We start from the raw sequence: 72089 nt of genomic DNA, 5'->3' as shown, positions 1-72089 counted from the left end.
CAAAACAAATAATCATTTCAAATCAACCTTGTCAGTGAAACTGAATATGAAATCTAAAACAAATAGCTATTTCGAATCAGTTTTGCCAGTGAAGCTAAATCTTGATTCTGGTCATTTCAGTGCAACTTGCTGAAGCACCTTAAAGTGTACTTCGGTCTGCAGGTGATTCAAATCCAATCAAAGCTGAAACAAACATGGTCTTGTATCACTATGAATTAGCTTTGCCACTAAAGCAAATTCACAAGTGATTCAAACCTCATCAAAGTTGAAACAAACAAGGTCTTATTATGCTATGAAGGTTGAAGAAAATCATGATCGTAGGGAAAACTTATTATGTTGCGAAGTTTGAAGAAAATATTTATTTATAAGTAACTTAAATAGTGAGTTGCATGTCCTAGCTCGAGGATCTATGTATATCTATAACCTTCGCAACATGATTTATAAGGGCGGAGTCCTCTCCTAACACGCTAGTTTTTTACGGGAAGAGGACCCACGTCCCGATATAAGTCGGTATTGCTTTTTGATTGGGTCTGGTTGACACATGTGGGTTGGAAACACTGGTTAGCGGAGTCAGCCGTAGGCACCTCGTCGTTGACGGAAACGTCTGCTCACATTGAATGCGTATCACCGAAAATTCTGAAATAGATGCAAAAATAAATGCGAGCACCAATGGACAGCGAGCGATAGATCGATCGATTCGGTGCTAGCTCACCAGCGGCACAAGTACATTCTCCTCGTTCTGGTCTGGAAAAGGAGGTTCACTATCACAATTTCTGGTATGGATCCTACACGTCCATATCAACTATTTAACTCGTACTAATCGGGTGCTGCTGCTTCAACCACAAGATTTTGATTTGGTTGTTGCTATGGACGGACCCTACACGCCTCCGTCAACAACCGAAGGCGATATTTTCTTCCTCGCAGGAAAAGAAGGATGCTGTTTTTCTCCGCGCGACATCCTCTTTCTTTCCTATCCGCTCCACCACAATTTTTTTCTAACACAGTGCCGGCAGACACTCGTACATATGTATATAGACTCATCCCTATAAATGCATATACACATATCCTAGCTTTGTGAGCACCTCTGAAAAACTGAGCCGACACATTATCTTGAGATTGACAAAGTCTCCACAGACGCTTTATTAGTCGATGGGAACATCTCCTTCCGTTGCACGCACATCGCCGAAAAGTATGAAATAAGTCCAGAAAAATGCGACCAACAATGTCAAGTCTAGAACTTGAACCCCGGTGTGTTGGTTCAACAAAAGGAACCAATACCATGGCATTTTGTGAGAGTCATCTTGTTGGACGAAACCCTACGCGCCGCCGTCCCCGCCCCTCCCCCCCTCCCTAGCCGCCACTAGAGTGCGCCCTTGGGCAAAGCTCGACCGACGTCAACGGTGACGGGGATCCTCTTCCTCCTCGTCTGGTTATTGCGATGCGGGTGTGGCATGTTGGCGGGGACGCCTCGCTTTGGCATAGGGCGCGATGGATGGGTGGCGTGCAGTAGCGCTGCAGGCGTGGTTGGGCGGTGGTTGCATGGCGGTAGTGATGTTCCTCTCGGCCTTCCGTCTTCGACTCTTCCTCCCTCGAATTCCTATGTGGATTCGGCTGGCTGGGCTCTAGATCCAGTTTTCCCGATGGTCGTCAATAGCGTGGCAGAGGTCATCTTTCTATTTCAGGCTCTTCCTCCCTTGACTTCGTACGTGGGTCCTGTTGGCTGGGCTCCAGATCTGGCCGTCCCGACGGTTGCGCGGCAACGGTAATGTTTCTCTCCTTTGTACGCCTTCGGCTCATCCTCCCTGAACTTCCTACAAAGATCTGCTTGGCTGGTCTCCAGATCCGACCACACCAGTGACTGCATGGCGGCAGTGATGCTTCTTTCCTCTTTTTGTCTCTGACTTTTCCTCCCTCAACTTCCTACGTGGATCCGGCTGGCTGAGATCTGATACGTCTTCAACGTATGTATAATTTTTGATTGTTCCATGCTATTATTTTATTAATCTTGGATGCTTTATTTACACTTTTAAGCAATTATATATCATTTTTTGGGACTAACTTATTAACTTAGTGCCTAGTGCCCATTGCTGTTTTTGGTTTCGTAGAATATCAATACCAAACAAAGTCCAAATGCCACGAAACTTTTTAGAGATTTTTTTCTGGACAAAAGAGACACTAGAAGCTTCGGGAGAAGACTAGATGATGAACCGTGGGCCCACGTGGCTCCATTTGACCTAACCCCATCTCTATAAATTCTCTAAAATCATGAACCCAACCGAGGAGTCCACAAAATACTTTTTCCGCCGCCGCAAGTTCTAGAACGACGAGATCCCATCTAGAGGCCTTTTCTGGCACTCTGCCAGAGGGGGATTCGATCACGGAGGGGGCTCTACATGATCCTTGCTACCATCTGATGATGCGTGAGTAGTTTACCACAGACCTATGGGTCCATAGTTAGTAGCTAGATGACTTCTTCTCTCTATTTGATCTTCAATACAATGTTCTCCTCGGTGTTCTTTGAGATCTATTCGATGTAATGAATTTTTGCGGTTTGTTTGTTGGGATCCGATGAATTGTGAGTTTATGATCAGATCTATCCATGAATATTATTTTAATTTTCTCTGAACTCTTTTATGCATGATTTATTAGCCTCGTATTTCTTTTTTGATTTATTGCTTTGGTTTGGCCAACTAGATTGATTTATCTTGCCATGGGAAGAGGTGCTTTGTAATCGTTTCGATCTTGCGGTGCTCAATCCCAGTGACAGAAAGGGACATGACACGCATGCATCGTTGCTATTAAGGGTAAAAAGATGGGATTTATTTCATACGTGAGTTTATATTGTCTACATCATGTCATCTTGCTTAAGGCGTTACTCCGTTTTTTCATGAACTTAATACACTAGATGCATGCTGGATAACGGTCGATGTGTGGAGTAATAGTAGTAGATGCAGAATCGTTTCGGTCTATTTGTCTTAGACGTGATGCCTATATACATGATCATTGCTTTGGATATCATCATAATCATTTGCTTTTCTATCAATTGCCCAACAGTAATTTATTTACCCACCGTATGCTATTTTCAGGAGAGAAGCCTCTAGTGAAAACTATGGCCCTCGGGTCTATCCTTTATCATATATTAAAACTAAAAATACCTTGCTGCATTTTTATTTTATTTATTTTATTTGTATTTTTGTTCGAGTCTATCTATTAAAAACTATACAATTTAATCTTGCTCGTAACCGTCAAGGGACTGACAACCCCTTGTTCGCGTTGGGTTGCAAGTATTTGTTGTTTGTGTGCAGGTGATGTTCACGAGTCGTTGCTTGGTTTTCCTACTGGATTGATAACTTTGGTTTCACAACTAAGGGAAATACTTATCTCTACAGTACTGCATCATCCTCTCCTCTTCGGGGAAATCCCAACGCATCTCACAAGTAGCAAGATCTAGATCTGGTCGTCTCGACAGCGAGTAGCTACATGGTGGCGGTGATGTTCCTTTCCTCTTTCAGTATCTGGCTCTCCTCCCTTGACTTCCTGCACGGATTTGACTAGTTGTGCTCCAGATCCAACATCTCCGGCTCTTCCTCCCTCGACTTTCTGCGCGGATCCAGCTGGTTGGGCTCCAGATCAAGCATCTTCGGCTCTTCCTCCCTCGAATCTTGCACGAATCTAGCTGGCTGGGCTCAAGATCCAACCGTCCCAGTGGACGCATGCAGTGTTGATGTTCCTCTCCTCTTTCCATCTCACGGGCTCTTCCTCCGCCGAATTCCCGTGTTAATACGCCTATAGTGAAACATCCATACCGTGATAAGGTTGTTGGTAGGTGAAAGTGAAAGAAATATGCCCTAGAGGCAATAATAAAGTTGTTATTTTATATTTCCTTATTTCATGATAAATGTTTATTTTCATGCTAGAATTGTATTAACCAGAACTTGATACATGTGTGCATACATAGACAAAACACCGTGTCCCTAGTAAGCCTCTACTAGACTAGCTCGTTAATCAAAGATGGTTAAGTTTCCTAACCATAGACATGTGTTGTCATTTGATGAACGGGATCACATCATTAGGAGAATGATGTGATGGACAAGACCCATCCGTTAGCTTAGCATAATGATCATTCAGTTTTATTGCTATCGCTTTCTTCATGTCAAATACATATTCCTTTGACTATGAGATTATGCAACTCCCGGATACCGGAGGAATGCCTTACGTGCTATCAAATGTCACAACATAACTGGGTGATTATAAAGATGCTCTATAGGTATCTCCGAAGGTGTTTGTTGAGTTGGCATAGATCGAGATTAGGATTTGTCCCTCCGAGTATCAGAGAGGTATCTCTGGGCCCTCTCGGTAATACACATCATAAGCTTGCAAGCAAACGAATAAGGAGTTGGTCACGAGGTGACGTATTACGAAACAAGTAAAGAGACTTGCCGGTAATGGCATTGAACTAGGTATGAAGATACCGACGATCGAATCTCAAGCAAGTAACATAGCGATGGACAAAGGGAATAACGTATGTTGTCATAATAGTTCGACCGATAAAGATCTTCATAGAATATGTGGGAGCCAATATGAGCATCCAGGTTCCGCTATTGGTTATTGACCGGAGAGGTGTCTCGGTCATGTCTACATACTTCGTGAACCCGTAGGGTCTGCATGCTTAGCGTTCGATGATGATATAATATTATATGAGTTATGTGATTTGGTGACGGAATGTTGTTCGGAGTTCCGACTGAGATCACAGACATGACGAGGAGTCTCAAAATGGTCGAGAGGTAAATATTGATATATAGGACGATTGTATTCGGACACCGGAAGTGTTCCAGAGGGTACCAGGTACATATGGGATCACCGAAAGGGGTTCTAGGGACCCCCGACAAAAGATACGGGCCTTATGGGCCAAGAGGGGAAACGCACCAGCCACAAGGGGTTGGTGCGCCCCTCATATGGGCCAGCCAAGGTGGAGAAGGAAAGGGGAAGGAGGAAAGAAAAGAAAGGGAATAGGATTCTCCCTTCCCCCTGTGATAAATATGGTAAGGGGGGGGGGGAGAATTGGGGAGGAACCCCAAGTAGGATTCGGCCTACTTGGGGCGCCCTCCTGGCTGCTCCCTCCTCCCCCCACCTATATATATGTGGGAGGAGGGGGGGGGGGGGGCGCCTAGCACAGCCAAACAATTGCCTAGCCGTGTGCGGCGCCCCCTCCACAATTTACTCCCCCGGTCATATTTTCGTAGTGCTTAGGCAAAGCCCTGCAGAGATCACTTCACCATCACTGTCACCATGCCGTCATGCTATACTACCTCGACGTCTTGCTGGATCAAGAAGGTGATGGACGTCACCGAGCTGAACGTGTGCAGAACTCGGAGGTGTCGTACGTTCGGTACTCGATCGATTGACCGTGAAGAAAGTTTGACTACATCAACCGCGTTGTAAAATGCTTCCACTTACAGTCTATGAGGGTATGTAGACACACTCTCCCCCTCGTTGCTATACATCTCCTAGATAGATCTTGCGTGAGCGTAGGATTTTTTTGAAATTGCATGCTACGTTCCCCAACAGCGGCGTCATGAGCCAGGTCTATGCGTAGATGATATGCACGAGTAGAACACAAAGATTTGCGGGCGGTGATTGTCATACTGCTTACCACCAATGTCTTATTTTGATTCGGCGGTATTGTTGGATGAAGCAGCCTGGACCAACCTTACATGACCACGTTCATGAGACCGGTTCCACCGACAGACATGCAACTAGTTTTGCATAAAGATGGCTGGCGGGTGTCTGTTTCTCCTACTTTAGTTGAATCGAATTTGACTGCGGCCGGTCCTTTTTAAAGGTTAAAACAACAAACTTAATAAATCACCGCTGTGGTTTTTGTGCCGTATGTAAGAACAGTTCTTGCCAGAAGCCCATAGCAGCCACGTAAAACTTGCAACAACAAAGTAGGGGACGTCTAACTTGTTTTTGCAGGGAATGTTGTTATGTGATATGGTCAAGACATGATGTGATATACGTTATTGTATGAGATGATCATGTTTTGTAATCTATTGGCAACCGACATGAGCCTTATGGTTGTCTATTTATTGTATGAAATGCATACGCCATGTAATTGCTTTACTTGATCGCTATGAGTTAGCAATAGTCGTAGAAGCAATAGTTGGCGAGACGACCACGACACAATGATGGAGATCAAGGTGTCGAGCCAGTGACGATGGAGATCATAACGATGCTTTGGAGATGGATATCAAAAGCACAAGATGATGATGGACATATCATGTCACATATTTTTGATTACATGTGATGTTTATCCTTTATGCATCTTATTTTGCTTAGAACGGTGGTAGAAGTATAAGATGATACCTTCACTAAATTTCAAGGTAATAGTGTTATCTCTGAGTATGCACCGTTGCTACAGTTCGTCGTGTTGAGACATCACATGATGATCGGTTGTGATAGACTCGACGTTCACATACAACGGGTGTAAGACAAATTTACACATGCGGAATACTTGGGTTAAACTTGACGAGCTTAGCATGTACAGACATGGCCTCAGAACACTGGAGATTGAAAGATCGAACGTGAATCATATAGTAGATATGATCAACATCGAGATGTTCACCATTGATGACTACCCCATCTTATGTGATGATCGGACATGGGTTAGTTCATTTGGATCACGTTACACTTAGATGACTTGAGGGATGTCAGTTTAAGTGGGAGTTCTTAAGTAATTTGATTAATTGAACTTTAATTTATCATGAACATAGTCCTGATAGTATTTGCAAATTATGTTGTAGATCAACAGCTCGCGTTGTAGCTCCCCTATGCTTTTTGATATGTTCCTAGAGAAAACTAAGTTGAAAGATGATAGTAGCAATGATGCGGACTCGATCCGTGATCTAAGGATCATCTCATTGCTGCACAAAAGAATTATGTCCTTAATGCACCGCTAGGTGACAGACCTATTGCAGGAGCAGATGCAGAGGTTATGAACGTTTGGCAAGCTCGATATGATGGCTACTTGATAGTTTAGTGCACCATGCTTTACGGCTTAGAACCGGACTTCAAAAACGTTTTGAACGCCACAGAGCATATGAGACGTTCCAAGAGCTGAAATTGGTATTTCATACTCATGCCCATGTCGAGAGGTATGAGACCTCTGATAATTACTTTGCCTACAAGATGGAGGAGAATAGATCAGTGAGTGAGCATGTGCTCAGAATGTCTGGGTACTACAATCGCTTGAATCAAGTGGGAGTTAATCTTCTAGATAATATAGTGATTGGCAGAGTTCTCTAGTCACTATCACCAAGCTACTAGAACTTCATGATGAACTATAATATGCAAGGGATGACGAAAACGATTCCCGAGCTTTTTGCGATGCTAAAATCGGCGAAGGTAGAAATCAAGAAAGAGCATCAAGTGTTGATGGTTAACAAGACCACTACTTTTAAGAAAAAGGGCAAGGTAAAGAAAGGGAACTTCAAGAAGAATGGCAAGCAAGTTGTCACTCCCGTGAAGAAGCCCAAATCTGGACCTAAGCCTGAAACCAAGTGCTTCTACTGCAAAGGAAATGGTCACTTGAAGCGGAACTACCCCAAATATTTGGCGGATAAGAAGGATGGAAAAGTGAACAAAGGTATATTTGATATACATGTTATTGATGTGTACCTTAATAGTGCTCGTAGTAGCTTCTGGGTATTTGATACCTGTTCGGTTGCTAAGATTAGTAACTCGAAATAGGAGTTGCAGAATAAATGGAGACTAGTTGAGGGTGACGTGGCGATGTGTGTTGGAAGTGGTTCCAAGATTGATATGATCATCATCGCACACTCCCTATATTTTCGGGACTAGTGTTGAACCTAAATAAATGTTATTTGGTGTTTGCGTTGAGCATGAACAAGATAGGATCGTGTTTATTGCAATATGGTTATTCATTTAAGACAGAGAATAATTGTTATTCTATTTACATGAATAAAACCTTCTATGGTCACACACCCAATGTTAATGGTTTATTGAATCTCGATCGTAGTGATACACATATACATAATATTGAAGCCAAAAGATGCAAAGTTAATAATGATAGTGCAACATATTTGTGGCACTACCATTTAGGTCATATTGGTGTAAAGCGCATGAAGAAAATCCATGCTGATGGGATTTTGGAATCACTTGATTATGAATCATTTGATACTTGCGAACCATGCCTGATGGGAAAGATGACTAAAACTCCGTTCTCCGGAACAATGGAGCGAGCCAATGACTTGTTGGAAATAATACATACCGATGTATATATGCGGTCCGATGAGTGTTGAGTCACGCGGCGGGTATCATTATTTTCTAAGCTTTACAGATGATTTGGGCAGATATGGGTGTATCTACTTAATGAAACACAAGTCTGAAACATTTGAAAAGTTTAAAGAATTTTAGAACGAAGTGGAGAATCATCGTAACAAGAAAATAAAGTTTCTATGATCTGATCACGGAGGCGAATATTTGAGTTACGAGTTTGGCCTTCATTTAAAACAATGTGGAATAGTTTCACAACTCACGCCACCTGGAACACCACATCGTAATGGTGTGTCCGAACGTCATAACCGTACTTTATTAGATATGGTGCAATCTATGATGTCTCTTACCGATTTACTACTATCATTTTGGGGTTATGCATTAGAGACAACCGCATTCACGTTAAATAGGGAACCTTATAAATCCGTTGAGATGACATGGTATGAACTGTGGTTTATCAAGAAACCTAAGTTGTCGTTTCTTAAAATTTGGGGCTGCGACACTGATGTCTGCTAGAACTACGTCGGTATTTCCCCAAAGAGGAAGGGATGATGCAGTATAGCGACGGTAGGTATTTCCCTCAATGACGAGACCATGGTTATCAAACCAGTAGGAGAATCTCCTCACACCACGTAAATAACACCTGCACACAAATAACAAATACTCGCAACCCGACGTGTTAAAGGGGTTGTCAATCCCTTTCGGGTACGACGCCTCAAGATAGGCAAATAACGTGAGGTAAAAGTGGTAGATAGGATAAATGGATCGCGAAACAAATAAATTGCAGCAAGGTATTTTTGTATTTTTGGTTTAATAGATCTGAAAATAAATGCAAAGGAAAATAGATCGCAAAGGCAAATATGATGAAAAGATACCCGGGGGCCGTAGGTTTCACTAGTGGCTTCTCTCGAGAAAAATAGCAAATGGTGGGAAAACAATTACTGTTGGGCAATTGATAGAACTTCAAATAATCATGATGATATCCAGGCAATGATCATTATATAGGCATCACGTCCAAGATTAATAGACCGACTCTTGCCTGAATCTACTACTATTACTCCACACATCGATCGCTATCCAGCATGCATCTAGTGTATTAAGTTCATGGAAAAACGGAGTAATGCAATAAGAATGATGGCATGATGTAGACAAGATCTATTTATGTAGAAATAGACCCCATAATAGATCCCATCTTGTTATCGTTAATAACAACGATACATACGTGTCGTTTCCCCTTCTGTCACTGGGATCAAGCACCGTAAGATCGAACCCATCACAAATCACCTCTTCCCATTGCAAGATAAATAGATCATGTTGGCCAAACAAAACCCAAATATCGGATAAGAAATACGAGGCTATAAGCAATCATGCATATAAGAGATCAAAGAAGACTCAAATAACTTTCATGGATAAAAACATAGATCTGGTCATAAACTCAAAGTTCATCGGATCCCAACAAACACACCGCAAAAAGGCTTACATCATATGGATCTCCAAGAGACCATTGTATTGATAATCAATAGAGAGAGAGGAAGCCATCTAGCTACTAACTACGGACCCGTAGGTTTACAAAGAACTACTCACGCATCACCGGAGAGGCACCAATGGAAGTGGTGAACCCTTCCTAGATGGTGTCTAGATTGGATCTGGTGGTTCTGGACTCTGCGGCGGCTGGAATTGATTTTTGTCGACTCCCCTAGGGTTTCTAGAATATTGGGGTAGTTATAGAGCAAAGAGGCGGTTCAGGGGGCACCTGAGGTGGGAACAACCCACCTGGGCACGTCTGGTCCCCCAGGCGCGCCCTGGTGGGTGCTGCCCTCTCGAGGCACCCTCCCAGGTGCTTCCTTGGCCCATTGGATGTCTTCTGGCCCGAAAAATCCTCAAAAAGTTTCGTTGCATTTGGACTCCATTTGATATTGATTTCCTGCGATGTAAAAAACATGCAGAAAATAACAACTGGCACTGGGAACTATGTCAATAGGTTAGTACCAAAAAATGATATAAAATAACTATAAAATGATTATAAAACATCCAAGAATGATAATATAACAACATGGAACAATAAAAAATTATAGATACGTCGGAGACGTATTAGCATCCCCAAGCTTAATTCATGCTCGTCCTCGAGTAGGTAAATGATAAAAACAGAATTTTTGATGTGGAATGCTTCCTAACATGTTCATCACATTTATTTTCTTTGTAGCATGCATATTTGGACATTTATATGATTCAAAGCAATAGTCTAATTTCGACACGAAGACTTTAATACTCAAGCATACCAACAAGCAACTATGTCTTTCAAAATATCAACACTAAAGCAAGTTATCCCTAGCCCATTATGCTCAATCATTGATCCATTCATGAAACACACTCGAATGTTAGCTACACCCAATGCTCAAATACGATCGTAGTGAGCCCCTTAGTTGGTGCTTTATAAGAGAAAATGGAGACTCAAATTCAAAATAAAAATTACATAAGTAAAAGAAAGGCCCTTCACGGAGGGAAGTAGGGATTTGTAGAGGTGAAAGTGCAACTATCCCTGGGTGGTTTTGGTAATGATTTACAACATATAGCTCATTGAACTAATGCCATATCAAGATAAATATTTCAGGAAAGTTCAATGATTGGCATGGCATGGATAAGGATTGAGGACCCCTCAAAAGGCCAAGGATAAAAGATTGGCTCAATCTCTAAATTCCAATACTCTACATTCTCTATTTTAGTGACCCAAGATCACATTGAGTCTATAGGAAATTCAATGCTATTAAAAGGGGATGAGGAGTTGCTTAATGGCTTGCTTTCTCAAAATGCCTAATGATATGCTCCAAATCCCTCAACCACTTTATCATATCCACATATGTCCAAAACCAAAAGTCAAACTCGGCCCCACCGATTCGATCCATTCGGCGCCATCGAGTTCATTTGACATAGCCACTGCCAGAAACCCTAGTCTTTTCGGTCCCACTGATAGGGATCTCGGTCTCATCGAGATGGGGTTGCAAACTCTCTGTTTCCCTTCGTAACAATTCGGTCCAACCAAAATGAGCGATCGGTCCCATCGAATCTGCAATGCAAACTCTCTATTTTTGACTCAATTTATTTTGCAAAACCTCTGTACTTTGTGATGCTCATCTACTCTACCTCATCTACAACCTATTCACATGGTCTGCTGACAGTTTGCCTGCAAGATGTCTAACCAGAGTGACAGCCAGAACATGTCTTAACAGCAAGAACAGTTGAGTGAGGGCACTAGTCCCTCCAGCAGCTATGATGAAGGCAGCATGAGCACACCTAGTAACTTGCCCAAGGCAGCTACTAGAACAAGGAAGAATAAAAATTCTGATTCAGAGGATGAGGACTATATTGCAGCTGAGGATGAGGCCACTTCCAAGAAGAAGGTGGTGAAGAAGGAGTTTGACACTGCTGCTTCAACCAAGCCAGGGTTGAACAGGAAGGCACCAGCCAGAAGAGTTCCTATGTCTAATTCCAGAGCCTCCACTCAAGAAACTTTGGGATCTAAACCCAAAGAGAAGGGAAAAAGAGGAAAGAGAGGGTCAAGAAGACCACTGCCAGGATCATTGGAAAACCCTCTATGATGAGAGACTTTGATGAGGAAGATAAAGAGGAAGAGGATGGTGCTCCAGCTCCTAAGGCTCAGAAGCTCATGGGAGATGCTATTAAGTCAGGGGCTGCTCCTAAGCCCAAACTTGCTCCCAAAGCTGCTGCTGCAACCACAAAGACTGCACCTAAGAGCATGCTACATCTTGAGCTTGCGTTGGTTTTCCTTGAAGAGGAAAGGGTGATGCAGCACAGTAGCGTAAGTATTTCCCTCAGTTTTTGAGAACCAAGGTATCAATCCAGTAGGAGGCTCCTCACAAATCCCACACACCTACACAAACAAAACAAGAACTCGCAACCAACACAATAAAGGGGTTGTTAATCCCTTCACGGCCACTTGTGAAAGTGAGATCTGATAGAGATAATATGATAAGATAAATATATTTTTGGTATTTTATGATATAGATTGGAAAAGTAAAGATGCAAAAAAAAGTAGATTGAAAGCTTATATGATAAGAGATAGACCCGAGGGCCATAGGTTTCACTAGTGGCTTCTCTCAAGATAGCATAATTATTACGATGGGTGAACAAATTACTGTCGAGCAATTGATAGAAAAGCGAATAATTATGAGATTTTCGAGGCATGATCATGTATATAGGCATCACGTCTGTGACAAGTAGACCGGCTCCTGCCTGCATCTACTACTATTACTCCCCACACCGACCACTATCCAGCATGCATCTAGAGTATTAAGTTCATGAAGAACAGAGTAACGCATTAAGAAAGATGACATGATGTAGAGGAATAAACTCATGCAATATGATATAAACCCCATCATTTTATCCTCGATGGCAACAATACAATACATGCCTTGCTGCCCCTACTGTCATTGGGAAAGGACACCGCAAGATTGAACCCAAAGCTAAGCACTTCTCCCATTGCAAGAAAGATCAATCTAGTAGGCCAAACCAAATTGATAATTCAAAGAGACTTGCAAAGATAATTTAATCACACATAAAAGAATTCAGAGGAGATTCAAATATTTCTCATAGATAAACTTGATCATAAACCCACAATTCATTGGATCTCGACAAACACACCGCAAAAAGAGTTACATCGAATAGATCTCCAATAAGAGGAAGGAGAACTTTGTATTGAGAATCAAAGAGAGAGAAGAAGCCATCTAGCTAATAACTATGGACCCGGAGGTCTGTGGTAAACTACTCACAACTCATCGGAGAGGCCTTGGAGTTGATGTAGAGGCCCTCCATGGTGGATTCCCCCTTCGGCGGAGCACCAGCGACGGCTCCAAGATGGGATCTGGCGGATACAGAAGGTTACAGTGGTGGAAATAGTTTTTTGTGGTCACGTCTGATAGTTTCGGGGTACATGGGTATATATAGGAGGAATGAGTACGTTGGTGGATGCTCGAGGGGCCCACGAGGGTGGGGGCGCGCCCACCTGTAGGGGGCACGCCGGGCACCCTCGTGGCCGCCTTGCTTGTTTCTTGACTTGCACTCCAAGTCCTCTGGATCACGTTTGTTCCAAAAAGATCGCTCCCGAAGGTTTCATTCTGTTTGGACTCCGTTTGATATTCCTTTTCTTTGAAACACTAAAATAGGCAAAAAAACAGCAATTCGGGCTGGGCCTCCGGTTAGTAGGTTAGTCCCAAAAATGATATAAAAGTGTAAAGTAAAGCCCATAAACATCCAAAACAGGTAATATAATAGCATGGAACAATCAAAAATTATAGATACGTTGGAGACGTATCAAGCATCCCCAAGCTTAATTCCTGCTCGTCCTCGAGTAGGTAAATGATAAAAACATAATTTTTGATGTGGAATGCTACCTAGCATATTTCTCAATGTATTTCTTTTTATTGTGGCATGAATGTTCAGATCCAAAATATTCAAAATAAAAGTTCATATTGACATAAGAAATAGTAATACTTCAAGCATACTAATAAAGCAATCATGTCTTCTCAAAATAACATGGCTAAAGAAAGTTCATCCCTACAAAATCATAATAGTTAGGCTATGTTTCATTTTCATCACACAAAATACTCCCATCAAGCACAACCCTGGTTTCAGCCAAGCAATTGTTTCATACTTTAGCAATCTCAAACTTTTTTTAACTTTCACGCAATACATGAGCGTGAGCCATGGATATAGCACTATGGGTGGAATAGAATATTATGGTGGAGGTTGTGTGGAGAAGACCAAAAGGGAGAAAGTCGCATATTGACGAGGCTAATCAACGGGCTATGGAGATGCCCATCAATTGATGTCAACATGAGGAGTAGGGATTGCCATGCAACAGATGCACTAGAGCTATAAATGTATGAAAGCTCAACAAAAGAAACTAAGTGGGTGTGCATCCAACTTGCTTGCTCATGAAGACCTAGGGCATTTTGAGGATGCCCGTAGTTGGAATATACAAGCCAAGTTCTATAATGAAAAATTCCCACTAGTATATGAAAGAGACAACAAATGAGACTCTCTATATGAAGAGCATGGTGCTACTTTGAAGCACAAGTGTGGAAAAAAAGATAGTAACATTGTCCCCTTTATATATTTTTTATATTTTTTGGGCCTTTTTTTATTTGGCCTTTCTTTTTTTTCTTTGGCCTTTCTTTTTTTGGCCTTTCTTCTTTTTTATAAGGGACAATGCTCTAATAATGATGATCATCACACTTCTATTTATTTACAACTCATGAATTACAACTCGAAACTAGAACAAGATATGACTCTATATGAATGCCTCCGGCGGTGTACCGGGATGGGCAATGAATCAAGAGTGACATGTATGAAAAATTATGCATGGTGGCTTTTCCACAAATACGAAATTAACTACATGATCATGCAAGGCAATATGACAATGATAATGCGTGTCATAAAAAACGGAACGGTGAAAAGTTGCATGGTAATATATCTCGGAATGGCTATGGAAATGACATAATAGGTAGGTATGGTGGCTGTTTTGAGGAAGATATAAGGAGGTTTATGTGTGATAGAGCGCATCGTATCACGGGGTTTGGATGCACCGGCGAAGTTTGCACCAACTCTCAAGGTGAGAAAGGGCAATGCACGGTACCGAAGATGCTAGTAATGATGGAAGGTGAGAGTGCCTATAATCCATGGAATCAACATTAGTCATAAAGAACTCATATACTTATTGCAAAAATCTACAAGTCATCAAAAACCAAGCACTACGCGCATGCTCCTAGGGGGGAGGTTGGTAGGAGTTAACCATCGCGTGCCCCCGACCTCCACACAAGGGAAGGCAATCAAAAGAGCACCCCATGCAATAAATTTGTTACACAACTTTTACTATACGTGCATGCTATGGGACTTGCCAACTTCAACACAAGTATTCTTTTAAACTCACAATTACATCAACTAGCATGACTCTAATATCACCACCTCCATATCTCAAAACAATTATCAAGTATCAAATTGATGATAGCATCCAATTCACTTCTATGATAGTTTTTATTATACCCAACTTGGATGCCCATCATTCTAGGACCAATTTTATAACCATAGAAAATACCATGCTGTTCTAAGAAACTCTCAAAATAATATAAGTGAAGCATGCGAGATTAAAAATTTCTACAAAATTAAGCCAACGCCGTGCTCTAAAATATATAAGTGAAGCACTAGAGCAAAAATTATCTAGCTCAAAAGATATAAGTGAAGCACATAGAGTATTCTAATAAATTTCAAATCAAGTATTTCTCTATCAATAGGTGTGTACATCAAGGATTATTGTGGTAAACTAAAGATCAAAGACTAATATCATACACGACGCTCCAAGCAAAACACACATCATGTGGCGAATAAAAATATAGCTCCAAGTAAAGTTACTGATAGACGAAGACGAAAGAGGGGATGCCTTCCGGGGCATCCCCAAGCTTAGGCTTTTGGTTATCCTTGAATATCTTGGGGTGCCAAGGGCATCCCCAAGCTTAGGATTTTGCCACCCTTTATTCCATAGTCCGTCAAATCTTTACCCAAAACTTGAAAACTTCACAACACAAAACTCAACAGGAAATCTCATAAGCTCCGTTAGTGCAAGAAAAGAAAAACCACCACATAAGGTACTATAATGAACTCATTTTTTATTTATATTGGTGTTAAACCTACTGTATTCCAACTTATCTATGGTTCATGCCCCTACATATTAGCCATAGATGCATCAATATAAGCAAACAACACACTAAAAGCAGAATCTGTCAAAAACAGAACAGTCTGTAGAAATCTGTAACTTTCGAATACTTCTGGAACTCCAAAAATCCTACGAAAATAGTACGTCCTAGGCCATTAGTCTATTGATCTACAGCAAAACGAATCAACACAAAAGCACGTTTCTGTAATTTATTGAATTTTTTCTCGTGAGCGCAAAATTTCTGTTTTTCAGCAGAATCAAATTAACTCTTACCATAGGTTATCCTATAGGTTCTACTTGGCACAAACACCAATTAAAACAAGAAAACACATCTAAATAGAAAGTAGATGCAAAATTTATTACTAAACAGAAGCAAAAACAAAGAAACTAAAATAAAATTGGGTTGCCTCCCAACTAGCGCTATTGTTTAATGCCCCAAGCTAGGCATAAAAGCGAGGATAGATCTAAGAAGTGCCATAATAATAAGATAGATCACGAAAACTCATCTCATATTCTATACGTTCAGCAGCAAGTTTTCTTTGAGGCAAGAAAAAGTAATCAAAAGGGCTGAATTTAATGGGACAAAAGTCCCCAAGATCGAGCTCAGGAGGTACGGGTTCCTCCTTTGGCCCTTCATATTGCACAACTAATTCATCATTATAAGCATTCTTTTGGCTGAACTTTGTGAGCCTATACTCAAGAGAGTATCCTAGCTCATTGTTTTGAAGAGCAAAATCATTATTAAGTTCGGAAATTATATCAACTAGGACATTGGTAGGAACCTTTTTTATAAGATTTTCGTTAAAAGCAACATAGTCCAAAGATTGAAAACGCCTAATTTCCTCTCGATCAAAGAGGATCGCTTCTATGGGAGGACGGTCGGAGTCCACCCTATAGTGTGCAAATATTTCTTTGGCCTATTTTATTATAAATCTAAACTCATGTGCCAAAAGATAGTAGCGACGCGCTTAACAGAAGAATGCTCAATATTAGAAAATTCCAGGAGAATTCTTTGTATGCAAGGATGCATATGCATAAATTGTCTTTCAAGCTCAACTACAAGCATGGCAATAGCATCCGCAAGACTACTAGTTTTATGAAGAATAGAACCACCCATAGAAGGTAAAGCACCGGCACAAGTAAAGAAGTCTTGAATAACCCCTTTTCCAATAATATTACCACTACCAATTCAAATTTTTTTAGTATGAAAGATAGGGGGTTCTTCAGCAGGAGCATCAGAATTTTCCATGTTATCATTATTGTCCATATCGACGATAATCTCCCCAATTTCAGACATAACAACAAACAAAAGCGGGCAAGCGGAAAAGAGAGGAGATTGGGAAAGAGAGGGCAAATAAAACGACAAGGGTGAAGTGGGGGAGAGGAAAACGAGAGGCAAATGGCAAATAATGTAATGCGAGGGAGATGAGTTTGTGATGGGTACTTGGTATGTCTTGACTTGAGTGAAGATCTCCCCGGCAATGGCGCCAGAAATCCTTCTTGCTACGTCTTGAGCCTGCGTTGGTTTTCCATAAGAGGAAAGGGTGATGCAACACAGTAGCGTAAGTATTTCCCTCAGTTTTTGAGAACCAAGGTATCAATCCAGTAGGAGGCTCCTCACAAGTCCCGCACACCTACACAAACAAAACAAGAACTCGCAACTAACACAATAAAGGGGTTGTCAATCCCTTCACGGCCACTTGCGAAAGTGAGATCTGATAGAGATAATATGATAAGATAAATATATTTTTGGTATTTTATGATATAGATTGGAAAAGTAAAGATGCAAAAAAAGTAGATTGAAAGCTTATATGATAATAGATAGACCCGGGGGCCATAGGTTTCACTAGTGGCTTCTCTCAAGATAGCATAATTATTACGGTGGGTGAACAAATTACTGTCGAGCAATTGATAGAAAAGCGAATAATTATGAGATTATCTAGGCATGATCATGTATATAGGCATCACGTCCGTGACAAGTAGACCGACTCCTTCCTGCATCTACTACTATTACTCCACACATCGACCACTATCCATCATGCATCTAGAGTATTAAGTTCATGAAGAACAGAGTAACACATTAAGAAAGATGACATGATGTAGAGGAATAAACTCATGCAATATGATATAAACCCCATCTTTTTATCCTCGATGGCAACAATACAATACGTGCCTTGCTGCCCCTGCTGTCACTGGGAAAGGACACCACAAGATTGAACCCAAAGCTAAGCACTTCTCCCATTGCAAGAAAGATCAATCTAGTAGGCCAAACCAAACTGATAATTCAAAGAGACTTGCAAAGATAACTTAATCACACATAAAAGAATTCAGAGGAGATTCAAATATTTCTCATAGATAAACTTATCATAAACCACAATTCATCGGATCTCGACAAACACACCACAAAAGGAGTTACATCGAATAGATCTCCAAGAAGAGGAAGGAGAACTTTGTATTGAGAATCAAATAGAGAGAAGAAGCCATCTAGCTAATAACTATGGACCCGAAGGTCTGTGGTAAACTACTCACAACTCATCGGAGAGGCCTTGGAGTTGATGTAGAGGCCCTCCATGGTGGATTCCCCCTCCGACGGAGTGCCAACGATGGCTCCAAGATGGGATCTCGCAGATACATAAGGTTACAGTGGTGGAAATAGTTTTTCGTGGTCGCGTCTGATAGTTTCGGGGTACATGGGTATATGTAGGAGGAAGGAGTACATCAGTGGATGCTAGAGGGGCCCATGAGGGTGGGGGGCGCGCCCAGCTGTAGGGGGCATGCCGGGCACCCTCGTGTCCGTCTCGCTTGTTTCTTGACTTGCACTCCAAGTCCTCTGGATCATGTTTGTTCCAAAAAGATCGCTCCCGAAGGTTTCATTCCGTTTGGACTCCGTTTGATATTCCTTTTCTTTGAAACACTGAAATAGGCAAAAACAACAACAATTCGGGCTGGGCCTCCAGTTAGTAGATTAGTCCCAAAAATGATATAAAAGTGTAAAGTAAAGCCCATAAACATCCAAAACAGGTAATATAATAGCATGGAACAATAAAAAATTATAGATACATTGGAGACGTATCAGAGGAGTACAAGGAATATACCTGCCGAGGAGAAGAACAAGGCCCCAGTGCCTGAAGTGGAAGAAGAAGAAGCTGAAGCTCAAGTGCTAAGGAAGCTAAAGCCAAAGATTCCACACCATAATGATGCACATCCTGTTACAGAGGACATGAAACTCAGAAAGATGCAGGTTTAAGACTTTGGAGAAAGAATGATCCATATGCTATCAGGAGGAGAACTGCTGTGGACTACAAGTTTCACACTAAAGAACAACAAGATTTCTATGAAACTGTTTTGCTTGACAAGAAGCCCATAGCGTGTGACATGAGATGGGTAGACTAGACCTACATAAGAGAAAATGAAGATCACTTCCCAGGTGTCTTTGACAGCTTCAAGGACTGTGAAGTTGACAAATTTGTTGGCCAGAAGCTCACAAAGTGGAATGATGAGCTGATCATGCAATTCTACTCAACTTCACATTTCTATCCAGGTGGCAGAATTGTATGGATGTTAGAGGGTACAAGGTACCAATCTACAGTTGATGAGTGGGCTAGATTGATCAATGCCCCAGAAGCTCATGAAGATGACTTGGATGTCTATGCCAAGAAGAAGAAAGATCATAACTCAATGGCTAGCATGTACAAGGAGATTCCGGATGAAGATCTAGAGACTCACAAGTTTGGCTCAGTGAAACACTTGCTGTCAGGGTTGCCTACTATCAATACTATTCTGAGGCACACTCTATTGCCAAAATTAGGAGATCACAGAATGATAAGAGGACACTCCATCAACTTGCTGCATATATTTGATGTCCCTCAAAAGTTCAAAGTGATGAGTCTGATTGTGGAAACAATCAAGAGGACAGCTGCAGTTCAGAAGAGGTCTTGTGGGTATGCTCCACAAATTCAGGTGCTTATCAACTCCAAGATGGGCACATGGACATATCTGTTGGAAAAAGAGCATCTATCCCTCAGGCCAGATTCTGAGGACAACACTGTTGTTATGGATGAGAAAGACCCTTCCTCAGTGCAAGCACATGATAAGAGAGAGAAGGCAAGGGTAGAGAAAGCTGTAAGGATGCCAACAGCTTAAGAGGCATCTCAAGTGTACTTGAAGAGCAAGCAAGATCAGCTTGGATATATGATGAAATCCACCTTGAGTATTGAGAAGGGCTTGGCCACGCTGACTCAAAACCAGGAGAGCTTGGAGAGGATCATTGAGCATAAATTCTATGATCTTGATGTCAAGGTAGCTGAAATTCAGTCAGTGGTTGAGAAACTTCAGGAGGAAGTGGAGGAGAAGAAGGGCAAGTCTACTACAGATGCCTTCACTAGAGTGCCCAGAAGTCAGAGGTCCATTGTAGTGCATGTTCCAGTTACAAGAGCTACTACATCTGCACCAGCAGCCACAACTTTAGTGCCACCAGCTCCAGCTTCAGCTCCATCAGTTCCAGCTACTTCAACAGAAGCTTTCGTCCTTGGAGTCATCTCTACACCACCTCATGAAGACCAAGCCTGAGAGACGCATAGCACTATGCATATTTTTCACTTTTTGGTAACTTGTTGGCAAAGGGGGAGAAATATGTATAGATCATAGTCTTCGAGAGAGAGAGAGAGTGTTGCTTTTTGTCTCTCTTTGTGCTTTTTTTGCTTGAACTTTATTGTGTGTTTGCTTGATACACTATGCCTTTTGTGACATACTTGGATGATCATGTGTTTGATCATGTGCTACCTTTAATGTGTGCTTGGATGATATTATCTTTCATATCCATCTATGATCTTTCACTTTGCTTGGTGATGAGTGCATGTTTTCAATTTTTATCATTTTGAGCGCTCCACCAAGATGTATGTGACATGGAAGAGTGACCCATGATCCTAACACATTATGCATTTGCAGTCCAAAGAATTTTTTTAAATAATGCACAAATTTAGGGGAAGCTCTTGTTTGTTACATAGCTCTCAAATCGATGATGTATTTCAAAGTTATTATCATTTGTCGAAGCTTTGATCTATATGTTGTCATCAATTACCAAAAATGGGGAGATTTAAAGTGCAACTATCCCTGGGTGGTTTTGGTAATGATTTACAACATATAGCTCATTGAACTAATGCCATTTCAAGATAAATATTTCAGGAAAGTTCAATGATTGGCATGGCATGGATAAGGATTGAGGACCCCTCAAAATGCTAAGGATAAAAGATTGGCTCAAGCTCTAAAGTCCAAGACTCTACATTCTCTATTTTAGTGATCCAAGATCACATTGAGTCTATAGGAAAGCCAATACTATTAAAAGGGGATGAGATGTTGCTTAATGGCTTGCTTGCTAAAAATGCTTAGTGATATGATCCAAAGCCCTCAACCACTTTCTCATATCCACATATGTCAAAAACCAAAAGTCAGACTCGGCCCCACCGATTTGATCCATCCGGCGCCACCGAGTTCATTTGACATAGCCACTGCCAGAAACCGTAGTCTTTTCGGTCTCACCGATAGGGATCTCGGTCTCACCGAGATGGGGTTGCAAACTCTCTGTTTCCCTTGGTAACATTTCGGTCCAACCAAAATGAGCGATCGGTCCCACCGAGTCTGCAATGCAAACTCTCTGTTTCCTTTTTGTAACGCTTCGGTCCCACCAAGACGAGCCAATCGGTCCCACCAAGTTTGCCTGACCAACTCTCTGGTTAGCTTATTACCAAAGTCGGTCCAACCGAGTTTGTGTAATCGGTCCAACCGAGATTACGTTATGCCCTAACCCTAATGATATCGGTCCCACCGAGATGACATGTCGGTCCCACCGAAATTGTCTAATGGTCACATATGAACTGAATCGACCCGACTGAGATTTCTGATCCAATCCTACCGAGTTTAGTGTAATGTGTGTAACGGTTAGATTTTGTGTGGAGGCTACATATACCCCTCCACCCTCTCCTCATCCGCGAGGGAAGCCATCAGATCGTGCCTACACTTCCACTATCCATTTTCTGAGAGAGAGCCACCTACTCATGTGTTGAGACCAAGATATTCCATTCCTACCATATAAATCATGATCTCTAGCCTTCCCCAAGTTGCTTTCCACTCAAATCAGCTTTCCACCAAATCCAATCCTATGTGAGTGAGTTGAGTTTTGGGGAGACTATCATTTGAAGCACAAGAGCAAGGAGTTCATCATCAACACACCATCTAGTACCTTTTGGTGAGTGGTGTCTCCTAGATTGGTTAGGTGTCACTTGGGAGCCTCCAACAAGATTGTGGAGTTGAACCAAGGAGTTTGTAAGGGCAAGGAGATCGCCTACTTCATGAAGATCTACCCTAGTGAGGCAAGTCCTTCATGGGCGGTGGCCATGGTGGGATAGACAAGGTTGCTTCTTCGTGGACCCTTTGTGGGTGGATCCCTCCATGGACTCGCGCAGCCGTTACCCTTCGTGGGTTGAAGTCTCCATCAACGTGGATGTACGATAGCACCACCTATCGGAACCACGACAAAAACATCCGTGTCTCCCATTGCGTTTGCACTCTCCAAACCCTTACCTTTACATTCTTCCAAGTTGCATGCTTTACATTCCGCTGCTTATATACTCTATGCATACTTGCTTGAATTGTGTTAAGATTGCTTGACTTGTGCTAAGTTGTTAAAATCTCCCAAGAACTAAAATTGGGAAGTAAGTTTTTATTTGGTCAAGTAGTCTAATCACCCCCCTCTAGACATACTTTCGATCCTACATTTGGTATCAGAGCTTTGGTGTTCATAGCCTTTATTTCACAATCTAGGAGAGTATGACGTCTAGCAAGGGAAATTACCACCGTAGAGGTCCTTACTTTGATGGTACTAATTTTGCTTGTTGGAAGCATAAGATGAAAATGCATATTCTTGGACATAACCCCGCCGTTTGGGCTATTGTGTGTATTGTCTTGCAAGGTGAATTCTTTAATGAGAGAGAACCAAACCGTGAAGCTACCGTGAAAGAGTTGAAGATGCTGCAATACAACGCTCAAGCTTGTGATATCTGATACGTCTCCAACGTATCTATAATTTTTGATTGTTCCATGCTATTATATTACCTGTTTTGGATGCTTATGGGCTTTATTCTACATATTTATATCATTTTTGGGACTAACCTACTAACCGGAGGCTTAGCCCATATTGCTGTTTTTTGCCTATTTCAGTATTTCGAAGAAAAGGAATATCAAACGGAGTCCAAATGGAGTGAAACCTTCGGGAGCGTTATTTTTGGAACAAATCTGATCCGGAGAGCCTGGAGTGCAAGTCAAGAAAGCTCCGAGGGCCCCACGAGATAGGAGGGCGCCCCCCCTGTAGGGCGCGCCCCTGTCTCGTGGGCCCCTTGGGCGTCCACCGACGTACTTCTTCCTCCTATATATACTTACGGACCCCGAAAACATCCAGGGGCACCACAAAACCCAATTTCCACCACCGTAACCTTCTGTATCTGCGAGATCCCATCTTGGAGTCTTCGCCGGCACCCTGCCAGAGGGGGAATCGACCATAGAGGGCCTCTACATCAACATCCTTGCCCCTCCTATGAGTTGTGAGTAGTTTACCTCAGACCTGCGGGTCCATAGTTATTAGCTAGATGGCTTCTTCTCTCTTTTTGGATCTCAATACAATGATCTCCACCTCTCTTGTGGAGATCTATTCGATGTAATCTCTTTTTGCGGTGTGTTTGTCAAGATCCGACGAATTGTGAGTTTATGTTCAGATTTATCTATGGTTATTAATTGAATCTTCTCTGAATTCTTTTATGTATGATTGAGTTATCTTTGCAAGTCTCTTCGAATTATCGGTTTGGTTTGGCCTACTAGATTGATCTTTCTTGCCATGGGAGAAGTGCTTAGCTTTGGGTTCAATCTTGCGGTGTTCTTACCCAGTGACAGAAAGGGTTGCAAGACACGTATTGTATTGTTTCCATTGAGGATAAAAAGATAGGGTTTATATCATATTGCATGAGTTTATCCCTCTACATCATATCATCTTGCTTAATGCGTTACTCCGTTCTTATGAACTTAATACTCTAGATGCATGCTGGATAGCGGTCGATGTGTGGAGTAATAGTAGTAGATGCAGGCAGGAGTCGGTCTACTTGTTTTGGATTTGATATCCTATATACATGATCATGCCTAGATAACATCATAATTATTCGCTTTTCTATCAATTGCTTGACAGTAATTTGTTCACCGACCGTAATACTTATGCTCTCGAGAGAAGCCTCTAGTGAAACCTATGGCCCCCGGGTCTATCTGTTATCATATTGCTTTCAATCTACTTTTATTTGCATCTTACTTTCTTGCATCTATATCATAAAATACCAAAAATATATTTATCTTATCATACTATCTTTATTAGATCTCACTTTCGCAAGTGGCCGTGAAGGGATTAACAACCCTTTTATTGCGTTGGTTGCGAGTTCTCAGTTTGTTTGTGTAGGTGCATGGGACTTTTGAGGAGCCTCCTACTGGATTGATACCTTGGTTCTCAAAAACTGAGGGAAATACTTACGCTACACTTGCTGCATCACCCTTTCCTCTTTGGGGAAAACCAACGCTAGGTCAAGACATAGCAAGAAGGATTTCTGGCGCCGTTGCCGCGGAGGTCTTCGCTCAAGTCAAGACATACCAAGTACCCGTCACAAACCCATCTCCCTCGCATTTACATTATTTTCTATTTGCCTCTCGTTTTCCTCTCCCCCACTTCACCCTTGCCGTTTTATTCGCCCTCTCTTTCCCCATCTTCTCCGCTCTTTTTCACTTGCCTCCTTTTGTGTGCTTATTTGCTGTTTGACCTTATTGTCATGGAATTGTCACGTCAGATGTCCTCGTGAAAGGACTTAGTTGTGGAGCCATCACAACTAGGAAGCTTGAAGGGGTTAAACGGGACAAAGGACACGAGAGGGTTTATACTAGTTCGGCCCCTTACGGTGAAGGTAAGGCCTACGTCTAGTTGGGTTGGTATTGATGTTTTGATGACCAGGGAGCGAGATACGCTATGCCTGGCTCTCGATGAGTTGTTTCTTGCCCTAAGCCGCTAGCGGGTCGTCCCCTTATATACACGGGTCGATGCCCTGCGGCTTACAGAGTCCCAGCCGGCTCATAAACAATGTCCGACTTGGTGACTAGTTAAGTCTACCTTATGATACAAGTAATATTATTACAGCGGGTTACTACAATGGGCCTTAAGTCGCCTGCGGGCCTTAAGCTCTTTATGAACCGCCATCTTCATACTTTGTCTTGGGCTTCTCTCTGGTGAGTCCTATTTGCGTAACTCGGCCCCTCCTGGGCGGCTTACACAAATAGTTATATCCCCAACATTAGGCCCCAGATTGATTTGAACCGGTTCATGTCAATCTTAAAATACCTTATGAACCGCCCTGCAGACTTTTATCTTGTGCGAAGGATTTTAACCCGCCGCGACGTCATCATCTAACTCCGGGTTAAATCTCTATGACGTCATCTTCATTAAAGCTTTATTTTTTATGCCGTCACATCTTCAACGGATCTTTGTCTTTACTGACCATCCTGAGAATCGAGGCGCCAGAGCCGCTGGATAATGAATGTTATCTCTTTGTTTTTTGCACCCGCCCGGTCAGTCTTCCTTTATAAATAGCGCGACCTAGGTCTTCCCCAGTCGTCTTCTTCCTCTTGCCTCCTCCCGTGCTCTGCTGCTGCCACCGTCGACCCCCTCGTCGTCACCGACTCAGGCGGCTGCATCGACCTGACTCCGACCAGAGATCGACAGCGAACTTCCGCGGCGCATCCGCATCTGTGAGCTCTTCTCATTTCCTTTCTCAGATCTGCATTAGGCTCTTGCCGAGTTCGTCGGTGTTCATCACTGCCCGACGCAAACCTTCTCTAGTTCTTTCCTCCAACGCCCTGTTTAGACCGTAAAAATTACACAGAACTGCTGCGGTGCTTACCTGTATTGACCTCGCGCAGGAATAGATCTCATTTCCCTTGCGTAGAACCCCTTTTCGAGTATATGAGCTTCTCTGCTTTGTTTTTAGGTCTAGGAAAATTTCTTTCCAGGGCAATATTTTGATCCAGAGTAATAACTGTCCTCTGTGAAACTTGTCTTCATCACCCGGAAAACCTCCTCTGGTAAATGTCCTGAAATACAACTGTCGAGGTCTCCGGCTTAAATAGATGATACAGAACCTTGACTGCTCCTCATGACCCGGAATTTTTTTGAATTGCACTTGATACTTGTAGCGGCTTAAATATTGTTGCACAGTCATCCTTATATCATTAGGCCCCTCATTAAGCCGCCACTTTAATCAAGATTTTCCTCCCGGGTTAAAATTGAACCGGATCTTCTTGTTTTCCATAGGCCAATTGCTGTGATGGCTCCTAAGGCTACCAAGGCCCCTGTAACTTGCAATTGGGTTCCATCCACAGTGACCAATAGCAAACTAGCTGAGTTTGTAAAGTCTGGGCATCTGCCAAAAAAGGACGTCATGTCGTACCGTGCCCCTGACCCGTCTGAAGAAAAACCTCACCCCAAAGCAGGGGAAGTAATAATTTTTACTGATCATATGAGCCGTGGATTTGCTCCTCCCGGCTCAAAATTCTTCAGAGAGGTTTTGAACTTCTTTGACCTTAGACCTCAAGACATCGGACCCAATTCCGTGTCAAATATTTGCAATTTTCAAGTCTTCTGCGAGGTGTACCTGGGAGAGGAGCCAAGTCTGCTTTTGTTCAGGGAACTTTTTTATATGAACCGGCAAAATGAACGTGCCAACGGGCCCAGCCTTGAGCTTGGCGGTATCTCAATCCAGCGACGGAGAGACTGTCTTTTCCCTTATGCTGAGCTACCGAGTCACCCCAAATCTTGGAACCAGACGTGGTTCTACTGTCAGGACACTTCTCCGGCTGATGAAAAGCCTCTGCCCGGCTTTCGCGCCCTGCGCCTTGAATCTACTCATCCGCTACCGGACAAGCTGACAACCCTTGAACGCGTGCCTCTTAACTCCACCATCAAGAAGATTAAAGCTCTATTGGGAAATGGTTTAAACGGCATCGATCTGGTCCGGGTCTGGGTCACTTGGCGTATACTTCCATTAAGCCGCCGTCCCGGCTTAATGTGTACTTATACTGGAGAAAAGACTGATCCGCAACGCCATAGCCCTGATGACTTACCAGATGACATGGTGGATGCTACAACCCAGTCACTGCTGAAGGAGGGCACTGTGACGAGCAACGCCTTCGGTTTACTTCCATTTTGCAAGAATAACCCGGCCCCTGCGGTAAGTTATCAATCATAACAAATGTTTACGGATATATGATACCTTTCTTGATACTCATGATTCTTTAATCTTTTCCACAGGCTGGTGATGACTTTTGGAAAGCCAAATATGACCATGAAGCTGCCAAACAAGCCAGAACGACCAAGAAAGCTGAAAGGAAAGCCGCCAAGGTAGGAACCTCGAAGAAAAAGAAACCCAGCGCCTCCGACTTACTCAGATTGGAGGATAGCTCTTCGGATGAGGAAGAGGTAATCTTTAAATTTTCTTAAGTCCCTTGTTATCACCTGTCTGACATTTTATCCTTTCAGGAGGATACGGGGAACAGTCGAGCAGCTAATGAAGAGGTAACTATAATCTCCTCCGACTCAGAGCCTTTGCCAAAGCGAAAGACCCGAAGGGTGACCCGGAAAGTAAGATTTTCACATGCACTTGCTTATCAAGATCCTCAATTTATTTTGAAGCAACAACAGCTTGAGAACCGGAGGCAGACCCGGAACAACAAGGATGCAGAACTCTCTTCCGGCTTACCTGATGTAACCAGGAAACGTCGGACTGAGGTTATCTCCGATTTACGCTCTGTCTTACCTTTAGCAGGCTTAATTCGTCAACCTCTCAATTCATCTGACTCCACTTATCAGGATACCTCCCCTTCTTCTGGTGAATCCATGCAGTCAAATATGCCGACTTTCAAAACTGCTCCCGGGTAATGTAAACTTATGCACTTTTTACCTTACCCGTGCTTGCGTATTCATCCTTCTGCTTTTGTTAACAGTATGCAAGTGAAACCCAGCAAGCGGGCAAAGAAGAATAAGCCGTCCGAAGAACCGGTCGTGGCTGAACCGGTGATTAATGCGTCTGCTCCAGACAGCGCTACCCATCAGCCGCCGCCTGACCCGGCTTCTGATATTCCAGTGCCGACCTCTGATCCACCTACCGAAGACATTCTCCACACAAGTGACCCGGAGACTCCTAGCCCAGTGAAGAGAAATGACCCGGAAGTTGAGATTGTGAAGTCCCAATTTGTTGAACCAGGGCGGCCTACAGTCCTTGCCAAATGTACTGCCAAGGAAGAGTTTGCCCAACGCCGAAAAGCCAAGCAGGACATTACGGATTATACTCACCTAAGCATTGGTGATATAGTCTCAGGCTATCTGAATCAAGTGCATAATAGCCGTGACCTGGAAGTTGACATGGTGAAACAAATACAACATAAATCTGAGGTATAAACTTATACTTTTATCTGAGCCTTATATATACTGTACCAGCCCCCAAGTCTATTGCTTATGAACAAATACGCTGTAGACTTAGAAATCTGCTTTTACTTGTTAACTTATCCGGCTTAAAAGAATTTATTTAACCCGGTATAACATAAGGCCTTTAAATTTGCAATACACATTAGTCCCCAAGTGTCAAGTATCCTTACTTGTAAGGTGCTTGAGACTTAATATGCTTGACCCGGCAGGATAAAGTTAAAATTTCTTTCAGCATACATTAGCCCCCAAGTGCCAAGTATCTTTACTTGTAAAGTGCTTGGGACTTGAATGTTTACCTTACTAGAATCCTTACCATTACCCGGTGTCAATTGCAGGCTACCATAAGTCAATTTGAATCAGAGCTCGCTGCCCTGAAGAGTCGTCTGGAAACTCAAGAGCTTGAGACGCAAAAAGCTAACTCCAAATTTGAATTTAGTGTCTCTGAAAATGAGAAACTAAAGAAGAATTTTGAGTCGGAAAAGAAAATTTGGGCTGATGAAAAGGCTTCCCTGGTGACCCGGGCCGAAACAGCCGAAACATCTCTTGCAGAAGCAACAACCGAGCTGTCCAACTTAAAACAACAAATATCCCAAATGGCCTCAGCCATCTTTGGTAAGTTATTGTGACACAGTTTTAACATGGCAACCGTACAATGACTATTGTAATAATTACTTCCGGCTTACCGTTATGCTTGTGCACATACAGGCTCCAGGAGTGTCAATCTGAAGCAGAACACGCTGATCAAGCTTAAAGCAGTTTACACGTTAGTGGAACAGCTATACTCCGGAACACAACGTGCCCTGGCCGTTGTAGCGTTATCAACTCCACACCCCCGCCGTTTGCAAGATGTTTTGAAGAGCCTTGCCTTTCTACCTTAGCAGATCCAAGACTTAAGGCATTCATCTTCAAGAGCCGGGGTTGTAGCCGCATTGAGCCGGGCAAAAGCATGGCTCCCAGAACTAGACCCGGCAGACCTTGCTCTTGGATATCCTTGTCTAAAGGAAGACGGCAATGCCTTTGATGATCATGACTTCCACGCCTGTGTTAAAGCCATACGTCCGGTGGCCACCCTTATTGGAAACGATACTGACCTCAGCAAGTATGCGTCGGCTTATGACAGTAACAACCGGAAAATCCCAAACGCTCCATATGATCAAATCAGCCCGTTCCCTCCAATTCGTAAGCATACTTTTGCCCCTGAAGTGGACCCGGCCGGTTTAATAGATGATGAAGCTGAATTTGAAGCTTTGAGCGGCATTGATTGGGCTTCATCAACTTTCCAGGAAACAACAGCCGACGGAGAAGCGGAGAAGGGTAACCCGGAGCCTTCAAGCCCGCCGAAGGAGTGAATCACCAGGTGTTTGGCCAAAATACAATGCATCACCTATTCAGACTCGGGGAGTCATGTAATAGGGTAGAAATAACTTCTGAATGCTCATCATGCCTTCGTGCATGCTCTTATCACTTATTGCTTTTCGTAAGCCGCCATGGCTATATATTTCTGGCTTTTACTTCCTTAGCGTGTTAAATTTTGCTTGCCTTATTCTGCAATCCTTGAATGATCTTCCCGGCTCATATAATGTTCACCCGGTACTTAAGAACCTGGGGTGACAAATATTAAACCGGCAAGACAAAAAACACCTTAAAATGCTTTCCACAAGGTATCAGAATAATCAAAATATTGTTTACAGGCTCCTGATTCAGATACGATTAGTAAACCGTTCCAAAGGGGTTAAGCTAAGATTCGGATACGATCATATAGGCCCCAGTGGCGTGGCGATGCCAATCAAGTGGGTATCGACAGCTATGTTCTCTTTGGTTCGAATACGACCTATGTTTGAACAGGAAGCCCCCAAGTGACCATAGGATTTGTTTAATGACGCTGATTCATATACGATCCACGTCAGACCTAAAGGGGTTAAGCTGTGATTCAAATATGATCAGGAAGCCCCCAAGTAGGCTTGGCAATATGCCGATCAAGTGGGTATCGACAGCTATGTTCTCTTTGGTTCGGATACGACCTATGTTTGAACAGGAAGCCCCCAAGTGACCATGGCTAGATTCAGATATGATCATAAGCCGGACCAAAGGTAAAACCGGATTCAGATTTGATCCGGTCCCTATTGGTTGTTTCCACCACCTGTCAAAAAGGACATATACACTTTTTTGAGGGTGAAAAAAGGACAGAGGTCCTGCTTTATTACTTTATATAATATCTACATCGTCTAAAATATATACATCTAAAGAGCCGGTGGCTTAAGTATAATAAGGCCGAAGATGGGCTATATTCCATGGCCGGCGGGTCTCCTCCTCCGATTTACCTGAGTCCTTGTGCTCTCGAATATCAATGAGGTAATATGACCCATTGTGCAGATTCTTGCTGACCACAAAGGGTCCTTCCCAAGGAGGGGATAGCTTGTGCATATCGGTCTGATCCTGGATGAGCCGGAGCACTAAATCGCCTTCCTGAAATGTTCTGCTTTTGACCCGGCGGCTGTTATAGCGACGAAGGTCTTGCTGGTAAATCACCGAGCGGGCTAGTGCCAAGTCTCGCTCCTCATCCAACAAGTCAAGAGCCTCCTGTCGAGCCTTCTCATTATCAGCCTCAACGTAAGCCGCCACACGGGGTGAATCGTGCCGGATATCACTTGGCGGCACTGCCTCTGCTCCATAAAGCATGAAGAAAGGCGTGTAACCCGTTGATCTGTTAGGCGTAGTGTTGATGCTCCACAGCACAGAGGGCAACTCTTCCACCCAGCAACTCGGAGTCCGCTGTAAGGGGACCAAGAGTCGTGGTTTGATACCCCTTAAAATCTCCTGATTAGCTCGCTCTGCTTGACCATTGGACTGAGGATGAGCAACAGCCGAGACGTCAAGCCAGATATGTTCCCGTTGATAGAACTCTTCCATGGCACCCTTGGAGAGATTAGTGCCATTATCAGTTATGATGCTATGTGGAAAACCAAAACGAAAGATCACATTTTTGATGAACTGCACCGCTGTGGCCGCATCACACTGACTGACCGGCTCTGCCTCAATCCACTTTGTAAATTTATCCACTGCCACCAGGAGGTGCGTTTTTTATCTTTAGACCTTTTGAAAGGTCCCACCATGTCAAGCCCCGAGACTGCGAACGGCCAAGTAATTGGAATCATCCTCAATTCCTGAGCCGGCACATGAGCTCGTCTTGAGAACTTTTGACACCCGTCACATTTGCTAACAAGATCTTCTGCATCAGCATGAGCCGTCAGCCAATAAAAACCATGACGGAAAGCCTTGGCCACCAGAGATTTTGAGCCGGCATGATGACCACAATCCCCTTCATGGATCTGTCGAAGTATCTCTTGACCCTCTGCAGGCGACACACAACGCTGGAACGCACCTGTGACACTGAGATGATGTAACTCGCCATTAACAAGTGTCATGGATTTGGATCGTCTGACAACTTGTCTCGCCAAGGTCTCATCCTCAAGCAGCTCTCCCCGGGTCATATAAGCCAAATACGGCAATGTCCAATCCGGGATGATGTGAAGTGCAGCCACCAACTGTGCCTCCGGGTCTGGCACTGCAAGCTCTTCCTCCGTAGGTACCTTGACAGAAGGATTATGTAAGATGTCCAGAAAGGTGTTAGGCGGCACCGGCTTACGCTGAGAGCCCAACCGGCTTAAAGCATCCGCTGCCTCATTCTTCCTTCTGTCAATGTGCTCCACCTGATACCCTTTGAAGTACCCAGCTACAACATCAACTTCACGACGATAAGCCGCCATAAGGGGATCCTTAGAATCCCATGTGCCTGAGACCTGCTGAGCCACAAGATCTGAGTCGCCCAAGCACCTTACCCGGCTTAAATTCATCTCCTTAGCCATCCGGAGACCATGGAGCAAGGCCTCGTATTCAGCTGCATTGTTAGTGCAAGGAAACATGAGACGGAGCACATAACGAAATTTGTCACCTCGAGGGGAAGTTAGGACAACCCCATCCCCTGATCCTTCTAACTGCCTGGACCCATCAAAATGAATAGTCCAATACATATTGTCCGGCTTCTCCTTAGGTGCCTGCAACTCTGTCCAATCATTGATAAAATCCACCAACGCCTGAGATTTGATGGCAGTACGGGGCATATACTTTAAACCATAAGGCCCAAGCTCAATGGCCCACTTGGCGATTCGCCCTGTAGCTTATCTATTCTGAATGATATCTCCCAAAGGAGCTGAGCTCACCACCGTTATAGGGTGACCTTGGAAGTACTGCTTCAGTTTCCGATTTGCCAAGAACACACCATAAACAAGCTTATGCCAATGTGGATACCTTTGTTTAGACTCAATGAGCACCTCGCTGATGTAGTAAACCGGCTGTTGAACCGGATGCTCCTTGCCTGCCTCCTTTCGTTCCACCACTGTGGCTCAGACAACTGTCTCTTTAAATCCTCAAAGGCAGTGTTAGCAGCATCACTCCAGACAAAAGTGTCCGTCTTCTTCATCATCTGGTATAGTGGCAAGGCCTTCTCCCCTAACCGGCTTATGAATCAGCTTAACGCAACAACACGTCCCGCCAGGCATTGAACATCATTGATACACGCCGGCTTAGCCAGAGAGGTAATCACCATGATCTTCTCCGGATTAGCTTCAATGCCTCTATTTGACACTAGAAAACCCAAGAGCTTGCCTGCAGGTACACCAAATACACACTTGGCTGGGTTAAGCATCATCTTGTAAACCCGGAGATTGTCAAAGGTTTCTCTCAAATCGGATATTAAAGTTTCCTTTTCTCTGGATTTCACCACGATGTCGTCCACATAAGCATGAACATTGCGCCCAATCTAATCGTGCAAACAGTTCTGCACACATCGCTGATAAGTTGCCTGGGCACTCTTGAGCCCAAACGGCATAGATACATAACAGAAGGCCCCAAACGGAGTGATGAAAGCTGTCTTCTCCTGGTCCTTAACTGCCATCTTGATCTGATGATAGCCAGAGTAAGCATCCAGAAAGCTCAAACGTTCATAACCTGCCGTAGCATCAGTGATTTGATCAATACGGGGGAGTGCAAAGGGATCAGCCGGGCAAGCCTTGTTTAAATCCGTGTAATCCACACACATCCGCCAAGTGCCGTTCTTCTTGAGTACCAGCACCGGGTTAGCCAACCACTCTGGATGAAAGACTTCGACAATAAACCCGGCCGCTAAGAGCCGGGCCATCTCTTCTCCAGTGGCTGCTCGTCTCTCTTTGTTGAATCGTCGGAGAAACTACCTGACCGGCTTATACTTTGGATCAATATTGAGAGTGTGCTCAGCGAGTTCCCTCGGTACACCCGACATGTCAGAAGGTTTCCATGCAAAGATGTCCCAGTTCTCACGGATGAACTCAATGAGCGCGCTTTCCTATTTAGGATCCAAATTGGCACTGATACTGAACTGTTTAGAGGTGTCCCCCGGGGTGAAGTCAACAAGCTTTTTATCAGCGGCCGATTTAAACTTCAACACCGGGTCGTGCTTTGTAGTTGGTTTCTTGAGGGAGGTCATATCCGTCGGGTACAGGCCGTCTCAGCGTAAGCCGCGTCGCCTTCTTCGCATTCCAAGGCCACCTTCCGACTCCCATGCATGGTGATGGTGCCCTTGTAACCCGGCATCTTGAGCTGTAAGTAGACATAACACGGCCGAGCCATGAACTTAGCATAAGCCGATCGCCCAAATAGAGCGTGATACGGGCTCTTGACTTGACCACCTCAAACGTCAACTTCTCAGCCCTGGAATCATACTCATCTCCAAAAGCCACCTCTAATTCAATCTTACCAACTGGGTAAGCTGACTTACCTGGGACCACCCCGTGAAAAACAGTGTTGGATGTCCTCAGATTCTTCTCAGTTAACCCCATACGCTAGAATGTCTCATAATAGAGGATATTGATGCTGCTACCTCCGTCCATGAGTACTTTCGTGAATTTATATCCACCAACTTGGGGTGCTACAACCAAGGCTAACTGACCCGGATTATCAACCTGTAGCGGGTGATCCTCCCTGCTCCAAATGATAGGCTGCTCTGACCATCTCAAATAATGAGGGACCGCCGGCTCAACCGAATTTACAGCCCTTTTATGAACCTTCTAGTCATGTTTGCATAAGCTAGTGGTGAACACATGGTATTGCCCACCGCTTAACTGTTTCGGTTGGCTCTGGTAACCCGACTGCTGCTGCGGTTGTGCTCCCTGACCAGCTTGCTGTTGATTATTGCCACCCGGTTGTCCCTGAAAACCGGAATTTCAACCGCCACCCGGGCCATGAAAGCCGCCGGCCCCTGAACCGCCACCAGGTCCATGACCACCATCGAAGATATTGGAATTTTTAAACGCCTTCATGATCGCACAATCTTTCCACAGGCGAGTAGCGGGTGCTCCCGAGTGCCGTGTTTCGGACAGGGCTCATTGAGTAGCTGCTCAAGAGATGGACCTGACCCGCCGGTTCGAGGCCACTTACCCTTGCGTCTCTGATTGTTACCCTGTGTACTAGCGTTAGCCACAAGCTTCGAACTACCGTCTGCCTTACGCTTATTGCCGCCTTGATTCCCCGGGTTATGCTATTGACCTTTTCCATTACCGTTCCTTTTACCCTTCCCTGTTTACTCATCGTCAAACGCAGGGTCCTTGGTATAATCAGAATCAGCGTATTTGACTAAAGCTGCCATCAACATTCCCATATCGGTGCAGTCACACTTTAGGCGTCCCAATTTCTGCCTCAGTGGCTCAAAGTTGCAATTTTTCTCCAACATGAGGACTGCAGAGTCGGCATCCATCTTATCATATGAATGAATTATCTCCTTGACCCGGCGTACCCAATGGGTGGTGGACTCACCCTCCCCTGCTTACAACTTGTCAAGTCCACGATTGACATGGACTTCTTACAGGTGTCTTTGAAGTTCTGGATGAACCGGGCCTTTAACTCCTCCCACGAACCAATGGAATTGGGTGGTAACCCTTTTAGCCAGGACCGGGCCGTTCCATCTAACATCATGGCGAAGTATTTAGCCATTGCCGCGTCGCTAACCTCCAACAGCTCCATGGCCATCTCATAGCTGTCAATCCACGCTCCGGGTTGTAAGTCGGCCGTGTAATTCGGCACCTTCTGAGGTCCTTTGAAGTCCTTAGGCAGGCGCACGTTGCGCAAAGCCGGTATCAAACAAGGAATCCCACCGGTTCTGGTGGCTACTCCCAACTCAATAGAAGTCGTTGGGTACTCCGGGATGTCCTAATGAGCCGTCAGCTGAGCCGCCTATTGAGCCGCCCACTCGTTCTCCTGACGTATTCGGTCTTGCACCAGGTTATAGCCCCCATGTTGGTTACGGCATTGGGCGTTGCTTGATAAAGCTTCGGACTCCATGTGCCTGCTGTAACTCGGGCTCTGGTTCTGACGAGGCGGCGCTAACCAAGGCGGAGGGGTTGAATGAATCCTATCCCGGCTGTAAGAATAGGTCTCCTACTGAGCCAGGGCCGTCTGAACAAGTTCCCTGATCCTCCGGGTTTCCACTGCTGTTGGATCATCACCGTCCACCAGAAGAGCTGCTAAACGCGCTGATGCCGCGATTAAATTCTCCATGGGGTTGGAAAAGTGACCCTCCGGTATTGGTACATAACGCGGCGGTGCCATGCTCATATAAGGAGGTGGCATCTCCTGACGCTGAGCCGTTCCTCCCGCTCCGGGTGTCATAAACTGACTGGCATTGGGCGGGTTACTTGGGCCGGCCCCTGGTGTGGCAAAAAGAACCCTAGGATCGTAATTCAGAGGCAACCGGGATTGGGCCTTCTGGTGTCTCCTCCTCATTACTTCATTGGACGCGTTTAAACTCATTGTGAGCTGATAAGCCTCTGACTGCAACCGCTGTGCCCGGGCGTCGAGAGCCGCCCGCTCTGTAGCTAGCCTAGTATCCTCAGCTGCTAAGGCCTCCTTGGCTTGAGCTATCTCCTCGCGTACCTGTGCTACCTCCGCGTCATGCTCATCTTTGTTTAGAGGAATAACCGTGGCGGTTAGCAAGGTCGTAAGCTTGTCCATGAGGTCTATCAGCACTTGAGCCGGTGGACTCACACGGCCTCCTGCCCCGGCTGCTCCTAACCCGGAAGTAATTGCGACCGCGGCTGTAGAGTTTTGTCCGAGTTGAGTCCCAGCCATAAAGACTCCTGCCCAATTTGGCGGCTCACAGAGGTCCGGAATACTAAGGCCATCGGAACAGCCCCCGAGCGCACCATCTTGAACTTGATACAAAGAATCTGTTGAACCGGTGGATGAATCACCGTCAGAGGGGACGACCGTCTCACCACCATCTTCAGGGCCTTCAGAAAGCTCTTCTCCGTGGATGCAGCCCACAAAGACACGCTTCATGCCGGGTTGAACTCGGGCGGGTTTTGCACGCTGAGCCGTCTCGACGAGGTCGGTGCAGTTGTCCGGCTCAGGCCCCGGCTCACCGATCCGGCCAATGAAGACGTGGATCCCTCCGAAGGGGACCCGGTACCCGTACTCAATTGAGCCGGCGTCGGGGCCCCAGCCTTCGTCGTCGATGTAGATCTTGCCGCGACGACTCTTGGTCATCCGACCCACTACGCATCCCTTGAGCCCTTCGAAGTTGCCCTTCAAGAACTCAAATCCACCGTGCGCTGGCCCCATGGTGGGCGCCAACTCTCGTGGAATTGTCACGTCACATGTCCTCGTGAAAGGACTTAGTTGTGGAGCCATCGCAACTAGGAAGCTTGAAGGGGTTAAACGGGACAAAGGACATGAGAGGGTTTATACTAGTTCGGCCCCTTACGGTGAAGGTAAGGCCTACGTCTAGTTGGGTTGGTATTGATGTTTCGATGACCAGGGAGCGAGATACGCTATGCCTGGCTCTTGATGAGTTGTTTCTTGCCCTAAGCCGCCAGCGGGTCGTCCCCTTATATACACGGGTCGACGCCCTGCGGCTTACAAAGTCCCGGCCAGCTCATAAACAATGTCCGGGTCGGTGACTAGTTAAGTCTACCTTATGATACAAGTAATATTATTACAGTGGGTTACTACAATGGGCCTTAAGTCGCCTGCGGGCCTTAAGCTCTTTATGAACCGCCATCTTCATACTTTGTCTTGGGCTTCTCTCTGGTGAGTCCTATTTGCGTAACTCGGCCCCTCCTGGGCGGCTTACACAAATAGTTATATCCCCAACACTTATGGCTATGCCTAAGGGCCTGAACACCTTCTCAGAAGGATGGATGAGATTGAATCGAATATTAGAAGCTTTATGAATTTGCAATTTGAGCACAATAATTTCTTTAGAAAAGAGCTTAAGGAACAAAAAAGTTTTTTGGGATTTATGAACAAAGATCTTGATGATATGAATAAAGAATTCTATGGTGTTAACGCTCAAATTACCTGGCTCGAGAATGCTATAGCCAAAATTTCTGACAAGCAAGCCACCTTAGTCAATAAGATGGCCGCTAAACCTGAAAAATTACACGAAAATATTGATGAGGATATTAAAGTTATTGATACGTCTCCTATTAGATCTATGTTTTGCAATATGAATTTTGATGATTATGGGACTGATGATGAATCAACTTTGCCTAGAAGGCGTCCCAAAAATTTGGAGTCTTTAGATCTTAATGCTAAATTTGGTAAAAGAGAGATTGGACAATCCTCAACTTCTAATAATATTGAACCTACTATCTCGGATTTCAAGGAATTTGATTATGATAATTGCTCTTTAAAAGGTTGTATTTCCTTGTTGCAATCGGTTGTTAATTCTCCTCATGCTTATAGTCAAAACAAAGCTTTTACCAAACATATTGTTGATGCCTTGATGCAATCTTATGATGAAAAACTTAATTTGGAAGTTTCTATACCTAGAAAACTTAATGATGAGTGGGAACCTACTTTAAAGATTAAAATTAAAGATTTTGAGTGTTTTGCTTTGTGTGATTTGGGTGCTAGTGTTTCCACAATTCCGAAAACTTTATGCGATATTCTAGACTTCCATGATCTTGATGACTGCTCTTTAAATTTGCACCTTGCGGATTCCACCATTAAAAAGCCTATGGGAAGGATCAATGATGTTCTTATTGTTGCTAATATAAATGTGGTGCCCATAGATTTTATCGTTCTTGATATAGATTGCAATCTTTCTTGCCCTATTATTCTTGGTAGACCTTTCGTTAGAACGATTGGTGCGATTATTGATATGAAGGAAGGGAACATTAGATTCCAATTTACTTTAAAGAAAGGCATGGTGCACTTTCCAAGAAATAAAGTCAAATTACCTTCTAAATCTATCATGCGTGCTACTTATGAATCAAGTGCCAAAGATGGCACTCGTTAGATCTATCCTTGCTTTTATGCCTAGCTAGGGGCGTTAAACGATAGCGCTAGTTGGGAGGCAACCCAATTTTCTTTATGTTCTTTGTTTTTGTTCCTGTTTAGTGTTAAATTTTGTTTCTACTGTCTGTTTAGATGCGTTTTTATCTTTTGTTTAGTGTTTGTGCCAAGTAGAACCTATAGGATAAACTATGATGATGGTTGATTTGATTCTGCTGAAAAACAGAGACTTTGCGCTCACGAGAAAAAAAATCAATAAATCACAGAAAAGAGCTTTTGCATTGATTTTTTTCTGCTGATCAATAAACAAAATTTCCAGTACTTCCTATTTTGGTAGGATTTTTAGAGTTCCAGAAGTTTGCGTTAGTTACAGATTGCTACAGACTGTTCTGTTTTTGACAGATTCTGTTTTTCGTGTGCTGTTTGCTTCTTTCAATGCATCTATGGCTAATAAATTAGTTTATAAACCATAAGGAAGTTGGAATACAGTAGGTTTAATATCAAAATAAATAAAGAATGAGTTCATTGCAGTACCTTATGTGGTGGTTTTGTTTTCTTTCACTAACGGAGCTTATAAGATTTCCTGTTGAGTTTTGTGTTGTGAAGTTTTCAAGTTTTGGGTAAAGATTTTATGGACTATGGAATAAAGAGTGGAAAGAGCCTAAGCTTGGGGATGCTTATGGCACCCCAAGATATTCAAGAATAGCCAAAATCCTAAGCTTGGGGATGCCCCGGGAAGGCGTCCCCTCTTTCGTCTTCGTTCATTGGTAACTTTACTTGGAGCTATATTTTTATTCACTACATGATATGTGTTTTGCTTGGAGCATCGTGTAGTATACTGGTCTTTGCTTGTTAGTTTACCACAAACATCCTTGCTGTAACACACCTTTTTGGAGAAGCCTATTTGATTAGAATTTGCTAGTATACTCTATGTGCTTCACTTATATCTTTTGAGCTTGATAGTTTTTGCTCTAGTGCTTCACTTATATCTTTTAGAGCATGGTGGTGGATTAATTTTATAGAAATTGCTAGTCTCTCCTTATATTATTTTGAGAGTCTCTTAGAACATCATGGTATTTGCTATGGTTTTAATTTTGTCCTAGAATGATGAACATCCAAGTTGGGTATAATAAAAACTATCATAGAAAGTGAATTGGATGCTATGATCAATTTGATGCTTGATAATTGTTTTGAGATATGGAGGTAGTAATATTAAAGTCATGCTAGTTGGGTGATAATGGATTTAAATAATGCTTGTGTTGAAGTTTGTGATTCCTGTAGCATGCACGTATGGTGAATCGCTTTGTGATGAAGTTGGAGCACAATTTTATTTATTGATTGTCTTCCTTATGAGTGGCAGTCGGGGACGAGCGATGGTCTTTTCCTACCAATCTATCCCCCTAGGAGCATGCATGTAGTGCTTTGGTTTTTGATGACTTCTAAATTTTTACAACAAGTATATGAGTTCTTTTGATTAATGTTGAGTCCATGGATTATACACACTCCTTTAACCCCTCCATTATTGCCAGCCTTTCTTGTATCGTGCAACTTTCGCTGGTACCATACACCCACCATACTCCTTCCTCAAAACAGCCACCATACCTACCTATTATGGCATTTCCATAGCCATTCCGAGATATATTGCCATGCAACTTTCCACCGTTCCGTTCATATGACACACATTACTTTTGTCATATTGCTTTTTGCATGAACATGTAGTTGACATTGTATTTGTGGCAAAGCCACCATTCATAATTCTTTCATACATGTCACTCTTGATTCATTGCATATCCCGGTATACCGCCGGAGGCATTCATATAGGGTCATATTTTGTTCTAAGTATCGAGTTGTAATTGTTGAGTTGTAAAAAATAAAAGTGTGATGATCATAATTATTAGAGCATTGTCCCAGTGAGGAAAGGATGATGGAGACTATGATTCCCCCATAAGTCGGGATGAGACTCCGGACAAAAAAAAGAGGCCATAAAAAAAGAAGAAAAGGCCCAAATAAAAACAAATGAGAGAAAAAGAGAGAAGGGACAATGCTACTATCCTTTTACCACACTTGTGCTTCAAAGTAGCACCATGATCTTCATGATAGAGAGTCTCATATGTTGTCACTTCCATTTACTAGTGGGAATTTTTCATTATAGAACTTGGCTTGTATATTCCAATGATGGGCTTCCTCAAAATGCCCTAGGTCTTCGTGAGCAAGCAAGTTGGATGCACCCCACTAGTTTTCTTTTGTTGAGCTTTCATATATTTATAGCTCTAGTGCATCCGTTCCATGGCAATCCCTACTCACTCACATTGATATCTATTAATGGGCATCTCCATAGCCCGTTGATATGCCTAGTTGATGTGAGACTATCTTCTCCTTTTTGTCTTCTCCACAACCTCCGTTCTATTCCACATATAGTGCTATGTCCATGGCTCATACTCATGTATTACGTGAAAGTTGAAAAAGTTTGAGATTATAAAAGTATGAAACAATTGCTTGGCTCATCATCGGGGTTGTGCATGATTAAATACTTTGTGTGATGAAGATAGAGCTTAGCCAGACTATATGATTTTGTAGGGATATCTTTCTTTTGGCCATGCTATTTTGAGAAGACATGATTACTTGCTTAGTATGCTTGAAGTATTATTATTTCTTATATCAATATGAACTTTTATTTTGTATTACTTGGATTTGAACATTCATGCCACAATGAAAGAAAATTACATTATGAATTATGCTAGGTAGCATTCCACATCAAAAGTTCTCTTTTTATCATTTACCTACTCGAGGACGAGCAGGAATTAAGCTTGGGTATGCTTGATACGTCTCCAACGTATCTATAATTTTTGATTGTTCCATGCTATTATATTACCTGTTTTGGATGCTTACGGGCTTTATTCTACATATTTATATCATTTTTGGGACTAACCTACTAACCGGAGGCCCAACCCATATTGCTGTTTTTTTGCCTATTTCAGTATTTCGAAGAAAAGGAATATCAAACGGAGTCCAAACGGAATGAAACCTTCAGGAGCGTTATTTTTGGAACAAATCTGATCCGGAGAGCCTGGAGCGCAAGTCAAGAAAGCTCCGAGGGCCCCACAAGATAGGAGTGCGCCCCCCTGTAGGGCGCGCCCCCCTGTCTCGTGGGCCCCTCGGGCGTCCACCGACGTACTTCTTCCTCCTATATATACCTACGGATCCCGAAAACATCCAGGGGCACCACGAAACACAATTTCCACCACCGTAACCTTCTGTATCCGCGAGATCCCATCTTAGAGCCTTCACCGGCACTCTGCCGGAGGGGGAATCGACCATGAAGGGCCTCTACATCAACATCCTTGCCCCTCCTATGTGTTGTGAGTAGTTTACCTCAGACCTACGGGTCCATAGTTATTTTCTAGATGGCTTCTTCTCTCTTTTTGGATCTCAATACAATGATCTCCCCCTCTCTTGTGGAGATCTATTCGATGTAATCTCTTTTTGCGGTGTGTTTGTCAAGATCCGATGAATTGTGAGTTTATGTTCAGATTTATCTATGGTTATTAATTGAATCTTCTCTGAATTCTTTTATGCATGATTGAGTTATCTTTGCAAGTCTCTTCGAATTATCGGTTTGGTTTGGCCTACTAGATTGATCTTTCTTGCCATGGGAGAAGTGCTTAGCTTTGGGTTCAATCTTGCGGTGTTCTTACCCAGTGATAGAAAGGGTTGCAAGACACGTATTGTATTGTTGCCATCGAGGATAACAAGACGGGGTTTATATCATATTGCATGAGTTTATCCCTCTACATCATATCATCTTGCTTAATGCGTTACTCCGTTCTTATGAACTTAATACTCTAGATGCATGCCAGATAGCGGTCGATGTGTGGAGTAATAGTAGTAGATGCAGGCAGGAGTCGGTCTACCTGTTTTGGATGTGATGCCAATATACATGATCATGCCTAGATAACATCATAATTATTCACTTTTCTATCAATTGTTTGACAGTAATTTGTTCACCGACCGTAATACTTATGCTCTAGAGAGAAGCCTCTAGTGAAACCTATGGCCCCCGGGTCTATCTCTTATCATATTGCTTTCAATCTACTTTTATTTGCATCTTTACTTTCTTGCATATATATCATAAAATACCAAAAATATATTTATCTTATCATACCATCTTTATTAGATCTCACTTTCGCAAGTGGCCGTGAAGGGATTGACAACCCCTTTATTGCGTTGGTTGCGAGTTCTCAGTTTGTTTGTGTAGGTGCGTGGGACTTTTGAGGAGCCTCCTACTGGATTGATACCTTGGTTCTCAAAAACTGAGGGAAATACTTACGCTACACTTGCTGCATCACCCTCTCCTCTTCGGGGAAAACCAACGCTAGCTCAAGACTTACCAATATCCTCTTCAATGGATTGTGCCCCGAAGAATTCAACAAAATCAGCCGCCTTGAGAATGCAAAGGAAATTTGGGATACTTTGATTGATATGCACGAAGGTAATGACTCCATCAAGGAATCCAAATTGGATGTGCTTCAAAGTCAACTTGACAAGTTCAAATTGAAGGATGGTGAAGGTGTCGCTAAAATGTACTCTAGGCTTGCTCTCATCACAAATGAGATTGCCGGCTTAGGAAGTGAAGAGATGACCGACAAATTCATCATCAAGAGGATCCTAAGAGCCTTGGATGGAAAATATGATACCATGTGCACATTGATCCAAATGATGCCCAATTACAAAGATCTCAAGCCAACGGAAGTCATTGGAAGAATTGTTACTCATGAGATGTCACTCAAGGATAAGGAAGAGCTTCACAACAAGTCAAGTGGTGCTTACAAAGCCTCATGTGATGCTCCTACATCATCAAGTGAGAAACAAACCTTCAATGAGGAATTAAGCTTAATGGTGAAAAACTTCAACAAGTTCTACAAGAGTAGAATCAAGGAAAGAAGCTCCAAGTCAAGGTCCTACAATGACAAAAGATCTTCGAGTCGTGAACGTAGTTGCTGCAATTGTGGAAGACCAGGACACTATTCCAATGAGCGCACGACTCCTTACAAAAGGAGAGAAGATTCACCCAAAAGGAGAAGTAGAAGAGAAGAATCACCACCAAGAGAGAGGAGGAGTAGAGATGATCACTATGAATTAAGAACCTCCTGGAGAAGCAAGGACTCGGAAAGGAAGGACAAATCATCAAAGAGCTACACAAAGCAAAGACATCAAGCTCATGTTGGTGAATGGGTATCCGGTTCCGACTCCGACCATCACTCCGAGAGAAGCTATCACTCCGACTCCGAATATACTCAAGATGAAGGTGTTACCGGTCTAGCACTCGTGTCAACCAACTCCTACGACATATTTGACTCACCAAATGAAGGAAATGGAAGATGCTTCATGAGTTTTTAAAGGCAATCAATGATGATCTTCGCAAGAAAAGTTCTTCTTATATTGCCAAGCATTTACTCTTATCTACTTAAATGCCACAAGTCAAGTCTAGTAACAAGAGTAGGAAAGATTCTTCTTCTAGCAATAACAATGATCATGCTAAATCCAATGCCGTTGCTTCTAGTAGTTCTCTTGATTCCACTAATGATTCTCTTAGGCAAGTTGCACTTGAGCGAAGAAGATCAATACCCCAAGACGAAGTTTGTTCTCCAACAAGAGAAGTATGATCCTACTTCTTTTCAAGGGACACAAGCTCAAGATGATCTTCCATCACAAGACCACAAGAAAAATGACAATGACAAGCTTCAAGAGGAGATTGATGCATTTCAAGAAGCTCCCAAGGCCTTGGTCAAGTGGGTTCCCAAGACTATATCAAGTTCTACTTCATCAAGTTCCAGTACTACGCCAAGGATTCCCATCAAGATGATGTGAATCCCAAAGAAGAAGAACTATAGAGTTCTTGAGGGTGACTCCACCAACATTCTTCACTCACATCATTTTGGCAAGGACAAGTGCAATCAACTTTCATATCTTGCACTAGTTCAAGGAGTCACAAACCCTCTTGTTGGTAAGACAAGGGACAAGGTAACCTAATGCTTTCATGGACATCATCTTGTGTGTGCATCACTCTATTTCTATGGATATCCTCATTTGTTCCTTGTGGGACTAACCCATGTAGGTATTGAAAGTGCAACTCACTCCAATGGATTACTTCAAATGATGTACAACAACATTGAGCATCCACATCTTCAACACTTACATGAAGTCATCATCGACAAAACCCAATGTTAGTTCATCCCTCTTAAGGGGGGATCTCACATCTAGGGGGAGCTCTACTCTAAAGAATTGAGCTAAAGCAACTCTAATGATGTGAACACAACAATGCTTTATGTAAAAGTGGTAACCCCACTTGTGCTTTAACAATGAGTATGACCTATGATCAAATGTTCTCATTTGACTCCTAAGTAAATATACTCATATATAGATGACCTAGTCATCGCCAATTGCTTGATAGATGCTAGTATTGGTTGTGCATGCTTTGTCACATATTTCATTTTCCATTTTATTGTGTGAGCATGTCTTTTGTATATTTTATTCATTCGAGGACATCCACTTGTTGTTTTGTATGTTTGGCATCTTTTTCTTTTGCCAAGTGGATGGACAAGAATGCCTAAGAACCTTCTCTAGCTATCTATGCTTTTCTCATATCAAACTCTATTCATGCTACATCACAAAGTTTGATCAAGTCAGATTCAAACCACTCTGTGTGAGGAGCACTCGGAGTCCCTGATTTGTCATGGACTTAAACTTCCAAAACCTCTTTGTGCATTTCGGTCTGACCGAGAAATCCATTTCGGTCACACCGAGTTCATCAAGTTGATCTAGGTTTTCATTGCAGTGCAACTGATTTGAACACTTCGGTCACACCGAGTTGCAGCATCCGCTTGCGTTTCTGCAATCTCGGTGCCACCGAGTTGTTCCACTCGGTCACACCGACAGGGTCAGGATATATATACCCACGGGTGAGATTTTGGAAATTACTTCAAATCCTCTCAGCCCGCGCATGTCCTGCTCTGCCCCCTTGGGTCTCCGAATCGTCTTCTCACCGCCAACGACCTTCCGCTGCTGGAATCTTCTGCTGTCGACGTATTCTACTCCACCGTCGCCGCCGTAGCGAACACTCATCGTTCTAGGGTATGTGTTCGACCCCTTGTGCTGTCATTTTCACTCCTATTCCTAGCACAAGGTCAATGCCATGTTTCTTGCCACGAATGAGATTAATCTATCCAGCTAAATCTTCCTTAGGTCTAGATTGATTCAAAAAATTTAGGGTTAGCTCTCCACAGAACTCATCCCGGACCGACCGAAATGTAGAAATTGGCCTCACCGATTCGGCTTAGGCCATTGCACATGCGCTTTTCGGTCTGAACGAAACATGCAGACGGTGTGACCGAGTTCAGGATTCTGTGAAACCCTAGGAATCTCGGTGCCACCAAACTGTGACTCGGCCCATCCGAGATCACTAGTTAAGGTTCCAAGTGTTTCTTCGGTATCACTGAGTTTGTCAATTCGGTAGCTTCGAGATCACTTCTGTAGAGAACTAAAACTAAGTTTTTGACTCAATTTGTTTTGCAAAACCTCTGTACTTTGTGATGCTCATCTACTCTACCTAATCTACAACCTATTCACAGGGTCTGCTGACAGTTTGCCTGCAAGACGTCTGACCAGAGTGACAGCCCGAACATGTGTGAACAACAAGAACAGTTGAGTGAGGGCACTAGTCCCTCCAACAGCTATGATGAGGGCAGCAGGAGCACACCTAGTAACTTGCCCAAGGCAGCTACTAGAACAAGGAAGAAGAGAAATTCTGATTCAGAGGATGAGGACTATATTGCAGCTGAGGATGAGGCCACTTCCAAGAAGAAGGTGGTGAAGAAGGAGTTTGACACTACTGCTTCAACCAAGCCAGGGTTGAACAGGAAGGCACCGGCCAGAAGAGTTCCTATGTCTAAGTCCAGACCCTCCACTCAAGAAACTTTGGAATCTGAACCCAAAGAGGCTGCTGCAGAAGGGAAAAAGAGGAAAGAGAGGGTCAAGAAGACCACTGCCAGGATCATTGGAAAACCCTCTATGATGAGAGACTCTGATGAGGAAGATGAAGAGGAAGAGGATGCTGCTCCAGCTCCTAAGGCTCAGAAGCTCATGGGAGATGCTATTAAGTCAGGGGCTGCTCCTAAGCCCAAACTTGCTCCCAAAGCTGCTGCTACAGCCACAAAGACTGCACCCAAGAGGAGTACAAGGAATATACCTGCTAAGGAGAAGAACAAGGCCCCAGTGCCTGAAGTGGAAGAAGAAGAAGCTGAAGCCCAAGTGCTAAGGAAGCTAAAGCCAAAGATTCCAGACCATAATGATAAACATCCTATTGCAGAGGACATGAAACTCAGACAGGATGCATGTTTAAGACTTTGGAGAAAGAATGATCCATATGCTGTCAGGAGGAGAACTGCTGTGGACTACAGATTTCACACTAAAGAACAACATGATTTCTATGAGACTGTTTTGCTTGACAAGAAGCCCATAGTGTCTGACATGAGATGGCTAGACTGGACCTACATAAGAGAAAATGAAGATCACTTCCCAGGTGTCTTTGACAGCTTCAAGGACTGTGAAGTTGACAAATTTGTTGGCCAGAAGCTCACAAAGTGGAATGATGAGCTGATCATGCAATTCTACTCAACTTCAAATTTCTATCCAGATGGCAGAATTTTATGGATGTTAGAGGGTACAAGGTACCAATCTACAGTTGATGAGTGGACTAGATTGATCAATGCCCCAGAAGCTCATGAAGATGACTAGGATGTCTATGCCAAGAAGAAGAAGGATCATAACTCAATGGCTAGCATGTACAAGGAGATTCCAGATGAAGATCTAGAGACTCACAAGTTTGGCTCAGTGAAGCACTTGCTGTCAGGGTTGCCTACTATCAATACTATTCTGAGGCACACTCTATTGCCATAAACTTGCTGCATATATTTGATGCCCCTCAAAAGTTCAAAGTGATGAGTCTGATTGTGGAAGCAATCAAGAGGACAGCTGCAGATCAGAAGAGGTCTTGTGGGTACACTCCACAAATTCAGGTGCTTATCAACTCCAAGATGGGCAGAGGCACATATCTGTTGGACAAAGAGCATCTACCCGTCAGGCCAGATTTTCAGGACAACACTGTTGTTATGGATGAGAAAGACCCTTCCTCAGTGCAAGCACATGAGAAGAGAGAGAAGGCAAGGGAAGAGAAAGCTGCAAGGATGCCAACAGCTGAAGAGGCATCTCAGGTGTACTTGAAGAGCAAGCAAGATCAGCTTGGATATCTGATGAAATCCACCTTGAGGATTGAGAAGGGCTTGGCCACCCTAACTCAAAACCTGGAGAGCTTGGAGAGGATCATTGAGAAGAAATTCTATGATCTTGATGTCAAGGTAACTGGAATTCAGACAGTGGTTGAGCAACTTCAGGAGGAAGTGGAGGAGAAGAAGGGCAAGTCTACTACAAATGCCTTCACTAGAGTGCCCAGAAGTCAGAGGCCTGCTGCAATGCCTGTTCCAGATACATGAGCTACTACATCTGCACCAGCAGCCAAAGCTTCAGTGCCACCAGCTCTAGCTTCAGCCCCATCAGTTCCAGCTACTTCAACAGAAGCTTTCGTCCTTGGAGTCATCTCTACACCACCTCATGAAGACCAAGCCTTAGAGACACATATCACTATGCATATTTTTCACTTTTTGGTAACTTGTTGCCAAAGGGGGAGAAATATGTATAGATCATAGTCTTCGAGAGAGAGAGTGTGTGTGTTGCTTTTTGTCTCTCTTTGCACTTTATTTGCTTGAACTTTATTGTGTGTTTGCTTGATACACTATGCCTTTTGTGAGATACTTGGATGATCATGTGTTTCATCATATGCTACCTTTAATGTGTGCTTGGATGATATTATCTTTCATATCCATCTATGATCTTTCACTTTGCTTGGTGATGAGTGCATGTTTTCAATTTTTATCATTTTGAGCGCTCCACCAAGATGTATGTGACATGGAAGATGACCCATGATCCTAACACATTGTGCATTTGCAGTCCAAAGATTTTTTTAAATAATGCACAAATTTAGGGGGAGCTCTTGTTTGTTACATAGTTCTCAAAGCGATGATGTATTTCAAACTTATTATCATTTGTTGAAGCTTTGATCTATATGTTGTCATCAATTACCAAAAAAGGGGAGATTGAAAGTGCAACTATCCCTGGGTGGTTTTGGTAATGATTTACAACATATAGCTCATTGAACTAATGCCATTTCAAGATAAATATTTCAGGAAAGTTAAATGATTGGCATGGCATGGATAAGGATTGAGGACCCCTCAAAATGCTAAGGATAAAAGACTGGCTCAAGCTCTAAAGTCCAAGACTCTACATTCTCTATTTTAGTGATCCAAGATCACATTAGGTCTATAGGAAAGCCAATACTATTAAAAGGGGATGAGATGTTGCTTAATGGCTTGCTTGCTCAAAATGCTTAGTGATATGCTCCAAAGCCCTCAACCACTTTCTCATATACACATATGTCCAAAACCAAAAGTCAAACTCGGCCCCACCGATTTGATCCATCCAGCGCCACCAAGTTCATTTGATATAGCCACTGCCAGAAACCGTAGTCTTTTCGGTCTCACTGATAGGGATCTCATTCTCACCGGGATGGGGTTGCAAACTCTTTGTTTCCCTTCGTAACATTTCGGTCCAACCGAAATGAGCGATCGGTCCCACCGAGTCTGCAATGCAAACTCTCTGTTTCCTTTTTTAACACTTCGATCCCACCGAGACAAGCGAATCGGTCCCACCGAGTTTGCCTGACCAACTCTGTGGTTAGCTTATTACCAAAGTCGGTCCAACCGAGTTTGTGTAATCGGTCCAACCGAGATTACGTTATGCCTTAAGCCTAGTGATATCGGTCCCACCAAGATGACATGTCGGTCCCACCCAAATTTTCTAATGGTCACATATGAATTGAATTGGTCAGACCGAGATTTCTGATCCGGTCCTACCGAGTTTAGTGTAACGCGGGTAACGGTTAGATTTTGTGTGGAGGCTATATATACCCCTCCACCCTCTCCTCATTCGCGAGGGAAGCCATCAGATTGTGCCTACACTTCCACTATCCATTTTCTGAGAGAGAGCCACCTACTCATGTGTTGAGACCAAGATATTCCATTCCTACCATATGGATGTTGATCTCTAGCCTCCCCAAGTTCCTTTCCACTCAAATCAGCTTTCCACCAAATCCAATCCTATGAGAGTGAGTTGAGTGTTGGGGAGACTATCATTTGAAGCACAAGAGCAAGGAGTTCATCATCAACACACCATCTATTACCTTTTGGAGAGTGGTGTCTCCTAGATTAGTTAGGTGTCACTTGGGAGCCTCCAACAAGATTGTGGAGTTGAACCAAGGAGTTTGTAAGGTCAAGGAGATCGCCAAATTCGTGAAGATCTACCCTAGTGAGGCAAGTCCTTCATGGGCGATGGCCATGGTGGGATAGACAAGGTTGCTTCTTCGTGGACCCTTCGTGGGTGGAGCCCCCCGTGGACTCGCGGAGCCTTTACCCTTCGTGGGTTGAAGTCTCCATCAACATGGATGTACGATAGCACCACCTATCGGAACCACGACAAAAACATCCGCGTCTCCTATTGCGTTTGCACTCTCCAAACCCTTCCCTTTACATTCTTACAAGTTGCATGCTTTTCTTTCCGCTGCTTATATACTCTATGCATGCTTGCTTGAATTGTGTTAAGATTGCTTGACTTGTGCTAAGTTGTTAAAATTTGCCAAGAACTAAAGTTGGGAAAAGGTTAAGTTTTTATTTGGTCAAGTAGTCTAATCACCCCCCTCTAGACATACATTCGATCCTACAATTGGTATCAGAGCTTTGGTCCCCAATTGCCTTGATTTCCATAGCTTTTGGTGATCATAGCCTTGGTTTCACAACCTAGGAGAGTATGGCGTCTAGCGAGGGAAATTACCACCGTAGAGGTCCTTACTTTGATGGTACTAATTTTGCTAGTTGGAAGCATAAGATGAAAATGCATATTCTTGGACATAACCCCGCCATTTGGGATATTTTGTTTATTGGCTTGCAAGGTGAATTCTTTAATGGGAGAGAACCGAACCGTGAATCTACAGCGGAAGAGTTGAAGATGCTGGAATACAACGCTCAAGCTTGTGATATCCTCTTCAATGGATTGTGCCCCAAAGAATTCAACAAAATCATCCGCCTTGAGAATGCAAAGGAAATTTGGGATACTTTGATTGATATGCACGAAGGTACCGACTCCATCAAGGAATCCAAATTGGATGTGCTTCAAAGTCAACTTGACAAGTTCAAAATGAAGGATGGTGAAGGTGTCGCCTAAATGTACTCTAGGCTTGCTCTCATCACAAATGAGATTGCCGGCTTAGGAAGTGAAGAGATGACCGACAAATTCATCATTAAGAAGATCCTAAGAGCCTTGGATGGAAAATATGATACCATGTGTACATTGATCCAAATGATGCCTAATTACAAAGATCTCAAGCCAACGGAAGTCATTGGAAGAATTGTTACTCATGAGATGTCACTCAAGGATAAGGAAGAGCTTTACAACAAGTCAAGTGGTGCTTACAAAGCCTCATGTGATGCTCCTACATCATCAAGTGAGAAACAAACCTTCAATGAGTAATTGAGATTAATAGTGAAAAACTTCAACAAGTTCTACAAGAGTAGAAGCAAGGAAAGAAGCTCCAAGTCAAGGTCCGACAATGACAAAAGATCTTCGAGTCGTGAACGTAATTGCTAGAATTATGGAAGACTCGGAAACTATTCCAATGAGTGTACGACTCCTTACGAAAGGAGAGAAGATTCACCCAAAAGGAGAAGTAGAAGAGAAGAATCACCACCAAGAGAGAGGAGGAGTAGAGATGGTCACTATGAACGGAGAACCTCCAGGAGAAGCAAGGATTCAGAAAGGAAGAACAAATCATCAAAGAGCTACACAAAGCAAAGACATCAAGCTCATATTGGTGAATGGGTATCCGGTTCTGACTCCGACCATCACTCCGAGAGAAGCTATCACCCCGACTCCGAATATACTCAAGATGAAGGTGTTGCCGGGAATTACAGAGAAGGGTGTCTACAAAAGTCTTGCCGGGAGTAAGCAATTCGAAGAAATTGTACACAAGCGAGGAAGGCACCAGAAGAATCAAGGTGTTTGTTTTGAACAAAAGTTCAATGCCAATGGAGTTGAATGGGAAGAAGATCAATACTCCAAGACAAAGTTTGTTCCCCAACAAGAGAAGTATGATCCTACTTCTTTCCATGGGACACAAGCTCAAGATGATCTTCCACCACAAGTCCACAAGAAAAAAGGCAAGGACAAGCTTCTAGAGGAGATTGATGCATTTGAAGAAGCTCCCAAGGCCTTGGTCAAGTGGGTTCCCAAGACTACATCAAGTTCTACTTCATCAAGTTCCACTACTACCCCAAGGATTCCCGTCAAGATGATGTGGATACCAAAGAAGAAGAACTAGAGAGTTTTTGAGGGTGACTCCACCAACATTCTTCACTCACATCATTTTGGCAAGGACAAGTGCAATCAACTTTCACATCTTGCACTAGTTCAAGGAGTCACATACCCTCTTGTTGGTAAGACAGGGACAAGGTAACCTAATGCTTTCATGGACATCATCTTGTGTGTGCATCACTCTATGTCTATGGATATCCTTGTTTGTTTCTTGTGGGCCTAACCCATGTAGGTATTGAAAGTGCAACTCACTCCAATGGATTGCTTCAAATGATCTACAACAATATTGAGCATCCACATCTTCAACACTTACATGAAGTCATCATCGACAAAACCCAAGGTTAGTTCATCCCTCTTAAGGGGGGATCTCACATCTAGGGGGAGCTTTACTCTAAAGAAATGAGCTAAAGCAACTCTAATGATGTGAACACAACTATGCTTTATGTAAAAGTGGTAACCCCACTTGTGCTTAAATGATGAGTATGACCTATGATCAAATGTTCTCATTTGACTCCTAAGTAAATATACTCATATATTGATGACCTAGTCATCGCCAATTGCTTGATAGATGCTAGTATTGGTTGTGCATGCTTTGTCACATATTTCATTTGCCATTTTATTGTGTGAGCATGTCGTTTGCATATTTTACTCATTCGAGGACATCCACTTGTTGTTTTGTATGTTTGGCTTCTTTTTTTTACCAAGTGGATGGAAAAGAATGCCTAAGAACCTTCTCTAGCTATCTATGCTTTTCTCATCTCCAACTCTATTCATGGTACATCACAAAGTTTGATCAAGTCAGATTCGAACTACCTTGTGTGAGGAGCACTCGGAGTCCCTGATTTGTCATAGACTTAAACTTCCAAAACCTCTTTGTGCATTTCGGTCTGACCGAGAAACCCATTTCGGTCACACCGAGTTCATCAAGTTGATCTAGGTTTTCATCTCGGTGCAACTGATTTGAACACTTCGGTCACACCGAGTTGCATCAACCGCTTGCGATTCTGCAATCTCGGTGCCACCGAGTTGTTCCACTCGGTCACACCGACAGGGTCAGGATATATATACCCACGGGTGAGATTTGGGAAATTACTTCAAATCCTCTCAGCCCGCGCGTGTCCCGCTCTGCCCCGTTGGGTATCCAGATCGTCTTCTCGCCGCCAATGACCTCCCGCCGCTGGAATCTGCCGCCGTTGATGGATTCTACTCAACCGTCGCTGCCGTAGCGAACACTCACCTTCTAGGGTATGTGTTCGATCCCTTGTGCTATCATTTTAACTCCTATTCCTAGCACAAGGTCAATGCCATGTTTCTTGCCATGAATGAGATTAATATATCCAGCTAAATCTACCTTAGGTCTAGATTGATTCAAAATTTTTATGGTTAGCTCTCCGCAGAACTCATCTCGGACCGACCGAAATGTAGAAATCGGCCTCACCGATTCGGCTTAGGCCATTGCACATGCGCTTTTCGGTCTGACCGAAACATGCAGATCGGTGTGACCGAGTTCAGGATTCTGTGAAACCCTAGGAATCTCGGTGCCACCAAACTGTGACTTGGCCCATCCGAGATCACTAGTTAAGGTTCCAAGTGTTTCTTCGGTACCACTGAGTTTGTCAATTCGGTAGCTTTGAGATCACTTCTGTAGAGAACTAAAACTAAGTTTTTGACTCAATTTGTTTTGCAAAACCTCGGTACTTTGTGATGCTCATCTACTCTACCTCATCTACAACCTATTCACAGGGTCTGCTGACAGTTTGCTTGCAAGATGTCTGACCAGAGTGACAGCCAGAACATTTCTGAACAGCAAGAACAGCTGAGTGAGGGCACTAGTCCCTCCACCAGCTATGATGAGGGCGACAGGAGCACACCTAGGAACTTGCCCAAGGCAGCTACTAGAACAAGGAAGAAGAGAAATTCTGATTTAGAGGATGAGGACTATATTACAGCTAAGGATGAGGCCACTTACAAGAAGAAGGTGGTGAAGAAGGAGTTTGACACTACTGCTTCAACCAAGCCAGGGTTGAACAGAAAGGCACCAGCCAGAAGAGTTCCTATGTCTAAGTCCAGACCCTCCACTCAAGAAACTTTGGGATCTGAACCCAAAGAGGCTTCTGTAGAAGGGAAAAGGAGGAAAGAGAGGGTCAAGAAGACCACTACCAGGATCATTGGAAAACCCTCTATGATGAGAGACTCTGATGAGGAAGATGAAGAGGAAGAGCATGCTGCTCTAGCTCCTAAGGCTCAGAAGCTCATGGGAGATGCTATTAAGTCAGGGGCTGCTCCTAAGCCCAAACTTGCTCCCAAAGCTGCTGCTACAGCCACAAAGACTGCACCCAAGAGGAGTACAAGGAATATACCTGCTGAGAAGAAGAACAAGGCCCCAGTGCCTGAAGTGGAAGAAGAAGAAGCTGAAGCCCAAGTGCTAAGGAAGCTAAAGCCAAAGATTCCACACCATAATGATGCACATCCTGTTACAGAGGACATGAAACTCAGAAAGGATGCAGGTTTAAGACTTTGGGGAAAGATCCATATGCTGTCAGGAGGAGAACTGCTGTGGACTACAGGTTTCACACTAAAGAACAACATGATTTCTATGAAACTGTTTTGCTTGACAAGAAGCCCATAGTGTGTGACATGAGATGGGTAGACTGGACCTACATAAGAGAAAATGAAGATCACTTCCCAGGTGTCTTTGGCAGCTTCAAGGACTGTGAAGTTGACAAATTTGTTGGCTAGAAGCTCACAAAGTGGAATGAGGAGCTGATCATGCAATTCTAATCAACTGCACATTTATATCCAGATGGCAGAATTGTATGGTTGTCACAGGGTACAAGGTACCAATCTAAAGTTGATGAGTGGGCTAGATTGATCAATGCCCCAGAAGCTCATGAAGATGACTTGGATGTCTATGCCAAGAAGAAGAAGGATCATAACTCAATGGCTAGGATGTACAAGGAGATTCCAGATGAAGATCTAGAGACTCACAAGTTTGGCTCAGTGAAGCACTTGCTGTCAGGGTTGCCTACTATCAATACTATTCCGAGGCACACTCTATTGCCAAAATTAGGAGATCATAGAATGATAAGAGGACACTCCATCAACTTGATGCATATATTTGATGTCACTCAAAAGTTCAAAGTGATGAGTTTGATTGTGGAAACAATCAAGAGGACAACTGCAGATTAGAAGAGGTCTTGTGGGTATGCTCCACAAATTCAGGTGGTTATCAACTCCAAGATGGGCATAGTCACATATCTATTGGACAAAGAGCACCTACCCCTCAGGCCAGATTTTGAGGACAACACTATTTTTATGGATGATGTGCAAGCACATGAGAAGAGAGAGAATGCAAGGGTAGAGAAAGCTGTAAGGATGCCAACAGCTGAAGAGGCATCTCAAGTGTACTTGAAGAGCAAGCAAGATCAGATTGGATATCTGATGAAATCCACCTTCAGGATTGAGAAGGGCTTGGCCACCCTGACTCAAAACCAGGAGAGTTTGGAGAGGATCATTGAGAAAAAAATTCTATGATCTTGATGTCAAGGTAGCTGAAATTCAGTCAGTGGTTGAGCAACTTCAGGAGGAAGTGGAGGAGAAGAAGGGTAAGTCTACTACAGATGCCTTCACTAGAGTGCCCAGAATTCAGAGGTCTACTGCAGTGCCTGTTCCAGATACAAGATCTACTACATCTGAACCAGCAGCCACACCTTTAGTGCCACCAGCTCCAGCTTCAACTCCATCAGTTCCAGCTACTTCAACAGAAGCTTTCGTCCTTGGAGTCATCTCTACACCACCTCATGAAGACCAAGCCTGAGAGACGCATAGCACTATGCATATTTTTCACTTTTTGGTAACTTGTTACCAAAGGGGGAGAAATATGTACAGATCATAGTCTTCGAAAGAGAGAGTGTTGCTTTTTGTCTCTCTTTGCACTTTATTTGCTTGAAGTTTATTGTGTGTTTGCTTGATACACTATGCCTTTTGTGACATACTTGGATGATCATGTGTTTGATCATATGCTACCTTTAATGTGTGCTTGGATGATATTATCTTTCATATACATCTATGATCTTTGACTTTGCTTGGTGATCAGTGCATGTTTTCAATTTTTATCATTTTGAGCGCTCCACCAAGATGTATGTGACATGGAAGAGTGACCCATGATCCTAACACATTGTGCATTTGCAGTACGAATAAATTTTTTAAATAATGCACAAATTTAGGGGGAGCTCTTGCTTGTTACATAGTTCTCAAAGCGACGATGTATTTCAAACTTATTATCATTTGTCGAAGCTTTGACCTATATGTTGTCATCAATTACCAAAAGGGGGAGATTTGTCGGGGGTTGGATACGACATATGCCAAAGGATGGCTTATCATGGTGGGAGCGAGTAGAACGTCGCCGATGCCTGGAAGCGGGATGACGCGAAGACATGCACACTGGCGGAACTTACCCAGCTTCAGGGCTCTCCTAGGAGATAACACCCCTACTGCTTCTCTGCGGGGTCTCCACATGATCACTAAGGCAAAGTGACTACAATGGTGCTCCTGGAGCTGTTTCGGGAGGCAGGAGAGGGCAAGGCTAGCTCTCTCCTCCCTGTGCTATCTGGTCTGTCTTTATCTAGGTCCGACCCCTTTGCATGGGTGCCCCGGGGGGTTTATATAGGCCTACCCCCGGGGGTACAATAGTAATCCGGCTGGGCGCGGGTCCCAGCCGTCTGTCTCTCAGGCCGCCGTCCTCCCCGCCGGCTTCTAGGGCCCGCCGACTGGCGGGTCCCGCGGATAGGCTTGATACTGTAGCGGCACTCCTGATGACGCAGGCTCAGTCATTGGGTCGTGACAACAGTGCCGCCATCTATCGGGCGATCACTGTCGCCATTCCCCATCCTATCTGGTTAATGGCTCGTGGGGCCTGGGGTGGAGTCGGCTGACTCCAAGGAGGCCGACTCCCACAGGTCCGTCTTCAGGGCGCTCAGGCCGCCTTCGGCCCACCCACTGACAGGCGGCCCCGCCGCCTTCGGGTCGTACAGGCCGGTGTTGTGGGCACAGTGCGTTGTGCACTGTGGCTGAGGTCAGGGCAGGCATGGCAATAGTGTCGTGCCTCGCCGGAGATCTTCCAGCGATACGGCTCACTGTAGCCATGCCGGCCCTTCGTAAGCAGGGGGGAACGGCCACGCCGTGACCGTACCTCACATCGTACTTCGAGATGAGGGAGGAGTCATGGGCCGACTCTCCATAGTCGGCCTCTCTGGAGGTCGCCAGCTCAGAGTCGGGTTATCTCGGAGTCTCCGTCTGGGACTCGGCTTGTCTTGGAGTCGCTCCTGGGACTCGGCTTGAGGGGCGCGGCCTGCCCCGATGTCTTGAAATGTCCTGGGACTCGGGTTAGCCTACCTGTGGCCCAATACTCCGACAGTAGTCCCCGAAGTTGGTGAAGCCCTGCGGACGCTGCATTGTGGGGCTTCAACAGTTTCAACCTTCCAGGAGCGGACTCTGGAACTCGGCTGCCGTCTTCCCTTGGGCCGACTGTCGAGAGTCGGATGTTTAGCGAAGAGCCGAAGCTCGAAAGTCGTGGCGGGAAACCAGGCGGCGTGCCTGATACGCTTCCCCGCAGCCATCAGGGCGGTCCTATCATGTGTCGCCATGTGGAGAGGGCAGTCTGCCTTCCCACGTGCGCAACGGGACGGGCCGTCAGGTGGGGCCCGCCACTACCGTGCCTCGGCATACGAACGGATCCGTTGCGGCCGTGGACGGTTGGTTTTCCCACGTCGTTACTGCGCGCAGTAACTTTGTGGGGTAAATCGTGGGGCGGCATGGGGCATCGTGCGCAGTTAATCCCACACCTGCCCCCTCGGCTTCTCAGCCCATAGGGCTATAAGTAGGCGGGGGGGGGGGAGCGGAGCGGCACAGCACGCGCGCCCTTCTTCCCCGCTCCCCCGCCTCATCTTGCCTTCTCTCTCTCCTGCCTCCGTCGTTGAGCAAGAGCACTCCACACCACGGCGATGAGCTGTTCCTCCGCCGCGGCCCCCGCCGTGCACTCCGGCGTGTGGGACGGCTCGGAGGTAGAAGAGGAACACATCGAGTTCCTCCGCCGGACACGCCGTCTCCCCAGCGCGGACCTCGTGCATGCCCGCGCCGCGCCAGAGGGGGAGATTCGGCCAGCGCCGGAGGAGGGCGAGCGGGTCATCTTCCGCTCGCACCTCATGCGCGGCCTAGGGCTGCCGGCGAGCGGCTTCTTCCGCTCGTTCTTGGAGTTCCACAACCTTCAACCGCACCACCTCACTCCGAATACGGTGGTGTTGCTCTCCGCCTTCGCCACTCTGTGCGAAGGTTTCCTCGGTGTTCTCCCCACCATCGAGTTGTGGGGAGAATTCTTCTCTTCTAAGCTCGGCACGCACGTCGCCGGCGTGTCGGCTCAGTGCGGCGCCTACATCGCGGTGCGGTGCTCGACGACCGACAACCCCTTTCCTCCCATCATGCTGATCAAGTCGGTGAAGATGTGGCAGCGCTCATACTTCTACGTGAAGAACCTCGCCTCCGACGGCGACTGGGTCAACCCGCCGCCTTACAACGCCGCCCCCTAACTGGGATGTTCCCCAGCTGGTCTCACCGAGTCAAGACGCTGACTCCTGCCGGAGCCGCCGCCGTAGCGCGACTCCGAGTCTTGACGCAGTCGAAGGGTCTCGTCGGGGCCGACTTGCTGGCCGCCTTCGTGGCGCGTCGAGTTCTCCCGCTCCAAGGCCGGCCTCACCTGATCTATCAGATGAGCGGCCTCCGAGACCCGAGTCGATGAGCACCAAGGAGATGCCCCACGCAGAGGTGGCAAACATGGTGAATCATATCGCGAACTGCGAGTTCGGGGAGGACTGGCAGTTCGGCAAGGAGCCGTACTCGCACGACAACCCCCCACCAGTGGTAAGTCGGGTCCCCCTATTGTTTGTCTTCTTTGCGGCCGACTCCGGCTTCTGACTCTTGTCAGTTTCTTCTGAGCTAGAATTCCCTTATGCAGCCTGCAGCCGGCGCCACGAGACAGCCCCGCGAGTATGTTCCTGATCGTGCGGACAACAACGTCGACGACCCCAACTTGGGGGCGGCGGCGATGGAAGCCGACGCCGAAGGCGGGGGAGAAGGAGAAGAAGGCGACTTCAGGCCCTCGGCCACCTTCGCCGACTGGCCTGACGACGACGCCGAAGGGGAAGTCGCCTCGCGCCACCAGCCGAGGGTCGGCTCGTCGGGCGCCGGCTCCTCCGTCGGCCTGGCTGGCCAAGGCGGCGCGAAGAGGCGTCACGCCGGGCCGAGTGCGCCCGGCGGCAAATTGAAGAAGTTCAAGGGGGCGGCCGCCGCGACCAAATGGGAGGCGGCGGCCGCGAAGGCCAACCGGTTCTGTAGGGAAGTGAGAAGGCCACCGCTAGTCTCTGCTTAAGTCTTTACACTTTTTTATTTTCCTTCGTTGAATCTTGTCCGAGTCTTCTTTTATACTCCCTCCATTCTTCTTCAGGGCCCCTCTTTCCCTTGAGAGAGTCGCCGTCCCCTCCGTCATGGGGTCGGCAGAGACGTCCGCCAATACTCGGCGGGTCGACCCCGCCGCCGACCTCCGGGAGGCGACGGAGCGAAATGCGCGGGAGAAGCATGAGGAGGAGGAGGCCGAACGTCTAGAGAAGGCGGAGGCCGACAGGGCGGCCGCTTCTGCCCAGAAGAAGATGGAGGATGCCGAAGCCGCCCTTGCGACGAGACAGCGTGCCGAGGAGGCCGCGCGTCGCTGATCGACGATGCTCGTCCCCCCACTGTCGTCTGCACCGCCGCCTCCGGAGTTCACAGGGCAGACCGGGGAGGCCAGCACCGAGAACCCCGTCGTGGAGAAGGAGAGCGGCGAGGCTTCTATGTCGGACACTCTCGTGCCGCCACCGCCGCCTCCACCGCCGTCTGGGAGACCGCACGACAAACAGCCGGTGGGTCCGTCGGAGCCGCCGGTCACGGACGAGGCCGAGGCGCGGCTGCTTCTCCAAGTCGCCTCGCCGGTGCGCTGCCGTCTTGAGAGGGCGACCTCGGGAGACCGGCGCTGCCAGCTCGGCGACCCTAGACGCCGAGGCCACAAGCGCCGCGCCCACCGGGTGGTTGCGCGGAGGCGGCACCGGGCTGCTGAATCAAGCGCTTCTAGACGTTCAGGCGAAGCTGCGCACTGAAGGCAACGCCCTTCAAACTTGCACCAGGGCGCATCTAGCAGCGCGGACGGCCGTCCGAGTACGTTTCCTTCTTCTTTTCAATTCCTGTTTTTCTCTATGGGGGCGCGCCAGCGCACCCACTGGGTGTAGTCCCCAGTTTCGGGCCGGCTGCTGAGCAGGCGGTTCGGAACTCCCTCTGGCGAGTTCCAAATACTCACTTTGTCTTCAATGACTTATTGCAGGAGTATCACAACCTCCGCGCCACTGCCTTCTACCGCAATGTTGAGGAGTTGAGCAAGTGGGCTACCGACTTGTTGGAAAGCCGGAGTAAGTTCTTCTTCTTTGCGGGGGCGCGTTGGCGCACCCGCGGGCTGTAATCCCCGAGATTCGGGCCGACTGCTGAGCAGTCGGGCCGGATCTTCCTGGCGATCTTCTTTGCTGACGACTTATTTGTCTCTTCTTTCGCTCTTCAGGAGCCAACGCCGTTCTTCAGGAGCAGCTGGGCGAGGCCAATACCGCCCGGCGTGCCAAGGAGGAGGAGTGTGGCAAGCTTGCCGCGGAGCGCGACTTGCTGGCGGCGCAGCTGGCCGAGCAGAAGGAGCTGCTCAAGAAGGCGCAGGACGAGGCCGAGAAGAAGGAGGCCGCTCTCTTGGCCTAGTTCGAGAGCGAGCGCTCCTCCTGAACTGACAGGGAGGCGATGCTGACCTTTGGCTTCCACGAGATCGAGGATATCGTTGATGGTAAGTTTCTTTCATTTCTTCGGGCTTCCGACTATGTGTCAGGCCGACTTTTGATTTTTCGACTTGCTTCTTTTTTGTCTTGGCAGGCTTCTTCCCTGGTCACTCGCAGGCAGTCCCTCTGGCCATCGAGGCTGCTCGTGAGGCGCGAAGGGCAAACGGTGAGGAGATCGCCGCTAATGCCCCCCGAACCATCGATGAGCAGCTTCTGAGCATTGAAGCCCGTCTTCGTCCAGATCACCGGCTGATGCGCCGGCTTCAGCGTGCCGGCGCCCAGGCGGTTGCCGCCCTGTGGCCAGGCACGCTGGCTCTACGCACCGCCAGCCAGACTGCCAACTGGCTGGAGGTCGCTGCCGGCCGTCTTGAGGCGTGGAAGGGCTCCTCGGCCCGGGCCGGAGCGCGCCGGGCCTTGGAGTTCGTCAAGGCGTGGTATCCAGGGCTGGACCTGGACCATCTGCCCTCGTTCCGGTCAGAAGCCCAGGCTGAGCTGGAGGCCATGGAGGGCGCCCTTATCGAGCGTGCGGCGGCCATCGCCGAGTACACGAACACCAGTGTCTTCGTCCCCGAGCGGGCTGAAGGCGGCGACGAAGTGCCGCCAGAGTGGTTCGGGATGAACCCGGAGTATGGCGAGGATTCGGCGGAGGTGATCGACTCTAGCACCGAGGAGGAGGACGAGGCGGAGGACGAAGGCGAGGCAGAGGTGCCAGAAGATGGAGCAGGCGGCCAGCCTCAGCTCGACCGCACCTCCAGCAACGAGCCGCGTCGAGAGAAGGCGACTGCCGCCGGAGGCGATCAAACTGAGACCACCCAGCCGACAGCCCCGGCACCTGACACCGCCGCCTCTTCCGATCCTCCGATCCCAGATGCCGCCTCCTAGGCTGCCTTTTTCGCCTCTGTTTGTCTGTCTTAGTAATCTTTTGAAAACTTTGTTAGATTCGAACAATTCCACCCGTGGGGTGTATCTTGAACTTCTATTCGAAGATTCGGCCAAGGGCCTATGTAAATATTTATTCGATTTCCGTCTTTCCTTGCTTACTGCTCTTTAGGCTTTTCCCTTTGCCGCCTTCCTTTAGTCGCTGCCTTGCCAGTCGGACAGCCGCTCTGCGGACTGTCGCTGGGTCAAGTGCTTGGCTACTTCGGGTAGGCAAGTACTTGGCCGTTTAGAGTTTCTTTAGGAAGTCGGATAGAAAGCGACATGCCGACTTCCCAAGAGTCGGCCGTCCTTGATAGAGGCTAATAAAGGCGGCAAGCCAGCTACTCATGAGTCGGCTTTCCACTTCAGAAATGCTGGAGGCCGTCTTACGCTATGTTCGTGCTTTAGGTCCTTAGCCATTTTTCGTGTGGGCGCCCATTCTTCCTCACTCCTGCCCGCCTCACAGTCGCTCTGCGAGCTGCGGCTTTGCCAGGAGGCGGATTGGGCACCGCGCACTACTTGTCTGACTGCAGGAAGCTCCTCATAGCGCAAGGCGGCGAGTCCCCGGGCCGACTAGTCTGGCCCGGTGCCAAGCGGCTTGTAATGAAAGTAATGTACTCGAAGGCATAATTCTTATCATACATATAACAAAAAGGGCAGTCCCCGAGCTCGTCTCGGGGGGCCCAAAGTCTTAGTACTTTAATACAAAGGGGTAGTGTGATACATACTGCATCAACTGTAAAATCTTCAAAGAAGATTTGCATTCCACGGGCGCTCTATCTCTTTGCCGGAGCGTGAACCCTTTGGGGAAGGGCTCTTCTCGGATGCGGGGTCCAAAGCAGGGGGGACCCAACTCGTCTTCTTCTTCCAGCGCCAGGGATCGGTGGAGTCGGTCGATCCAGTGGCGGGCGTCGTTCTCTCCGACTCCCTCTCGGCGGCTAAGGCGGTCGCCGAGAGTCAGATGTTCCACGGGCGGCGGGGAGACTCGCCTTTCTGTGCGAGGAGGAGGAGGCAGGTAGTCGTCCCGCCATTCCACCGCTTTGGGGCGGCTGTCTTGGTCGCGCTCGATGGTGATGTGAGTTCGACTGTGGCTGACAGCCGGCTCCTTGTCCTTCTTCCCACGGGCCCCGCCAGTCGGTGTCCGAGACGTTGCACCTTGGTCTCGGCGAGGCGGTGGGTCGTTGTTTTGGCGCTGCGGCGCCTCGGTGCGGCAGCCGACATCATTCTACGCGGCAGCCGCATCGAGGAGCTGCTGAACTCGCTCCGTCATTACGCGGCGCTCTTCGCCTTCAAAGTTGTCGAGCTCGTCTGCCGCCGCCTGGGCGGCACGGATATTCTCTGCGGGCGTGGCATACACAGGGTGATCAGCCCCGAAGAGGTTGGTGATTGCCGCGCCGCGCCGTCGGACCGTGCCTAGGCGGCTAGGCCCGGTCGGAGCTGGCGAGCCACCTACGGCGCGATCCATCTCGCGTTGGTAAGCTTATGACAAGCGCCTCATGCTTGCCAGCTTCTTCGCGCCCTCGACGAGCTGAAGGCGGAGCGCCTCCAGCATCTCGGCGTCGGTGTCTTCTGGAATCGGCGCTGCAAGGCCTCGCAGGGCCGCGTCAAGCGGGTCGTGCACTCCTTCGCCGGAGCGCTCGCCGTGGTCGAGGACGAGGACCTCAGTGATGGTGTTGCCGCCGCTCCCCGCGTAAGGGAGCGGCTCGTCGTAGACCACCACGTTGGTGGGGAACGCGTCGAGCGACGCGGTGTCAGAGTCGACCAGCATCGGGTCGGTGGATCCTATGGACTCCAGGTCCGCGGCAGGCTCGCCGGCGACATGGAGTTGGTCGAGGAGGCCCGCGAGGAGGCTCTCGGGGACACTCGTGCCTGCATCGGACGTAGGCTCATCGGAGAGGCAAACCTCACCGATAAGATCGGTGAGGCAGCTGGCCGCACAGGCGATCTCAGCGCCGTGCAGCGCGTCGGCACAGACGCCATCTAGCGTGCCGGGCTGGCTGTGCTCGCCGGGGAGGAACAGGGTTCCCGTCCAGAGCAGATCTCCGGACGACGGTGCACCTCGCCCCACGGTGGGCGCCAAATGTCGGGGGTTGGATACGACATATGCCAAAGGATGGCTTATCATGGTGGGAGCGAGTAGAACGTCGCCGGTGCCTGGAAGCGGGATGAGGCGAAGACATGCACGCCGGCGAAACTTACCCAGCTTCAGGGTTCTCATAGGAGATAACACCCCTACTGCTGCTCTGCGGGGTCTCCGCATGATCACTAAGGCAAAGTGACTACAATGGTGCTCCTGGAGCTGTTTCGGGAGGCAGGAGAGTGCAAGGCTAGCTCTCTCCTCCCTGTGCTATCTGCTCTGTCTCTATCTAGGTCCGAACCCTTTGCATGGGTGCCCCGGGGGGTTTATATAGGCCTACCCCCCGGGGTACAATAGTAATCCGACTGGGCGCGGGTCCCAGCCGTCTGTCTCTTAGGCCGCCGTCCTCCCCGCCGGCTTCTGGGGCCCGCCGACTGGCGGGTCCCGTGGACAGGCTTGATACTTTAGCAGCACTCCTGATGACGCAGGCTCGGTCATTGGGTCATGACAACAGTACCGCCATCTATCGGGCGATCACTGTCGCCATTCCCCATCCTATCTGGTTAATGGCTCGTGGGGCCTGGGGAGGAGTCGGCCGACTCCAAGGAGGCCGACTCCCACAGGTCCGTCTTCGGGGCGCTCAGGCCGCCTTCGGCCCACCCACTGACAGGCGGCCCCGCCGCCTTCGGGTCGTACAGGCTGGCGTCGTGGGCACAGTGCATTGCACACTATGGCTGAGGTCAGGGCAGGCATGGCAACAGTGCCGCGCCTCGCCGGAGATCTTCCAGCGATACGGCTCACTGTAGCCATGCCGGCCCTTCGTAAGCAGGGGGAACGGCCACGCCGTGACCGTACCCCACATCATACTTCGAGATGAGGGAGGAGTCATGGGCCGACTCTACATAGTCGGCCTCTCTGGAGGTCGCCAGCTCGTAGTCGGCTTATCTCGGAGTCGCCGTCTGGGAGTCGGCTTGTCTTGGAGTCGCTCCTGGGACTCGGCTTGAGGGGCGCGGCCTGCCCCGATGTCTTGAAAGGTCCTGGGACTTGGGTTAGCCTACCCATGGCCCAATACTCCGACAAGATTGGAAGTGCAACTGTCCCTGGGTGGTTTTGGTTATGATTGACAACATATAGCTCATTGAACTAATGCCATTTCAAGATAAATATTTCAGGAAAGTTCAATGGTTGGCATGCCATGGATAAGGATTGAGGGCCCCTCAAAATGCTAAGGATAAAAGATTGGCTCAAGCTCTAAAGTCCAAGACTGTACATTCTCTATTTTAGTGATCCAAGATCACATTGAGTCTATAGGAAAGCCAATACTATTAAAAGGGAATGAGGTGTTGCTTAATGGCTTGCTTGCTCAAAATGCTTAGTGATATGCTCCTAAGCCCTCAACCACTTTCTCATATCCACATATGTCCAAAACCAAAAGTCAAACTCGGCCCCACCGATTTGATCCATCCGACGCCACCGAGTTCATTTGACATAGCCACTGCCAGTAACCATAGTCTTTTCGGTCTCACCGATAGGGATCTCAGTCTCACCAAGATGGGGTTGCAAACTCTCTTTCCCTTCGTAACATTTTGGTCCAACCGAAATGAGCGATCGGTCGCACTGAGTCTGCATTGCAAACTCTCAGTTTCCTTTTCGTAACGATTCGGTCCCACTGAGACGAGCGAATCTGTCCCACCGAGTTTGCCTGACCAACTCTCTGGTTAGCTTATTACCAAAGTCGGTCCAACTGAGTTTGTGTAATCAGTCCAACCGAGATTACATTATGCGCTAAACCTAATGATATCGGTCCCACCGTGATGACATGTCGGTCCCACCAAAATTGTCTAATGGTAACATATGAACTGAATCGGTCCGACCGAGATTTCTGATCTGGTCCTACCGAGTTTAGTGTAATGTGTGGAACGGTTAGATTTTGTGTGGAGGCTATATATACGCCTCCACCCTCTCCTTATTCATGAGGGAAGCCATCAGATCGTGCCTACACTTCCACTATCCATTTTCTGAGAGAGAGCCACCGACTCATTTGTTGAGACCAAGATATTCCATTCCTACCATATGAATCTTGATCTCTAGCCTTCCCCAAATTGCTTTCCACTCAAATCAGGTTTCCACCAAATCCAATCCTATGAGAGTGAGTTGAGTGTTGGGGATACTATCATTTGAAGCACAAGAGCAAGGAGTTCATTATCAACACACCATCTATTACGTTTTGGAGAGTGGTGTCTCCTTGATTGGTTAGGTGTCACTTGGGAGACTCCAACAAGATTGTGGAATTGAACCAAGGAGTTTGTAAGGGCAAGGAGATCGCCTACTTCATGAAGATCTACCCTAGTGAGGCAAGTCCTTCGTGGGCGATGGCCATGGTGGGATAGACAAGGTTGCTTCTTCATGGACCCTTCGTGGGTGGAGCCCTCCGTGGACTCGCGTAGCTATTACCCTTCGTGGGTTGAAGTCTCCATTAACGTGGATTGTACGATAGCACCACCTATCGGAACCATGACAAAAACATCCATTTCTCCTATTGCGTTTGCACTCTCCAAACCCTTCCCTTGACATTCTTGCAACTTGCATGCTTTACTTTCTGCTGCTTATATACTCTATACATGCTTGCTTGAATTGTGTTGAGATTGCTTCACTTGTGCTAACTTGTTGAAATCTGCCAAGAACTAAAATTGGGAAAAGGTTAAGTTTTTATTTGGTCAAGTAGTCTAATCACCCCCTCTAGATATAATTTCGATCCTACAAGAGGTTCCAGAGCTCAAAGCTTAAATTGAGAGATAAAAATATTTTTGAGAGGCATACTTTTCCCACCAACGAAAACGACTTAGAGATCCCAACACTTTCCATGCTAGATACATCATAGGCGGTTCCCAAACAGAAAATAAAGTTTAATCCTTTTTCCACCATTACTTTCACTTTCCATGGTTAGCCGAATCCACGGTTGCCCTCCATACCAACACTTCCCAAGGAATTTATTATTTGACAACACAAAGTAAATTCATTTTTCATTTCGGGACTGGGCATCCCTAATACCTTTGCCGTACTCTTGTGCAATGACAAGTGAATAAACACGCATCGTGAGAATAACACGTCTAGCATGGAAAATATGGCTCAGCCTTCACCGCCTCGCGAGCGGTAGAGCACACAAAAGAGAAATTTATTTTGAAAATTAGAGATGGCACATGCAAATTTGCTTAGAACGGCATGGAAATACCACATATAGGTAGGTATTGTGGACTCATATGGCAAAACTGGTTTAAAGGGTTTTGGATGCAAAAGTAGTGATCATACTTAGTGCAAAATGAAGGCTAGCAAAAAGATTGAGAAGCGACCAACCTAAAAGTAAAAAATTTCGTACCCAAGCATTAAGCATAAGTAACACCGAATAATGCACCATAAGTAGGATATAGATTTCATTGCATAACTATTGACTTTCGTGCTTGCATAGGGAATCACAAACCTTAACATCAATATTCTTACTAAAGCACAATTACTCACCAACATGACTCGCATATCATATCGACATATCTCAAAACCATTACTAAGAATCAAGCTTATTTTGTCCAATGATCTTCATGAAAGTTTTTATTATATCCTCCTTGGATATCTATCACTTTGGGACTATTTTTATATGTTGCTTTTGATAAGCTCAAACAAATATAAGTGAAGATCATGAGCATAATTTTTCTTTCTCTCAAAATAATCTAAGTGAAGCAAGAGAGAATTTCTGAAAATTTTACTAACTACCAAATAAATCTACGTGAAGCATGAGAGCATTTCTTCAAAAATAACAAAGCACACCATGCTCAAAAAGATATAAATGAAGCACTAGAGCAAATCCACGGCTCTACAAATTTAAGTGAAGCATAGGAGCAAGCATAACATAATTTTTGGCTCTCTAAAAAAGGTGTGTTCAGCAAGGATTCAAGACTTAGAACACAAAGAAAAACAAGCAAAGACTCATATCATACAAGACGCTCCAAGCAAAACTTATAATATGTGATGAATAAAAATATAGCTTCAAGTAAGATACCGATGGTTGTTAGAAGAAATCGGGGATGCCACTCGGGGGCATCCCCAAGCTTAGTTGCTTGCTACTTCTTTGAATATTATCTTGGAGTGCCTCAGGCATCCCCAAGCTTAGACTTTTGCTAATCCTCATTCCTTCATCCATCGTAAGATCACCCAAAACTTGAAAACTTCAATCACACAAAACTCCAACAAAACCATCGCGAGATCCGTTAGGATAAGAAAACAAACCACTACTATAAGTACTGTTGAAAACCTATTCTTTTTTTTGCATTATATCTACTGTATTCCAACTTTTCTATGGCAAAAACTCATCAAAGAAAGCCATAGAATCATCAAAACAAGCACACAACGCAAAGAAAACAGAATCTGCCAAAAAACAGAACAGTTTGTAGCAATCTGGATATTTCGAATACTTCTGTAACTCCAAAAATCTGGGGAAATTAGGAAAACCTAGGTTATTTATATATTTATATTTTGCAAAAAGAATCAACTCAAAAGCACTTTTCTGTGATTTACTAAATCTATTTTTATGAGTGCAAAAGTTTCTGTTTTTCAGCAAGATCAAATCAACTTCCATCCAAATCAACCCAAAGGCCTTGCTTGGCACAAACACTAACTAAAACACAAAAACCACAATCGTAACAGTAGCATAATTGTGCTAACACACAAGAACAGAAAGCAATTTTTTTATTCATTGGGTTGCCTACCAACAAGCGCTATCGTTTTACGCCCCTAGCTAGCCATAATGTGTAGGATCTAAGTGTTGTCACCCTTGTCCAATTCTTTGATTGAACACTTAGGATTTCTAACGGATTTTGCATATAAATTCTCAGTGACAATACTTCTAGGCATGAGATTGAAAAACTTATTTTCGCAAAAAGGGTCTCTTATGACTTCAATAAAGTTGGGATGGATATTAATCATATTAAGATCTCCTTTATCATTGCTAGAAGTTGCACCTTTGTTTTAGTGACTTTAGTAGTCTTGCTAATTTTCATGGGAGTTTTAGCGGAAGCAAAAGCCATACCTAGATTAGAAAAAATAGCTTCCAGTTCATCAATCCTAGATGGGATCTCTTCCATCCTTTCATGAATTATAGTTCCCTTTTCATTTAGCAACTTAAAAACTTCTCCCGCTTTTGACCCAACTTTAGTAGCATAACTTTGCATTTTTCTATCCAAGTTTTCAATATGTTCTATGATAAGCATATTCTTTTCAATAGCATCTAGTCTTTCCATAACATGCTCGAGAGTCAATATTGTTTCATTGATCATGAGTAGTGGTGAACCCACTAAAATTCCCAAAGCATTAAAAGCATTAAGACAAGGACACATCAAGAAATTCCCACCGGTAATTGTATCAAGGACGAATCTATACCAAGTGGTAATGCCCACATAAAAACAACAAAGAAGAACAACTGTAGATTGCTTACGAATAGATCTATTATGAGCATTGCAAATCCTATACCAAGCATCTTTTGAATTCTCTCCTCCCCTTTGTTTAAAGTTGAGAACCTCGTTCTCGGGGGTGCACGCAAAAGAAGAAGAAACATCCATAACGACAAAAAGTGATAAACAAGATTGCACACTAAAAACAGATCTGGCGAGAAAACGACGAAAGAAAAAGAGGGAAAATAAAAACGGCAAATTTTTGTGAAGTGGGGGAGAGGAAAATGAGAGGCAAATGGAAAATAATGTAAATTGCAAGGAGATGAGATTTGTGATTAGGAACCTGGTTGATGTTGAAGATCCTCCCCGACAACGGCGCTAGAAATTCCTTTTCATGTCTGCTAGAACTAAGTCGGTATTTCCCCAAAGAGGAAGGGATGATGTAGTATAGCGACGGTAGGTATTTCCCTTAGTAATGAGACCAAGGTTATCGAACCAGTAGGAGAACCTCCTCACACCACATAAACAACACCTGCACACAAATAACAAATACTCGCAACCCGACTTGTTAAAGGGGTTGTCAATCCCTTTCGGGTACGACGCCTCAAGATAGGCAAATAACGTGAGGTAAAAGTGGTAGATAGGATGAATGGACCGCGGAACAAATAAATTGCAGCAAGGTATTTTTGGTTTAATAGATCTGAAAATAAATGCAAAGGAAAATAGATCGCGAAGGCAAATATGATGAAAAGATACCCGGGGGCCGTAGGTTTCACTAGTGGCTTCTCTTGAGAAAAATAGCAAACGATGGGAAAACAATTACTGTTGGGCAATTGATAGAACTTCAAATAATCATGATGATATCCACGCAATGATCATTATATAGGAACCACGTCGAAGATTAGTAGACCGACTCCTGCCTGCATCTACTAGTTTTACTCCACACACCGACCGCTATCCAGCATGCATCTAGTGTATTAAGTTCATGGAAAAATGGAGTAATGCAATAAGAATGATGACATGATGTAGACAAGATCTATTTATGTAGAAATAGACCCCATCATAGATCCCATCTTGTTGTCGTTAATAGCAACGATACATACGTGTTGTTTCCCTTTCTGTCACTGGGATCAAGCACCGTAAGATTGAACCCATCACAAAGCACCTCTTCCCATTGCAAGATAAATAGATCAAGTTGGCCAAACAAAACCCAAATATCGGATAAGAAATATGAGGCTATAAGCTATCATGCATATAAGAGATCAAAGAAGACTCAAATAACTTTCGTGGATAAAAACATAGATCTGATCATAAACCCAAAGTTCATCATATGGATCTCCAAGAGACCATTGTATTGATAATCAAGAGAGAGAGAGAGAGAGGAAGCCATCTAGCTACTAACTATGGACCCATAGGTCTACAAAGAACTACTCACGCATCATCGAAGAGGCACCAATGGAAGTGGTGAACCCCTTTGTGATGGTGTCTAGATTGGATCTGGTCATTCTGGACTCTGCGGTGGCTAGAATTGATTTTCATCCTCTCCCCTAGGGTTTTTGGAGTATTGGGGTATTTATCGAGCAAAGTGGCGGTTCAGGGGGCACCCGAGGTGGGCACAATCCACCTGGGCGCACCTGGGCCCCCAAGCGCGCCCTGGTGGGTGCTGCCTCCCTCGAGGCACCCCCAGGTGCTTCCTTGTCCCACTGGATGTCTTCTGGCCCAAAAAATCCTCAAAACGTTTCGTTGTGTTTGGAATCTGTTTGATATTGATTTCCTGCAATGTAAAAAACATGCAGGAAACAACAACTGGCACTGGGCACTATGTCAATAGGTTAGTACCAAAAAAGATATAAAATGACTATAAAATGATTGTAAAACGTCCAAGAATGATACTATAACAACATGGAACAATGAAAAATTATAGATACGTTGGAGACGTATCAGACACTTATGTCAAAATGCTTCAGCTTGATAAGATCGAACCCAAATTGGAGAAGTGTGTCTTCATAGGATACCCTAAGGAAACAATTGGTTACACCTTCCATCACAGATCCGAAGGCAAGATCTTTGTTGCTGAGAATGGGTCCTTTCTAGAGAAGGAGTTTCTCTTGAAAGAAGTGAGTGGGAGGAAAGTAGAACTTGGTGAGGTAAATGTACCTTCTTTCAAATTGGAAAGTAGTACATCAGAGAAAATTGTTCCAGTGATGCCTACACCAACTAGAGAGGAAGCTAAAGATGATGATCATGAAACTTCAGATTAAGTTACTACTGAATTTTGTAGGTCAACCAGAGCACAATCCGCACTAGAGTGGTACGGTAATCCTGT

The sequence above is a fragment of the Triticum aestivum genome, chromosome 5B (assembly GCF_018294505.1).
Source record: "Triticum aestivum cultivar Chinese Spring chromosome 5B, IWGSC CS RefSeq v2.1, whole genome shotgun sequence".
In the NCBI taxonomy this organism is placed as follows: domain Eukaryota; kingdom Viridiplantae; phylum Streptophyta; class Magnoliopsida; order Poales; family Poaceae; genus Triticum; species Triticum aestivum.
The sequence above is the reverse complement of the archived record's forward strand: the minus strand, read 5'-3'. Positions refer to the sequence as shown.